The sequence below is a fragment of the Triticum urartu genome, chromosome 2, assembly GCF_003073215.2.
Source record: "Triticum urartu cultivar G1812 chromosome 2, Tu2.1, whole genome shotgun sequence".
Classification (NCBI taxonomy): Eukaryota; Viridiplantae; Streptophyta; class Magnoliopsida; order Poales; family Poaceae; genus Triticum; species Triticum urartu.
Window position 1 is genome coordinate 664804349 of NC_053023.1, and position 60948 is coordinate 664865296.

The window sequence follows — 60948 nt, forward strand, 5'->3', positions numbered from 1 at the left end:
ACCTCCTCGATAACGTAAGGACCCTCCCATTTAGAGAGAAGTTTTCCTACAAAAAATCTTAAACGAGAGTTGTATAGCAATACATAATCACCTACATTAAACTCACGCTTTTGTATTCTTTTATCATGCCACCTTTTAACTTTTTCTTTAAACAACTTGGCATTTTCGTAGGCTTGGGTTCTCCATTCATTAAGTGAGCTAATATCAAATAACCTCTTCTCACCGGCAAGTTTAAAATCATAATTAAGTTCTTTAATAGCCCAATAAGCCTTGTGTTCTAGTTCGAGAGGTAAGTGACATGCTTTTCCATAGACCATTTTGTACGGAGACATACCCATAGGATTTTTATATGCAGTTCTATAGGACCATAATGCATCATCAAGTTTCTTGGACCAATTCTTTCTGGACCTATTAACAGTCTTTTGCAAAATTAATTTGAGTTCTCTATTGCTCAATTCTACTTGACCACTAGACTGAGGGTGATAAGGGGATGCAATTCTATGATTAACATCATATTTAGCAAGCATTTTACGGAAAGCACCATGAATAAAATGTGAACCACCATCAGTCATTAAATATCTAGGGACTCCAAACCTTGGAAAAATAACTTATTTAAGCATTTTAATAGAAGTGTTATGATCAGCACTACTAGTTGGAATAGCTTCTATCCACTTAGTAATGTAATCAACAGCAACTAAAATATGTGTATAACCATTAGAGGAAGGAAAAGGTCCCATATAGTCAAAGCCCCAAACATCAAATGGTTCAATAACAAGTGAATAATTCATAGGCATTTCTTGACGTCTACTAATATTACCAATTCTTTGACATTCATCACAAGATAAGACAAACTTACGGGCATCCTTGAAGAGAGTAGGCCAATGAAAACCAGATTGCAGTACCTTATGTGCAGTTCTATCTCCAGCATGGTGTCCTCCATAAGCTTCGGAGTGACACTTGCATAGGATCTGTTCCTGTTCATGCTCAGGTACACAACGTCTAATAACACCATCTACTCCTTCTTTATAAAGATGTGGGTCATCCCAAAAGTAATGCCTCAAATCATAGAAGAACTTTTTCTTTTGCTGGTATGTGAAACTAGGTGGTATAAACTTAGCAACAATATAATTAGCATAGTCAGCATACCATGGAGCAGTATGAGAAGTATTTATGACATTTAATTGCTCATCAGGAAAGCTATCATCAATAGGTAGTGGGTCATCAAGCACATTTTCTAGCCTAGACAAGTTGTCTGCAACGGAGTTCTCGGCTCCTTTTCTATCAACAATATGTAAATCAAATTCTTGTAGCAAGAGAACCCATCTAATAAGTCTAGGTTTAGCATCTTTCTTTTCCATAAGATATTTAATAGCAGCATGATCAGTGTGAATAGTTACTTTAGAATCAACAATATAAGGTCTAAACTTATCACAAGCAAATACAACTGCTAAGAATTCTCTTTCAATAGTAGCATAATTTATTTGAGCATTGTCTAGAGTTTTACTAGCATATTGAATAACATTTAGTTTCTTATCAACTCTTTGTCCTAGAACAGCACCTACGGCATAATCACTAGCATCACACATAATTTCAAAGGGTAAATTCCAATCAGGTGGCTGAACAATAGGTGCAGAGATCAATGCTTTCTTAAGTATTTCAAATGCTTCTACACAATCATTATCAAAGACAAATGGTATATCTTTTTGTAATAAATTAGTCAGAGGCCGAGAGATTTTTGAGAAGTCCTTAATGAACCTCCTGTAAAAACCGGCATGACCAAGGAAACTTCTTATTCCTTTGATGTCCTTGGGACATGGCATCTTTTCAATGGCATCAACCTTGGCTTTATCAACTTCAATGCCTCTTTCGGAAACTTTATGCCCCAAGACAATACCTTAATTAACCATATAGTGGCACTTTTCCCAATTCAAGACAAGATTAGTTTCTTCACATCTCTGCAAAACTCGATCGAGGTTGCTCAATCAATCATCAAAAGAAGATCCATAGACGGAAAAGTCGTCCATGAATACCTCACAAATCTTTTCACAAAAGTCAGAGAATATAGCCATCATGCATCTTTGAAAGGTAGCAGGTGCATTACATAAACCAAAAGGCATACGTCTATAAGCAAAAGTACCAAAAGGGAAAGTAAAAGTAGTCTTTGATTGATCTTTGGCTGACACAGGTATTTGAGAGAAACCAGAGTAACCATCTAGAAAGCAAAAATGTGTATGTTTGGATAATCTTTCTAGCATTTGATCGATAAAAGGTAAGGGTAATGATATTTTTTAGTAGCCTTGTTTAATTTGCCGAAATCAATTACCATCCTATAACCAGTAATAATTCTTTGAGGAATCAATTCATCTTTATCATTAGGAACAACAGTAATACATCCCTTCTTAGGGACACAATGGACATGACTTACCCACTTACTATCAGCAACGGGATAAATTATACATGCCTCAAGGAGCTTTAGTATCTCCTTTCTTACCACTTCTTTCATTTTAGGATTCAGACGGCGTTGATGATCACTAACTGGTTTAGCATCTTCTTCCAAATTAATTTTATGTTGACATAGAGTGGGACTAATGCCCTTAAGATCATCAAGAGTATACCCAATAGCAGCACGGTGCTTCTTCAGAGTTTTTAATAATCTCTCTTCTTCATGTTCAGAAAGGTTAGCACTAATAATAACAGGGTATATATTTTTCTCATCAAGATAAGCATATTTAAGAGTATCAGGTAACGGTTTAAGCTCAAACACGGGATCACCCTTGGGTGGAGGAGGATCCCCTAGGATTTCAACAGATAAATTGTTTTTCAGCATAGGTTCCTGTTTAAAGAATACTTCATATAATTCCCTTCTTTCATTCATAAACATATCATTTTCATGGTCTAGCAAATATTGTTCTAAAGGATCACTAGGAGGTACGGCAATAGAAGCAAGACCAATAATTTCATCCTTACTAGGTAATTCTTCTTCACGGTGTTGTCTACTAAATTTAGAATAAATAAATTCATGAGTCATATCATCTAAACCGACAGTAACAACATCCTTTTTGCAATCTATGGTAGCATTAACAGTATTTAAGAAGGGTCTACCAGATATAATGGGACAAAAACTATCTTGTGGGGAACCAAGAACAAGAAAATCAGCAGGATATTTAGTTTTCCCACACAAGACTTCAACATCTCTAACAATTCCCATTGGTGAAATAGTATCTCTATTAGCAAGTTTAATTGTGACATCAATATCTTCTAACTCAGCGGGTGCAATGTCATGCATAATTTCTTTGTATAAGTCAATAGGTATTGCACTAGCACTAGCACCCATATCACACAAGCCATGATAACAATGATCTCCTATTTTAACAGAAATAACAGGCATGCCTACCACAGGTCTAGGTTTATCTGTATCACGGGGTTTAGCAATTCTAGCAGTTTCATTACAGAAATAAAAAATGTGCCCATCTATATTATCAGACAAGAGATCTTTAACAATAGCAATATTAGGTTCAACTTTAACTTGCTCAGGAGGTGTATATGTTTTAATATTGCTTTTACGAACCACAGTTGAAGCTTTAGCATGATCCTTTATCCTAACAGGGAAAGGCGGTTTCTCAACATAAGAAGTAGGAACAATAGGATCATTATAAGTAATAGTCTTTTCTTCAACTTTAATAGGTGCAGCTACTTTTACTTCTACGGGAGGATGATATTTAAACCACTTCTCCTTGGGGAGATCAACATATGCAGCAAAAGATTCACAGAAAGAAGCTACTATCTCAGAGTCAAGTCCATATTTAGTGCTAAATTTACGAAAAATATCGGTATCCATAAAAGATTTAACACAATCAAAACTGGGTGTCATACCTGACTCCTTACCATTGTCGAGGTCCCAATATTCGGAGTTGCGTTTAATTCTTTCCAATAAATCCCATTTGAATTCAATAGTCTTCATCATAAAAGAGCCAGCACAAGAGGTATCAAGCATGGTGCGATTGTTACCAAAAAGCCGAGCATAAAATTTTTGAATAATCATTTCTCTTGAGAGCTCATGATTGGGGCATGAATATAACATTGATTTAAGCCTCCCCCAAGCTTGAGCGATGCTTTCTCCTTCGCGAGGCCAAAAATTATATATAAAATTGCGATCACGATGAACAAGATGCATAGGATAAAACTTTTGATGAAATTCCAATTTCAATCGTTTGTAGTTCCAAGACTCCATATCATCACATAGCCTATACCATGTTGATGCATCTCCCCTCAAAGATAAAGGGAAGACCTTCTTCTTAACAACATCTCCGGGTACACCTGCAAGCTTAAATAATCCACAAACTTCATCCACATATATTAGATGCTCATTAGGATGTTTTGTTCCATCTCCTAAAAAAGGATTAGCTAGCAGTTTTTCTACCATACCCAAAGGAATTTCAAAGCAAGCATTTTCATTTTCAGTAGGTTCAGTAGGTTGAGGAGAAACTCTTTGCTCTACTGGTCGGGGTGAAGATACCCCGAACAAGCCCCTCAGAGGATTACTTTCCATAGTAACAAGTGACAGTAAATTTCAGCACACTATATAAATTTTTCCTTACCAAATTCCACTTACCAAAGGTGCTTCACTCCCCGGCAACGGCGCTAGAAAAGAGTCTTGATGACCCTCAAGTATAGGGGATCTATCGTAGTCCTTTCGATGAGTAAGAGTGTTGAACCCAACGAGGAGCAGAAGGAAATGGTAAGCGGTTTCCAGCAAGGTATTCTCTGCAAGTACTGAAATAAGTGGTAATAGATAGTTTTGTGATAGGATAGTTTGTAACGAGCAACAAGTAACAAAAGTAAATAAAGTGTAGCAAGGAGGCCCAATCCTTTTGTAGCAAAGGACAAGCCTGGACAAACTCTTATATGAAGTAAAGCGTTCCCGAGGACACATGGGAATATCGTCAAGCTAGTTTTCATCACGTTCATATGATTTGCGTTCGGTACTTTGATAATTTGGTATGTGGGTGGACCGGTGCTTGGGTGCTGCCCTTACTTGGAGAATCATCCCACTTATGATTAACCTCTATTGCAAGCATCCGCAAATACAACAAAAGTATTAAGGTAAACCTAACCATAGCATGAAACATATGGATCCAAATCAGCCCCTTAGGAAGCAACGCATAAACTAGGGTTTAAGCTTCTGTCACTCTAGCAACTCATCATCTACTTATTACTTCCCAATGCCTTCCTCTAGGCCCAAACAATGGTGAAGTGTCATGTAGTCGACGTTCACATAACACCACTAGAGGAGAGACAACATACATCTCATTAAAATATCGAATGAATACCAAATTCACATGACTACTAATAGCAAGACTTCTTCCATGTCCTCAGGAACAAAAGTAACTACTCACAAAGCATAAACATGTTCATAATCAGAGGGGTATTAATGTGCATATAGGATCTGAACATATGATCTTCCACCAATTAAACCAACTAGCATCAACTACAAGGAGTAATTAACACTACTAGCAACCTACTAGCACCAATCCCGGACAAGAGATACAAGAGATGAACTAGGGTTTTGAGATGAGATGGTGCTGATGAAGATGTTGATGGAGATTGCCCTCTCCCGATGAGAGAAGCGTTGGTGATGACGATGGCGATGATTTCCCCCTTCGGGAGGGAAGTTTCCCCGGCAGAACAGCCCCGCCAGAACCCTAGATTGGTTCTGCCAAGGTTCCGCCTCGTGGCGGCGGAGTTTCGTCCGAGAAGATGGCTTATGATTTTTTCCCATCGAAAGAGTCCATATAGCAGAAGATGGCCACCAGAGGGCCACCAGGGGGCCCACGAGGTAGGGGGCGCGCCCAGGGGGGTAGGGCGCGCCCCCACCCTCGTGGGCAGGGTGTGGCCCCCTGGTGAAGTTCTTGCGCTCAATGTTTTTTTTATATTTGGAAAACATCATCCGTGAAGTTTCAGGACTTTTGGAGCTGTGCAGAGTAGGTCTCTAATATTTGCTCCTTTTCCAGCCAGAATCCCAGCTGTCGGCATTCTCCCTCTTTATGTAAACCTTGTAAAATAAGAGAGAATAGGCATAAGTATTGTGACATAATGTGTAATAACAACCCATAATGCAATAAATATTGATATAAAAGCATGATGCAAAATGGACGTATCACATACCGCGGGATCTGTTGTGCCGTCATATGATTCAATATTTACGGGTTTGAAACCCTCCGGGAATTCGTGATTCATAACTTCATCAGTGAAACATAGGGGGTGTGCGGCGCCTCTGTGCCGGGCTATATCCCGACGTAGTTCGTATGAGTCTTGTCTGCTGTATTCGGCCCGGCCGGATTTACTCTTGGTGTATCCAATGCGACGATCATCGTCTCGTGTGGGCGCACGTGTTCGTGTCCCGTATATTGACCTTGCGATTTTTTCCTTGTTGTCGAAGATGTCTCGCAGGTCCTCTGTGTTTCCCCAGGCCTTAGTATCTTTGACTGAGTGGCGACGGGGTGCGGGCTGAATTTTGGGCTGAAACGCCTCTCTGGCTCGGCCGCGTAGTGGCCGGTCAGCCACATTGTACACTAGTGAATGAGGTTTGAATGCTTCCTCCTCGAGGTGAGGTAGCAACCTGCGTTTTGGGTAACTCTTGGACGGGCGCTCGAGTTCATGCTCCTTGGCCGCAAGGACTTCGGTCCATCTTTCTGCTAGCAAGTCTTGATCAGCTTGAAGTTGTTACTGTTTCTTCTTTAGGCTATTTGCCGTGGCCATAAGCCGGCGCTTGAAGCGCTCTTGCTCGACGAGGTCCTCAGGCACGATAAATTCGTCGTCGCCGAGGCTCGCCTTGTCTTCGGAGAGAGGCATGTAATTGTCCTCCTCTGGTTCTCCATCTGCTGCCTGCTCTGGAGGGCTAGCTTGTTCGTCCTCCAGCTCTTCGCCGTGCTGGAGGGGATTGTTGTTGTCTTCGGCGCTATCCGGAGTGTTATTATCTCCTATGCCGGTATCACTGCTCTTACTGTGGCGGGACTTAGAGCGGCGCCGCTGACGTCGGCGCTTGGGTTGCTTCTTGGAGGGGTCATCCTCCGCTTTCTCCTCGCCATTGGCTTCTTTGGGGGTGTCCACCATATATATATATCATATGATGAGGTGGCGGTCCAGTGCCCCGAGGGCGGTGGATACTGTTCGTCTCCGTATTCGTCGTCCATACCGTTGAAGTCTTCGGAGCCGAAGTCGAGCATGTCGGTTAAGTCGTCGACAGTGGCTACTAAGTGGGTGGTGGGTGGGCAGCGAATTTCTTCATCGTCCGCATCCCATTCTGGTCGGACATAGTTTGGCCAAGGTTCTCCTGACAGGGAGAGAGACCTTAATGAATTTAGCACATCTCCAAAAGGTGAGTGCTGAAAGATATCCATGGAGGTGAACTCCATGATCGGCGCCCAGTAGGACTCGACGGGCACGGATACGAGTGGCTCGGAGTCCATGGCCGAGGATGAATCCAGTGGTTCGGCAACACGGCTCTCGTAAGGGGTGAAGTCAGTATCCGTCTCTATCGCTGCTGAGAGTGCGGCCTCCATGGTGGGGTCCATCCCTCCGCTCTTGGATGGCGCGACTTGCTCCAGATTAAAGGCCGGAGTAGCTGCGGATGCGATCTCCCGAACACTGTGCGACGGTAGAGTTACGTCTTGCTCGTCGTGACTGCACGGCGCGTCCGGCATGGGCTCGAATCCGTCGAAGATCAAGTCTCCGCGGATATCGGCCGTGTAGTTCAAGTTTCCAAATCTGACCTGATGGCCAGGGGCGTAGCTCTCAATCTGCTTCAGATGGCCAAGCGAATTGGCCCACAGTGCAAAGCTGCCGAATATGAAGATCTGTCCGGGGAGGAAAGCCTCACCCTGGACCACATCGCTAGCGATGATCGAAGGAGACATCGATCCTTATGGTGACAACACAGTGGAACTCTCAATGAAAGCACCAATGTCGGTGTCAAAACCGGCGGATCTCGGGTAGGGGGTCCCGAACTGTGCGTCTAAGGCGGATAGTAACAGGAGGCAGGTGACACGATGTTTTACCCAGGTTCGGGCCCTCTCGAAGGAGGTAATACCCTACGTCCTGCTCGATTGTTCTTGATGATATGAGTATCACAAGAGTTGATATACCACGAGATCAGAGAGGCTAAACCCTAGAAGCTAGCCTATGGTATGATTGTTTGTTGTCCTACAGACTAAAACCCTCCGGTTTATATAGACACCGGAGGAGGCTAGGGTTACACAAGGTCGGTTACAAAGGAGGAGATATCCATATCCGTATTGCCTAGCTTGCCTTCCACGCCAAGTAGAGTCCCATCCGGACACGGGACGAAGTCTTCAATCTTGTATCTTCATAGTCCAATAGTCCGGCCAAAGGATATAGTCCGGCTGTCCGGAGACCCCTTAATCTAGGACTCCCTCACTCCCCCTCTCTTGTGGAGAACTATTCGGTGTAATCTTCTTTTTGTGGTGTGTTTGTTGAGACCGATGAATTATGGGTTTATGATCAAGTCTATGTATGAACAATATTTGAATCTTCTCTGAATTATTTTATGTATGATTGGTTATCTTTGCAAATCTCTTCGAATTATCAGTTTGGTTTGGCCCACTAGATTGATCTTTCTTGCAATGGGAGAAGTGCTTAGCTTTGGGTTCAATCTTGCGGTGTCCTTTCCCAGTGACAGTAGGGGCAGCAAGGCACGTATTGTATTGTTGCCATCGAGGATAACAAGATGGGGTTTTCATCATATTGCATGAGTTTATCCCTCTACATCATGTCATATTGCTTAAGGCGTTACTCTGTTTTTAACTTAATACTCCAGATGCATGCTGGATAGCGGTCGATGAGTGGAGTAATAGTAGTAGATGCAGGCAGGAGTCGGTCTACTTGTCTCGGACGTGATGCCTATATACATGATCATACCTAGATATTCTCATAACTATGCTCAATTCTGTCAATTGCTCAACAGTAATTTGTTCACCCACCGTAGAATACTTATGCTCTCGAGAGAAGCCACTGGTGAAACCTATGGCCCCCGGGTCTATCTTTATCATATTAATCTCCTACTACTTAGTTATTTCCTTTGCTTTTTACTTTGCCTTTATTTTACTTTGCATCTTTATCACAAAAATATTATCTTATCATATCTATCGGATCTCACTCTCGTAAGTGGCTGTGTAGGGATTGACAACCCCTATTCGCGTTGGTTGCGAGGATTTATTTGTTTTGTGCAGGTACGAGGGACTCACGCGTAGCCTCCTACTGGATTGATACCTTGGTTCTCAAAAACTGAGGGAAATACTTACGCTACTTTGCTGCATCATCCCTTCCTCTTCGGGGAAAACCAACGCAGTGCTCAAGAGGTAGCAAGAAGGATTTCTGGCGCCGTTGCCGGGGAGGTCTACGCAAAGGTCAACATACCAAGTACCCATCACATACCCTTATCTCCTGCATTACATTATTTGCCATTTGCCTCTTGTTTTCCTCTCCCCCACTTCACCCTTGCCGTTTTATTCGCCCTCTCTCTCTCTATCCTCCATCTCTTTCTCTATTTGCCTCTTTTTGCCCGCTTGTTTTTTGTTTGCTTGTGTGTTAGTTTGCTTGCTTGCCTCAATGGCTCTACCTAAATTTGGTGATCTCCACCTTAAAAGGTTAGGAGAGATCAAAAGCAATGTCAGGAGTTTTATGGTTTTGCAATTTGACCATAATAGTTTCTTAAGAAACGAGCTTAAGGAACAGAAAAGTTTTATGAGTTTTATGAATAAAGAGCTTGATGATATGTCTAAAGAATATGATGGTTTAAGATCCTAGATTGCTCGTCTTGAGAAATTGACTGCTAAAATTTTGGATAAGCAGGCCACCTTAGTTAATAGGATGGCCGCTAAAACGGATTGCTATGAAAATAATGATGAAGATCTAAAAGTTATTGATGTGTCCCCTATTAAATCTTTGTTTTGCAATATGAATCTTGATAATGATGGGACTGAATATGATCCACCTTTACCTAGAAGGCGTTCCAAGAATTCGGAATTTTTTGATCTTGATGCTAAAATTGATAAAAGTGGGATTGAAGAAATTAAAACCCTAGATGTTGCTAAACCCACTATTATGGATTTCAAGGAATTTAACTATGAAAATTGCTCTTTGATTGATTGTATTTCCTTGCAATCCGTGCTAAATTCTCCTCATGCTTATAGTCAAAATAAAGCGTTTACTAAACATATCGTTGATGCCTTGATGCAATCTTATGAAGAAAAACTTGAATTGGAAGTTTCTATCCCTAGAAAGCTTTATGATGAGTGGGAACCAACTATTAAAATTAAAATTAAAGATCATGAATGCTATGCTTTATGTGATTTGGGTGCTAGTGTTTCCACGATTCCAAAGACTTTGTGTGATTTGTTAGGTTTCCGTGATTTTGATGATTACTCTTTAAACTTGCACCTTGCGGATTCCACTATTAATAAACATATGGGAAGAATTAATGATGTTCTTATTGTTGCAAATAGGAATTATGTGCCCGTAGATTTTATTGTTCTTGACATAGATTGCAATTCTTCATGTCCTATTATTCTTGGTAGACCTTTCCTTAGAACGATTGGTGCAATTATTGATATGAAGGAAGGAAATATTAGATTCCAATTTCCATTAAGGAAAGGCATGGAACACTTTCCTAGAAAGAAGATTAAATTACCTTATGAATCTATTATGATAGCCACTTATGGATTGCCTACCAAAGATGGCAATACCTAGATCTATCCTTGCTTGTTATGCCTGGCTAGGGGCATTAAACGATAGCGCTTGTTGGGAGGCAACCCAATTTTATTTTTATTCCTTGCTTTTTGCTCCTGTTTAGTGATAAATAATTTATATAGCCTCTGTTTTGGTTGTTTTTTTTGTGTTTAATTAGTGTTTGTTCCAAGTACAACCGTTGGGAAGACTTGGGGAAAGTCTTGTTACACTTGCTGTAAAAAACAGAAACTTTAGCGCTCACGAGAACTACTGCCATTTTTATTTGGAAAGCTCTATTTAGTTAATTCTTTTTGAATATGATTAATAGATAAATTCCTCACGTCCAGCAATTTATTTTAGGATTTTTGGGGTTCCATATCTTGCGCTAGATACAGATTACTACAGACTGTTCTGTTTTTGACAGATTCTGTTTTTCGTGTGTTGTTTGCTTATTTTGATGAATCTATGGCTAGTAAAATAGTTTATAAACCATAGAGAAGTTGGAATACAGTAGGTATAACACCAATATAAATAAAGAATGAGTTCATTACAGTACCTTGAAGTGGTCTTTTGTTTTCTTTCGCAAACGGAGCTCACGAGATTTTTTACTTTAAGTTTTGTGTTGTGAAGTTTTCAAGTTTTGGGTAAAGATTTGATGGATTATGGAACAAGGAGTGGCAAGAGCCTAAGCTTGGGATGCCCATGGCACCTCGAAGATAATATAAGGACACCTAAAAGCCAAAGCTTGGGGATGCCCCGGAAGGCATCCCCTCTTTCGTCTACTTCTATCGGTAACTTTACTTGGAGTTATATTTTTATTCGACACATGACATGTGTTTTGCTTGGAGCGTCTTGTATGATTTGAGTCTTTACTTTTTAGTTTACCACAATCATCCTTGCTGTACACACCTTTTGAGAGAGCCATGCATGATTTGGAATTTGTTAGAATACTCTATGTGCTTCACTTATATCTTTTGAGTTATGTAGTTTTGCTCTAGTACTTCACTTATATCTTTTAGAGCACGGTGGTGGATTTGTTTTATAGAAACTATTGATCTCTCATGCTTCACTTAGATTATTTTGAGAGTCTTAAATACTATGGTAATTTGCATTAAATCCTAATATGCTTGGTATACAAGATTAATAATAAAACTTTCGTATGAGTGTGTTGAATACTATGAGAAGTTTGATGCTTGACAATTGTTTTGAGATATGAAGATGGTGATATTAAAGTTGTGCTAGTTGAGTAGTTGTGAATTTGAAGAATACTTGTGTTAAAGTTTGTGATTCCCGTAGCATGCACGTATGGTGAACCGTTATGTGATGAAGTCGGAGCATGATTTATTTTTTGATTGTCTTCCTTATGAGTGGCGGTCGGGGAAGAGCGATGATCTTTTCCTACTAATCTATCCCCCTAGGAGCATGCGCGTAATACTTTGCTTTGATAACTTGTAGATTTTTGCAATAAGTATATGAGTTCTTTATGATTAATGTTGAGTCCATGGATTATACACACTTTTCTCACCCTTCCACCTTTGCTAGCCTCTCTAATACCGCGCACCTTTCGCCGGTATCATACACCCACCATATACCTTCCTCAAAACAGCCACCATACCTACCTATTATGGCATTTCCATAGTCATTTCGAGATATATTGCCATGCAACTTTCCACTGTTCCGTTTATTATGACACACTCCATCATTGTCATATTTCTTAGCATGATCATGTAGTCGACATCGTATTTGTGGCAAAGCCACCATTCATAATTCTTTCATACATGTCACTCTTGATTCATTGCATATCCCGGTACACCGCCGGAGGCATTCATATATAGTCATATTTTGTTCTAAGTATAGAGTTGTAATTGTTGAGTTGTAAGAAAATAAAAGTTTGATGATCATCATTATTAGAGCATTGTCCCAGTGAGGAAAGGATGATGGAGACTATGATCCCCCACAAGCCGGGATGAGACTCCGGACGAAAAAGAAATAAAGAAAGAAAAGAAAAGAGACCATAAAAAAGAGGATAAAAGGCCCAAATAAAAAAAGAGAGAAAAAGAGAGACTGGGCAATGTTACTATCCTTTTACCACACTTGTGCTTCAAAGTAGCACCATGATATTCATGATAGAGAGTCTCCTATGTTATCACTTTCCTATACTAGTGGGAATTTTTCATTATAGAACTTGGCTTGTATATTCCAATGATGGGCTTCCTCAAAATGCCCTAGGTCTTCATGAGCAAGCAAGTTGGATGCACACCCACTTACACTACAAAAAATTACACTTCCGTGATGATACGCGTTTGTCACAGTACGTCGCGTTTTTTGTCATGCATGTACATCCATGACAAATTTATGACAGAATCAAGATAGTCATACCTGTGCTGTCGTAGAAGTGTTCCATGACATTACCCAAATTATCATCACGGAAGTGTCCACTTCCATGACGATAAATCGCGTGTCACAAAAGTGCTTTCGTCAAGGGTGACCGACACGTGGCATCCACCGTAACGGAACGCTGTTAAGCTATCGGGTCAGGTTTTGGATCCGATAACCCATTAATAGCCCCGACCAATGGGAATTTTCCACGTGTAAAATCATCATTGGCTGGAGGAGACACGTGTTAGGTCCGCGTTGGCACAGGTGTCACTCATCCAATGGGCGAGACGCGCCTATGATATGTTGACACGTGGACCGGCCCATCAAGTTTAAATGGGCCGGCCCAACTGAAGGCCCACAAGATTTTGTGGACCATAATGGGACGGCCCAGCTAAAGGCCCACGAGATTTTGCAGACCATAATGGGCTGGCCCAGCTAAAGGCCCGTAAGATTTTGCGGGCCATAATGCGCCGGCCCAGGTAAAGGCCCACAAGATTTTTGTGTGCCATAATGGGCCGGCCCAGGTAAAGGCCCACAAGATTCTTGCGGATCATAATGGGCCGGCCCAGCTAAAGGCCCACGAGATTTCGCCGACATTAATGGGCCGGCCCAGCTGTAGGCCCACAAGATTTTGAGGACCCTAATAGGCCAGCCCATTAAGTGGCTGCCATGTTTTGGGCCAAATGTCGGCCCATATTTGATCCGGTTCATTAATGGTCTACCACGCTCCGGTCCTAATAGTGGCCCATATGAGATCCGGCCCGTTAAAAGCCTACCACGTTCTGGGCCAAATTACGGCCTAGATCAGGTCCGGCCCTTTAAGAGGCTTTGTAAAGTGCATACGGACCTGAATGTCGCAGATCTGTTGACTAAACCTCTTCCATGAGCAAAACATGATCAACACCAGAACTCTATGGGTGTTCGATTCATCACGGTGTAACTAGATTATTGACTCTAGTGCAAGTGGGAGACTATTGGAAATATACCCTAGAGGTAATAATAAAATGGTTATTATTATATTTCCTTGTTCATGATAATTGTCTATTGTTCATGCTATAATTGTGTTATCTGGAAATCGTAATACATGTGTGAATACATAGACCACAACATGTCCCTAGTGAGCCTCTACTTGACTAGCTCGTTGATCAATAGATGGTTACGGTTTCGTGACCATGGACATTGGATGTCGTTGATAACGGGACCACATCATTAGGAGAATGATGTGATGGGCAAGACCCAATCCTAAGCATAGCACAAGATCGTGTAGTTCGTCTGCTAAAGCTTTTCTAATGTCAAGTATCATTTCCTTAGACCATGAGATTGTGCAACTCACGGATGCCGTAGGAATACTTTGGGTGTGCCAAACATCACAACGTAACTGGCTGGCTATAAAGGCACACTACGGGTATCTCCGAAAGTGTCTGTTGAGTTGGCACGAATCGAGACTGGGATTTGTCACTCCGTGTGACGCAGAGGTATCTCTGGGCCCACTCAGTAAGACATCATCATAATGAGCTCGATGTGATCAAGGAGTTGATCACGGGATGATGTGTTATGGAACGAGTAAAGTGGCTTGCCGGTAACGATATTGAATGAGGTATTGGGATACCGACGGTCAAATCTCGGGCAAGTAACGTACCGATTGACAAAGGGAATTGTATACGGGATTGATTGAATCCTCGGCATCGTGGTTCATCCGATGAGATCATCGTGGAACATGTGGGAGCCGACATGGGTATCCAGATCCCACTGTTGGTTATTGGCCGGAGAGATGTCTCGGTCATGTCTACATGATTCCTGAACCCGTAGGGTCTACACACTTAAGGTTTGCTGACACTAGAGTTGTTATGAAAATTAGTATGCGGTTACCAAATGTTGTTCGGAGTCCCGGATGAGATCCCGGACGTCACGAGGAGTTCCAGAATGGTCCAGAGATAAAGATTTATATATGGGAAGTCCTTATTCGGTCGCCGAAAGTGTTCGGGGGTTTATCGGTATTGTACCGGGACCACCAAAGGGGTTTCGGGGGTCCACTGGGAGGGTCCACCTGCCCCGGAGGGCCCTATGGGCTGAATATGGAGGGGAACCAGCCCCTAAGTGGGCTGGGTGCCAAACCCCCCTAGGGCCCATGCGCCTAGGGTTTAGGGGAAACCCTAAAGGGGGCGCCCCTTGGCTTGGGGGGCAAGCCACCCTCCTTGCCCCCCCTCTAGATCCATCTGGAGGGGGCCGGCCCCCCTCTCCCTTGCCCCTATAAATAGATGGGAGGTGGGAGAGCTGCCGCACCTTCCCCTGGCGCAGCCCTCTACCTCCCCAACACCTCCTCCTCCATAGTTGAGCTTGGTGAAGCCCTGCCGGAGAACTGCAAGCTCCAACACCACGCCGTCGTGCTGTCGGAGTTCTTCCTCAACTTCTCATCTCCCCTTGCTGGATCAAGAAGGAGGAGACGTCCCCGGGATGTACGTGTGTTGAATGCGGAGGCGCCGTCCATTCGGCATTAGATCGGATCTTCCAAGATTTGAATCGTCGCGAGTACGACTCCCTCATCCGCGTTCTAGTAACGCTTCCGTTTTGCGATCTTCAAGGGTATGAAGATACACTCCCCTCTCTCGTTGCTAGTCTGTCCATAGATTGATCTTGGTGATGCGTAGAATTTTTTTATTTCTACAACGATCCCCAACAATATGGGTACATCTACTTGATGAAACATAAGTCTGAAACATTTGAAAAGTTCAAAGAATTTCAGAGTGAAGTGGAAAATCATCTTAACAAGAAAATAAAGTTTCTACGATCTGATCGCGAAGACGTATATTTGAGTTACGAGTTTGGTCTTCATTTGAAACGATGTGGAATAGTTTCGCAACTCACGCCACCTGGAACACCACAGCGTAATGGTGTGTCCGAACGTCATAACCGTACTTTATTAGATATGCTGCGATCTATGATGTCTCTTACCGATTTATCACTATCATTTGGGGGTTATGCATTAGAGACAGCTGCATTCACGTTAAATAGGGCACCATCTAAAAATCCATTGAGATGACACCGTATGAACTATGGTTTAGCAAGAAACCTAAGTTGTCGTTTCTTAAAGTTTGGGGTTGCGATGCTTATGTGAAAAAGTTTCAGCCTGATAAGCTCAAAGAGAAGTGCGTCTTCATAGGATACTCAAAAGAAAACTGTTGGGTACACCTTCTATCACAGGTCCGAAGGCAAGATATTTGTTGCTAAGAGTGGATATTTTCTAGAGAAGGAGTTTCTCTCGAAAGAAGTGAGTGGGAGGAAAGTAGAACTTGATGAGGTAATTGTACCTTCTCCCGAATTGGAAAGTAGTTCATCACAGAAATCAGTTCCGGTGATGCCTACACCAATTAGTGAGGAAGTTAATGATGATGATCATGAAACTTGAGATCAAGTTACTACCGAACCTCGTAGGTCAACCAGAGTACGTTCCGCACCTGAGTGGTACGGTAATCCTGTTCTGGAAGTCATGTTACTAGACCATGACGAACCTACCGACTATGAGGAAGCGATGATGAGCCCAGATTCCGCGAAAGGGTTTAAGGCCATGAAATCTGAGGTGGGATCCATGTATGAGAACAAAGTATTGACTTTGATTGACTTGCCCGATGATCGGTGATCCATTCAGAATAAATGGATCTTCAAGAGGAAGACGGATGCTGGTAGTAGTGTTACTATCTACAAAGCTCGAATTGTCGCAAAAGGTTTTTGACAAGTTCAAGGTGTTGACTACGATGAGATTTTCTCACTCGTATCGATACTTCAAAGTCTGTCCGAATCATGTTAGCAGTTGCCGCATTTTATGAAATCTGGCAAATGGATATCAAAACTACATTCCTTAATGGATTTATTAAAAAAGAGTTGTATATGATGCAACCAGAAGGTTTTGTCAACCTAAAGGTGTTAACAAGGTGTGCAAGCTCTAGCGATCCATCTATGGACTGGTGCAAGCATCTCGGAGTTGGAATATACGCTTTGATGAGTTGATCAAAGCATATAGTTTTATACAGACTTGCGGTGAAGCCTGTATTTACAAGAAAGTGAGTGGGAGCACTACAGCCTTTCTGATAAGTATATGTGAATGACATACTATTGATTGGAAATGATGTAGAATTTTCTGGAAAGCATAAAGGAGAATTTGAAAGGGGGTTTTCAAAGAAAGAATTACCTGTAAAGCTACTTACATATTGGACATCAAGATCTATAAAGATAGATCAAGACGCTTGATAAGACTTTCGATGAGTACATACCTTGATAATATTTTGAAGGAGTTCGACATGAATCAGTCAAAAGAAAGAGTTCTTGCCTGAGTTGTAAGGTGTGAAATTGAGTAAAGACTCAAAACTCGGCCACGGCACAAAATAGAAAGAGAATGAAAAGTCATTCCCTATGCCTCAATCATAGGTTCTATAAAGTATGCTATGCTGTGTACCAGACATATTGTATACCTTAGCATGATTTTGGCAAGGAAGTAGAATAATGATCTAGGAGTAGATCACTGGACAATGGTCAAAATTATCCTTAGAGGACTAAGGAAATATTTCTCGGTTATGGAGGTGATAAAAGAGTTCGTCGTAAAGAGTTACGTCGATGCAAACTTTCTACAACGATCTAGATGACTCTAAGTCTCTATCTAGATACATATTGAAAGTGGGAGCCATTAGCTAGAGTAGCTCCGTGCAGAGTATTGTAGACATAGAAATTTGCAAAATACATACGGATCTGAATGTTGCAGACCCGTAGACTAAGCTTCTCTCACAAGCAAAACATGATCACTCTTTGGGTATTAATCACATAGCGATGTGAACTAGATTATTGACTCTAGTAAACCCTTTGGGTATTAGTCACATGAAGATGTGAACTAATCACATAAAGATGTGAACTATTGGTGTGAAATCACAAGACGATGTGAACTAGATTATTGACTCTAGTGCAAGTGGGAGACTGAAGGAAATATGCCCTAGAGGCAATAATAAAGTTGTTATTTATATTTCCTTATATCATGATAAATGTTTATTATTCATGCTAGAATTGTATTAACCGGAAACTTAGTACATGTGTAAATACATAGACAAACAGAGTGTCCCTAGTATGCCTCTACTTGAATAGCTCGTTAATCAAAGATGGTTAAGTTTCCTAGCCATGGACATGTGTTGTCATTTGGTAAACGAGATCACATCATTAGAAAATTTAGTGATGGAATAGACCCATCCATTAGCTTAGCACTATGATCGTTTAGTTTATTGCTATTGCTTTCTTCATGACTTATACATGTTCCTGTGACTATGAGATTATGCAACTCCCGAATACCGGAGGAACACTTAGTGTGCTATCAAACGTCACAACGTAACTGGGTGATTATAAAGATGCTCTACAGGTGTCTCCGATGGTATTTGTTGAGTTGGCATAGATCGATATTAGGATTTGTCACTCCGGTTGTCGGAGAGGTATCTCTGGGCCCTCTCGGTAATGCACATCACTATAAGCCTTGCAAGCAACGTGAGTTAGTCACGGGATGATGCATTATGGAACGAGTAAAGAGACTTGCCGGTAACAAGATTGAACTAGGTATGATGATACCGACCATCGAATCTCGGGCAAGTAAACATACCGATGACAAAGGGAACAACGTATGTTGTTGTGCGGTTTGACTGATAAAGATATTCGTAGAATATGTAGGAACCAATATGAGCATCCAGATTCCGCTATTGGTTATTGACCGGAGATGAGTCTCGGTCATGTCTACATAGTTCTCAAACCCGTAGGGTCGCACGCTTAACGTTCGATGACGATCGGTATGATGAGTTTATATGTTTTGATGTACCGAAGGTAGTTCGGAGTCCCAGATGAGATCACGGACATAACAAGGAGTCTCGAAATGGTCGATACATAAAGATCGATATATTGGATGACTATATTCGGACACCGGAATGGTTCCAAGGTGCATCGGGTATTTATTGGAGTGCCGGAAGGGTTTTCGGAACCACCGGGGAAGTTATGAGCCTTATTGTGCCTTAAGGGAGAGAGAGGGAGCAGCCAAGGGCTAGCCGCCCCCTCCCCCCCCCATGGGCCTAGTCCGAATTGGACTAGGGGGAGGAGCGGGACCCCCTCCTTCCTTCTCCTTCCCCTCTTCTTCCTTCTTCTCCTAGTAGGACTAGGAAAGGGGGGGTCCAACTCCTACTAGGAGTAGGATTGCCCCCCTTGGCCGCGCCCTATAGGGCCGGCGGCCTCCCCCCTTGCTCCTTTATATACGGGGGCAGGGGGCATCCTAGAGCACACAAGTTGACAATTGTTTTAGTCGTGTGCAGTGCCCCCTTCACAGAAACACACCTCGGTCATATTTGTCGTAGTGCTTAGTCGAAGCCCTGCATCGGTAACTTCATCATCACCGTCACCACGCCGTTGTGCTGGAAAAACTCTCCCTCGACCTCAGCTGGATCTAGAGTTCGAGGAACGTCACCGAGCTGAATGTGTGCAGATCGCGAAGGTGCCGTGCTTTCGGTACTTGATCGGTTGGATCGCGGAGACGTTCGACTATATCAACCGCGTTACTTAAACGCTTCCGCTTTCGGTCTATGAGGGTACGTAGACACACTCTCCCCTCTTGTTGTGTTAGGGTAATTGACCACGGGTACCCCGGAGACGGCAAGACAATATTTTAAAACATCGGGGCTAGCAAAGCCCCTCAGCCCGAACCAACTCGTCACCCGGCCTGCTCCCCGTCCGGCTGCTCTAGCCAGCCGGCTGCCGACTGCGCCAACGGCCGGCTGCTTGAAGTCAACCGCCGACACCGACGAGACCGCCGTACCCGGCACTGTGCACGCGTCACCTCAAGCCATCATGTACAGTGTCACTTGTCCTTGGGCACTATTTATAATGTGACCCAGGAGACAAGCATGACACGGCTAAATTACATGTTTTGACCCTTTTGTGAAACTTTATCGAGATCTGACCTTAGTCTCAAAAAAATTTGAGATCTGGCCTTTTTCCTACCGTCAGGATTGATGACGGTAGGGTATAACTGCCTACCGCCAGAGTCATTGATGGAAGGACTTGACTGCGTCGTCACCTTCATTTAATATGGAAAATACCCTACCGCCAGAGCCATTGGCGATAGGCTGTGTACCGTTAAAGAATTTGGCGGTAGGTGCATGCAGCACATCCATCCATCCATGCATGCACACAGGGCCGATGCATTCAGTGCACACCATGCAGCGCATCCATCCATGCATGCAGCAAGCACATCCATCCATCCATGCATGCACACAGCGCCCGATGCATTCAAAGCACTGCATGCAGCTCATCCATTCATCCATCTCATGCATGCACACGGTAGCACAGAGTAGCACCCAGCAGCCCACGTGCAGCCAACTTTCTGTTTGAGGGGAGCAGTGCAACGCAGTTTATCAGAACAGCGCGGGCTTTTGTTTCACGGCCCTACCGCCAAGGACCCTTGGGATAGGGTATAATGGGCTATCGCTAAAGACTTTAGTGGTAGGATATTTTTCATATTAAACAAACGATTACGGTGCAGTCAAATCCTACTCTCTACCGCTAAAATCAATGATGGTAGAAAAAAGATCAGATCTCGAATTTTTTTAAGACTAGAATCAGATTTCGATTAAGTTTCACAAAAAGGTCAAAACACACGAAATTGAGCCGCATGACACCCCATCATGTCACTAGCTAGTTAGCTTACATCCTAAGCTACCCACAAGCCTATATAAGCTAGCTAGCAAGCACACATCCATCCACCCTCACACTCACGCATGCATGCTTAGGCACATGCGGCCACACACACTTGTGCTCATATGCATATACGAGATCAGATGTCTACGGCACTGATCTGAGATACAGCTCCAGGAGCACATTGTACTGTCAGATATACGTCCTACATATATATCCAGACAAGTAGGAGTAGGGGTATTATTTCTCTAGAGAGCCCCGAACCTGGGTAAACTAGCGCGTGTTACTCGCATACCCGTCCCTGGATATTCCGACAGCAGTCTTGCTCTCACACTCAAGCCACCCTATGGCATCCGTCGTCTCACCCTCGCGAGAATATCACGACAATTAGCACCCACCGTGGGGCAAGCTGCTGTTGGTTTCGCAATCCGGGCGGGACCCCTTTCGCCATCATCACCACGGCGTCGCCGCCATCTCTCTGGTAGCGCTCGGGGACCCGACATTGACACGCCCCCGGAGCGGTCGCGAGGGGCGGCGCGTCCTCGTTGTCGGCCTCTTTGTCATCACCACCGCAACGCCGGCCGTCCGTCCGCGCGTGGTGCCTCGCTTCGGTCGGCCGCATCCATTCACGCGCCGCTCGCATCTGCTCCCCTTCGCGTTGTGCCTTGCTCCGGCCGAAACGCGTGTTCGCCACTCCATATATCATCCATACAAGCTAGCTAGATGCAAGTCATACAATGGTCAAACCATTAGCCATATCATAGTCAGATATCGCTTGTACACAACCCATGTCAGCATTAATCTTGATCATGTAGATGGCGGCGGGGCGCTGCGGCTGTTGGTAGCGGCCGTTGGAGTCAGTTGGAGGCAGTCGCGTCGTGCGCGCGGCCGGAGCTGCATGAAGTTTGATCGTGGGTTAGTGGATGTGTGATAGCCGGGTAATGCGTGCGTGCGTGTAGTGTGTGTGTGCACACGTCTGGGTATAAAAGCCCTCCGTGTATTGATGTAAACCTGAGCGCGGGTGTGTGCGTCAAGGTGTTGTAGCGATGTAGCCTGGGGTGAACGAGTTCGTGCTCGTGGAATACAACGCCGTTCGTGCGGCGGGCGGAGTACGTGCTCCGGGAAACACCTGTGTCCAGTATCCTTCTTCCTCCTTCATCTTCTTCTTCGTTGTGTCAGAGAGAGAACGAGCGGGAGGTGCAGCGAGAGAGAGGAAGACAGAGGCGGCGCCAACAATTGGTATCATGAGCTTGGTGTCTTGCGTGCTTGCCGTGCCGGAGGCGTGGCAGCGATGGCGGCGCTCGCCGGCGGCTGCGCGATGGAGCTCTGGGCCGTGTGTCGGCCTATGGAGGTGGGTGGCGCTGTGGCTGCCATGGCACGTGGCAGAGGCGGCGGGCGGTGACGGCGTACGTGCGGCGACCGCGGAGGCCGCCCAGGCGCTGCGTGGTGGCGCGGCGGCACCGCACGGCGTGGAGGCACTGCATGGCGGCATGGAGTCCGCAGCGGTGCAGGGCAATAAGGCGTGGCGGCAAGCCGGGCGCGACCGGTGCGTGTTATGGGTGCACAGTGGACGCGTCGGGACCGCGAGAGTGGACCGCGTCGAGGCGCTGGACCTGGTTGCGCAGATCGTGTACGTGCGCGGCGGGAGCGCGGGGACGTGGGGAGTGCGCACGAAGGGCACAGCGATCGCGGAGACGAGGAGGTCGCGAAGGACCTGCGTGGTGGCGCAGAGGTCGCAGCGGCTCGGCGCGATAATCGTGGAGGCTCGTGGCACGGAGCCGCGGCGCTCGTGTCGGATGCGTCAGGCGCGTGTATGGGCGCGCGGCGGGACCGTGGTGTAGGGTGGCCGTTGACGAGCGGGGGTGTGCGCGTTGAGCTGGTCCATCGCGGGCTCGCCGCGCCCAGACGTGTGCGTGCATGTCGGAGGGGGCGCGGGCAGAGCGGGCGGGACAAGCGCTCGACGTGGGCTGGGATGTGGGTGCGTGCCCGGCGCGTCCCTGGGTATAAAACCCCCGTGTACGTTGTAATGGCAGTGCCTGGAGTCGAGTTCGAGCTCGAGGTAATCAAGGGCGTTGGTGCGCCAGGAAGAGAAGCTGTGGTGTGTGTCGCCGAAGATGAAGAAGGGCGTTCTTCGTGGCGGTCGACGACGATCCATGTCAAGATTATGGGGGAAAATTGTCAGCATTAATCTTGATCATGTAGATGGCGGCGGGGCGGTGTGGCTGTTGGTAGCGGCCGTTGGAGTCAATTGGAGGCAGCCGCGTCGTGCGCGCGGCCGGAGCTGCATGGAGTTTGATCGTGGGTTAGTGGTTGTGTGGTAGCCGGGTAATGTGTGCGTGCGTGTAGTGTGTGTGCACAAGTCTGGGTATAAAAGCCCTCCGTGTATTGATGTAAACCTGAGCGTGGGTGTGTGCATCAAGGTGTTGTAACGATGTAGCCTGGCGTGAACGAGTTCGTGCTCGTGGAATACAACGCCGTTCGTGCGGCGGGCGGAGTACGTGCTCCGGAAAACACCTGTGTCCAGTATCCTTCTTTTTTGGAACGTAGGCTTAAGAAGAGCCCGGCTTTAAATTAACAAAGCCATCAACTGGCCAGGATTACAACTCCGGAAAACAACCACATTCCAACTAAAAGGAAAGAAAACAAACAGCAAAGATACAGATATAAGGGCGCCTAGGAGCAGCTCACAGAAGCATACAACAAGCTAGCACACATAGCTAGAGATGCCAGGAACCCCATACATGCCGAGAACCAAGGCAAAAACGCTAAACGGCTCAGGAAAGAGCACCGACGACGAAGCACAAGCACGCCATTGCCAAACGCCTGGGTTTGAAGTAGACACATTCATCCAGATCCATCATTACAGAAGGCCCCTGCCTCCTCGCCTAGCTCGAGGCGCCGCACCGGTGAGCGATGGACATGCTCACTCTAAAACCTACATGAATGGCATCGCATGAACCTGCATGAATGGCATCGTCCAGTATCCTTCTTCCTCCTTCATGTTCTTCTTCGTTGTGTCAGAGAGAGAACGAGAGGCGGCGTCAACAACCCATACACCAGCCAATACGAGTTGGATAGAGTCTGTGCATTAGTCAGATCATATGCCCAGGCGATGGGTTTTTTCAGCAACACGCTTCGTGCATATCCGTTGCACAGCCCCGGCCTCCGCCAACTCCGTGCCCGGGCCGACTTCTCGTCGCTGACTGCCCCGCGCCCGGCTCTGCTCGTCGCCCGCTCTGTGCCCGGCTCCACTTGGCCTTGCTGCGCCTCGCGCCCTCGGCCGTCCGACTGCTCAGCCTCGATCGCCTGCGTGCCGGCTGGCCAAGGCCGGCTCCGGACCCCACGTGCGCACGCACCCGCGCGCCTGCATCCGGCCCCAAGGCCGGCCATCCCCGTGCTGGCCTCCGCCCCCTCGCACTGTCTCATGCTGGCGTCCGCCCCGCCGACCTCCGGCCCGAGCGCCCGTGCCATTAGCCGGCAGAAAAGAAGAAATAAGAAAAGGGGTGCTCGGGCAAGAAACAAAAACAAGAGACAAGAGAAGAGTTTTGTCACAAGAGAAGAAAGGAAAAAAAGGCGCTGCCAGACGCCTGGCTGAATGTGCCAAGCCGGCTTGGCCGCATCCCGCTCACCCATGGCCGGTCAAGCCCGACCGGCTGGACCCTCCTCGAGCGCCCGGAGGCTCGAGGGCTACACCAAGTGGGTGCGCCGGCGCGCTCCGCGAGCGCCGAGCCGTGTCAGCTGTCTTCGGCAAACTCCGCCTCGCATACACGAAAATCAATGTGAGCTCCTCACCCGCATATTTTTGCACCGCGAAAGCACGGATAATCTCGAGCGATGCTCGGGGGCTACCTCCGCATTTTATTACAGTTGCATCACTGTTCGCCCCGGCGCCAGCCAGAGTTGGCCCGGAGGCTGGCCGCTTGGTCTGAGACGTTCTTTCCCGCATAAGGCTTAGTAGCGTGCATGGTATCAAAGGCTCAGACCACAGAGCGGCTGTCCGGCTAGCAAGAGCGAACGCTGGAGACCACCCACGCGAAAAATGTCTCGGGAGAAAAAACGGTTCGGGTGATCCGGCCATTTGCTTTATGAGTATCTGCTCGGTTAAATCTGCTCCCAGAGTCATAATACTGTACACTCCACTTCACGGCCCACTCTCAGTCACAGACCGCAGAGCGGCTGTCCGGCAAGCAAGAGCACAAGCCAAAGAGCGGAGGAAACACGAAAAAGATTGAAGGGGGCTCGGGCAAAACCGAGGTGATATATTTGTGTGGACTAACTTTGTCTTTTGCATGATCATTTCCGTGGGGAACCCCCCTCCCTCCTCGCTCGGAGGCTCGGAGGCTACACCCAGCAGGTGCACTTGCACGCCCCCGCCGGAAGCAAGCCGCGCCGGCTGCGGTCTGCAGCCGGCCGTCATCAACATCTTCTACATCAACACCCGCCAAGAAACCTCCGCCCAACTTTGCCAAGTTGCCCAGAGGCTCGAGGTCTACTGTCGGGGTAATTGACCACGGGTACCCCGAAGACGGCAAGACAATATTTCAAGACATCAGTGCTAGCAAAGCCCCTCAGTCCGACTGCTCAGGCCACCCAGGCGGCCCCCTGTCCGACTACCCGAACCGACTCGCCACCCGGCCTGCTCCCCGTCCGGCTGCTCCAGCCAGCCAGCTGCCGACTGCGCCAACGGCCAGCTGCCCGAAGTCAACCGCCGACACCGACGAGACAGCCGTACCCGGCACTGTGCACGCGTCATCTCAAGCCATCATGTACAGTGTCCCTTGTCCCTGTGCACTATTTATAAAGTGACCCAGAAGACAAGCATGACACCCCCACCATGCCACTAGCTAGTTAGCTACCATGCCTACCTAGCTTACATCCTAAGCTACCCCCAAGCCTATATAAGCTAGCTAGCAAGCACACATCCATCCACCCTCACACTCACGCATGCATGCTCAGGCACATGCGGCCACACACACTCATATGCATATACGAGATCAGATGTCTACGGCACTGATCTCAGATACAGCTTCAGGAGCACATTGTACTGCCAGATATACGCCTCACATATATATTCAGACATGCAGGAGTAGGGGTATTATTTCTCCGGAGAGCCCCGAACCTGGGTAAACTAGCGCGTGCTACTTGCATACCCGTCCCTGGATATTCCGGCAGCAGTCTTGCCCTCACACTCAAGCCACGCTATGGCATCTGTCGTCTCGCACCCCCCCCCCCCCCCCCCCCCCCCCCCCCCCCGAGAATACCACGACACGTTGCTATGCATCTGATAGATAGATCTTGCGTGATCGTAGGCTTTTTTTTGAAATACTGTGTTCCCCAACACTCTCTTCTCTCCCTTATCCGTTCCTCCCTCAAGTTCTTCCCAATCCCGTCCTGTCCACCTCCAATCCACCACTTCATCGTCCATGGCACGGTGGAAGGAGCGCCTGGTCATCTTCAGTTTCGGGGACGAGAAGAAGCGGCCGGACCGTTGGTCCCCTTTTGGGACTTGTATGATGTGGTGATGGAGAAGCTTAGTGCAAGGTTATTTTATTAGTTTAATTAATTAGCTGTTCTATGAACGTGAGCCACGATGTGACTAATTTTGCGCTACTATTATAGGAATGAGATCGGTGTTTTTGAATGTGTGCTATGAACCAAGTGTGTTCTTTTGAATTAGGGATAATTGAGGAAGAATCTATGATCTAGTGAGAGGTGCATCCTATTTGAAAGGAATTTACGTAGATTGGTATTGATGATTCTGAGTTTGCGCATCACCTCGACAACCTTTATATTCTTTTGCAATGCGCTCTATACATGTTACAAAGGCTGCCAGTACGACATCTCTACTAGAGTTGCTCTAGGCTCCACCACAAGACGTCACAACTTCACTGTTTTGGGAAGCACGCAAGTGACAGTGAGGCGGATACACGAGGTGGGTTGCTTGAGGCGTATGTTCTTGGCATTGGGGGGGGGGGGGATAATGCTACACATACGTAAGGATTTCTACGTAATTAACATAACTGATTAGGTGGCACATTTTCGTTAGAGGAAATAAGGGGAGGGGCCGGTTGAAATCAGGGGGCCCGAAGAGATTAGTTAAGGCAAGTGAGGATAATGCTACACATACGTAAAGATTTCTACATAATTAACGTAACTGATTAGGTGTCACGTTTTCGTTAGAGGAAATAAGGGGAGGGGCCCCACCCCTGATCAGGGGCCGAAGAGGAATAATACTACACCTACGAAACTGACACGAAGCTTTACGTAATCCTTCCAACCAACTAATCTCCCCCCCCCCCCCCCGTTTTTCAGGGGGGGGGGCCCCCCCCCCCCCCCCCCCCCCGATTTTCAGGGGGGTGGGCCTCTCCCTCTCCGTACACCCAATTTTTTTTAGAAAAGGAGAATGCACCCCCGGCCTCTGCATCTGGACGATGCATACGGCCATTTTATTAATTATTAAGCACAAAAGACCTTACAAAGTAGTACATCAGTAAGCCTGAAGCCACCATCTAGGCAACATCTGTCGCTACTCCTACCTCCTTGATGCAGTAGTGCCGAATGTTCGAGCCTAATACCAAACAGACATCGCACTAAATCCTAACATCTAATGCCGGATGCCCCATCCTAGCCACATACCGGATTGGGTCACACGCCGGTCCGGCGCACTCACCGAGGCTGCCGCCGCCTTCTTCCATCGATCCATCTACAGAGCAGGTACTGACGCACAGACCTTGCCAGGCCTGCCGTCGACGCCACCATGGCGCCAGACAGCTCGACCACCCTGCGCTCGTCCATCCAGCCGCATCTGTCGTCGATATGCAGCTGCACCATGCCGCCACCACTCGTCGTCAATGACGCGGTAGATACAACGCCGCACCACCTGGCAACCTCCACACCATCGCCACTGCTGGAGCTACTCGGAGCCCACCATCCACAACATCTCTCCCCTGAACATCAGTTCCTCCCAAGACGGCGCCTCCATGGAGGATACGACGCGCAGGACGCCGCCGCCGCCCAATCCAGACTGAATTTTGGACTTTCGTCCGGGAGGGGTTTGGGGGTGGATAGTGGGGACCTCGGCTTCGCCTCTAGGAAGCGTAACGGCGTCAAGTGACGTCGCCGATGCCGGGCCGAACACGCCGAACAAAGTTTCCTTCGGTCCCCATCCTATGCCACCAAATCTCCGTGTACTCCGGATCCGGCAAGCCACGATCCGAACCCCAAGAAGATGAAAGAGCTATGGGGCTCAACCCACCAGAAAGAAGGATCGAGAAGAACTCCTTGTAGATCTCCAGACGCCGAATCCAACGATCCGACGTGGCCAGCGACGATCATCACCACCCCGCGGCGGCCGACGGAGTCCGAGGAAAGGATCCAGATGGATCCGATCTGGATCCGGCGGCACCCGCGACCACCGGTCAGGCCAACGCAGCCACCACCTCACGACACGCAGGTCGTCACCGCCGCGCCGCGCACGACGCCGATGGGAGACCCGCCCGCCGCGCCGCCGGACCCCACGTTCACCCGGTGTTCCTCTGGACCCCGTTGTCCCGCGCCAGCCAAGACGGAAAGGATGGGGAGAAGCCCCGCCGCCGCCCAGCAGGCCAGGCTTCGCCCGGCGGCGCTATGGACGGCGGCGAGGAGGGGGGAGGAGGAGGAGACTCGAGGGGCGGCGGCTAGGGTTTTCCCCCCGGGTCGCCCGCGGGGGCGACGCGAGGGGCGAGGGGTAGTACGCGACTTGTCCTCTCCCTACACCCAATAACAATGCCCCACGTTGGACAGCCCGTTAGTTTATGTAGTTTTTTTTTACGTAGTTCTAGCATTGCTCAGCCGAAAAGATTAGTTAAGGCAAGTTGCTTAACATGACGTATGTCGTACGTAGATCTACCCTACCGAAAAACATAGAGCGGGTAAGTGCAAACCTTTGGCCAATTGAACATGTTGTGTCACATCCTTTCAAACAATAGAGCATGCATGGAGAGGAATGAAAATCACTTGGTACTATAGTACGAGTTTAAACGTTTTCATTTGCCGTTTGATTACTATTACAAGGAAGAAAATAAGTCAGCCGTAGGTGCAAGTACGGTGGCTAGTACTGGGTACTTTATTCCGATAAGAGTATGGGCGATGCCCGCACATGACCAAGACCATGTGTCCATGTCAGTTTCTTATACGCCGCTGGCTCGGAAGAGCCTCATGAACCCAAAGGTGACGGCCATGGCGGCCAGCCCGCCCACCACCACCCGCGCGCACGACCTCGCCACGGGGGCCCGCCCCAGCACGGCGCCCACGCATCCGAACGCGGCCAGCGCCAACGTCGCGACGACCACCACCACGGCGACCCGCAGGTTGTAGCCCACGATGAACCCGGCGGCCAGCAGCGGTAGGAGCGCCCCGACGGAGAAAGCCAGCGCTGAGGCCGCAGCGGCATGTGCTGGGCTTGGCAGCGCCTTCTCGTCGTCGCCGCCTCGCTTTCCGGCCTGGTCCAGCTCCGCGATCTCCACGTCGCGCTGGGAGCAGACGGACACGTACTCTCCGATGGCCATGCTGCATGCCCCGGCCAGTAGTCCCGCGAACCCGGACACGACCATGGCCCGCGCGTCGGGCTTGACGGCGCTGACGCCGAGCATGAGGGAGGCCGTGGAGACAAGCCCGTCGTTGGCGCCCAGCACCGCCGCGCGCAGCCAGTTGGCGCGCCCGGCAAAGTCGATGGACGACTCGGAGTTGTCGACTTAGCCGCACATCACGGCCGGGTTCTCGGCGTCGACCACGGCGGCCAGCTTGGCGTTGTTCACGGCCATGGCGACTGGGAGCTAGCGAGATGGATGGAGATGGTTGGGTTCGGGGTGGTAGTAGTAGTGGTAGCGGTAGTGTGGCGAACACACGCTCCCCTGGCGTGGTTTTATAGTGAATTTGAGGAGCCATGAGGGTCGTGCCTTGTGTTCGTGTGTTGCTGTGGGCATTGCCGGTCTTCTTTTTGACCTTTCATGCCGCTATGGCTAGTGCATACACGCCGCCACATCTTTTCCTCTGGTATTGCGCGCCCGTGGCCACCACGAGCACACACCTACATAAATCGATGCATTGTGCTTGCTGAGTGTACATCATATGCAAGGCGTTTACAATGACTAGCGATAATTTGGTCGTTGGTTCCTTATAGTCATTAACTCGCATGTGATATAGACCACGAAAAATCAGCTAAAATAGAAAGGAACGGAAAATATCCATATTAAGAAAAAGTAAGCATATACATATAACAATAATAATTACAAGAATTCAAATAATAGAAATTATGAAAAGAAAATGAAACATTTCATCCATAGACAGAGATGGAATCCGAGCAGTTTGGGGGTTTAGGGTACTCTCCGCAAAATTGGCTCCGACACTTTTGTCAAAAGTGAAAGGACTACTGACCGAAGTCGCGGGAGAAAGCGCGTCATATATACTAATTTATCCCATCTACTGATGAAAGATAAAGGTTAAAATTATTCATTTCTCGTCTCATTCTATATTTTCAGCTCTGCGCTTGCTTGCTCCTACATGCTACAAATGGTTTTAAATTTCAGTTTCAGAATTTTTTAGCTACATTCGAATCACTGGGTTTCGTTGAATTTTAGCCATTTCGGTTATCATTTTGGTCATGGAACCAAATTTTCTGTTCGAATTTTATTGAGATCGTACCAAATAATTTGTGTATACTACCACAATTGCTGAAATATTTTAAGAGAAACACAATAGTCATTCAATGAAGATTAGTTCGTTCAATTAAACTTGCATGAACTTTAACGCTCAGATTAGGTGGTTCTTAGTATGGACTCGAAAATACTACTCCCTCCGATTCAAAATAAGTGTCACCGTTTTGAACTAAGGTTGAGAGAGTATTTACTTTCCAGTTGCATTAGAAACAGTGAAACCGCTTCCTAAGGAAACACTTTTTTCGGATTCCTAAGAAAACAATTGACATTGTTAAAAAGAAACACCTTTGTAGAGACTTCGAGATAATCTCATCTTTCTTACGCATTATAGCCATTAAAAATGCATGTGAAAGAAGGTCGGATTAACCCGAAAAAGTGATCCAAAAATGGATCTGGCCTAAAGTTTCAGGATATATCCCATCCTAGATTTTACCCACCCGGAAATGTGCATGTATTGTCCACACTAATGTTGTGGGTGGTTTGTTTCACGAAAACCGATGAGAATGCCCGTTGCTTCAGAAACAATTGACACTGGTGGCCTGGATCAGAGGCAGGCACACCTATAACGCATCATGAGTAATCCACAACACTCGACGGCCTTGTATACAGAGGCAGCCACGACAACACCACCAAAAGGAGGTAGATATAGCCTCCCGCATCACGCTATCGAAGGACTAGATACATGCTAGGCATACTATGAAATAGGGTGCCAACTGGATAATCATTGATGTACTTGTGGAAACATGGAGGGCGCGGGGGAGGGGGGGGGCAAGGAGAGAGGCGCAATGGCGGCGCATGTAGGGCTGGGCGTTCGGTTCCCCCGAACCGAACGGTTCGGTGCTTCGGGGTTTAATGAATTTCGGTTTTGAGATTTGGCAGACCGATCGGTTTCCTATAAAAATACTAACCGAGAGTTCGGTGTACCGATGCTTCGGTTCGGGTCTCGGTTGAGACCGAACAACTGACGAAAACAAAACTGAGCAGGCAACGAAGATAGAGGAAATATGACAGCGACAAAGATCAGTTGTGGCAAAAATCGAATCAAAAATCAAATCCTCAGATCCGTGCGCAAAAACAGAATCAAAAATCGAAGATCTGCAGCACGGATCTGCGCTCGGTAGGTCGAAGAGAGATGGTCGCCGCCTCGCCTCCATGAGCAGCAGCACTGACGCCGTCATACCGGGGATGGATATAAGCAGAGGGACATGGATGAGAGGTGGAAGTGGAGCCGCCGCCGCCGCCGGACGCAGGGATGGATAGAAGTCAAAGGCAGTGGCGACTAGGTTGCGGTGGTCGAGGCACAGACACTCGCGGGCGGCGGCTAGGGCGCGGTCGAGCGTTTAGGGCTCGAGATGCTGCTGATGTGAATGTACGACTCGCTCTATCCAGGTTCAGTAGTTGGGCTGTGGGCCGTGGGCTACGTAGATTTCTCGTGAGTTGAAAATTGCTTCGGTACTTCGGTGTGTTCGGTTACTTGATACATGCACCCGAATCAACCGAAGAAAGTTCGGTTCTCCAGATTGGCTGACCGAAGTTACGAGCGAACGAATCGGTTTCCGTGCGTTCGGGTTCGGTCCCGGTTATTTCGGGTCGGTACTTCGGTCATCGGTTTATATGTCCACCCCTAGGCGCATGGGAAAAATCTTGGAGGGATGATAGACTGCGAGCTACCGTCAAGATTTGGGATGATTTTCACTTGTTATACATGCCATCAATTAAAGGTAGTCAAATAAAATCTCCTAGGGCTAGGGGCGGCCTCCTAGATTGGACCTAGATAAGCATTAAGAGTAACTCTAGCAGATGCTCCATATGTGGTCGATCACTATAATAACCGCTAGTATGTCCGTCGTCACACAAAATGGCACTCTAGAAAGTCACCATATGTTGCCGTGATAGCCATATGTTATGGATCTCACTCCTAAAACGACCACATAGCCTCCAAATATGGAGGTTGTGGAAGCCATGTTTGCAGCTCGCTCCAAACCCAACTGACAGTATGTGAGGAAAGTTTCATCTCTTCCTCCTCGGGCTATATGTAGGATTTGAAGCAACACGACCAAGCATGCACCATCGATTGCGGGGGGGGGGGGGGGGGGGGGGGGGGGCCTTCAACCGCATGGCAAATAAATGACTGTGGCTGCCTCCTCGGATTCCTGTGGCAGCCCGTCAGATGGTCACCACGCATCACCATCTCCTAGCTTGTTTGTGAGGCTAGGTGGCATGTGAGCAGGCCAACAATCGTGTATAAAAGCGTCCCTTGATGGCTGTCTGCCACCTTCCCAACTACCCTTCTAATGGAGCCCATGGTGTCTTATACCGGTGCATCTCTTCTCTCCCTTATCCGTTCCTCCCTCAAGTGCCTCCCATTCCTGTCTTGTCCACCCCCAATCCACCACTTCATCGTACATGGCACAGTGGAAGGAGCGCCCGGTCATCTTCAGTTTCGGGGACGAGGAGAAGCGGCTGGACCGTTGGTCCCCTTTTGGGACTTGTATGATGTGGTGGTGGAGAAACTTAGTACTAGGTTATTTTATTAGTTTAATTAATTAGCAATTCTATGAACGTAAGCCGTGATGTGACTAATTTTGCGCTACTATTATAGGAATGAGATCGGTGTTTTTGAATGTGTGCTATGAACCAAGTGTGTTCTTTTGAATTAGGGATAATTGAGGAAGAATCTATAGATCCAGTGAGAGATGCATCCTATTTGAAAGGAATTGTAGATTGGTAGTGATGGTTCTGAGTTTGCGCATCGCCTCGACAACCTTTATATTATTTTGCAATGCGCTTTATACATGTTACAAAAGCTGCCAGTATGACATCTCTACTAGAGTTGCTCTAACCTCCACCACAAGACGTCACAACTTCATTGTTGCAGGAAGCACGCCAAGTGACGGTGAGGCCGATACACGAGGTGGGTTGCTTGAGGCGCATGTTCTTGGCATTTGTGGGGGGGGGGGGGGGATAATGGTACACATACTTAAGGATTTCTACGTAATTAACATAACTGATTAGGTGTCATGTTTTCATTACAGAAAATAAGGGGAGGGCCCCACCCCCGGTTGAAATCAGGGGGGCCGAAGAGGAATAATACTACACCTGCGAAACTGTTATCTATAGTACGAGTTTAAACGTTTTCATTTGCCGTTTGATTACTATTACAAGGAAGAAAATAAGTCAGCCGTAGGTGCAAGTACGGTGGCTAGTACTGGGTACTTTATTCCGAGAAGAGTATGGACGATGCCCGCACATGACCTACGCACGCGAGGACGGCGACCAAGACCATGTGTCCATGTCAGTTTCTCATACGCCGCTGGCTCGGAAGAGCCTCATGAACCCAAAGGTGACGGCCATGGCGGCCAGTCCGCCCACCACCACCCGCGCGCACGACCTCGCCACGGGGGCCCGCCCCAGCACGGCGCCCACGCATCCGAACGCGGCCAGCGCCAACGTCGCCACGACGACCACCACGGCGACCCGCAGGTTGTAGCCCACGATGAACCCGGCGGCCAGCAGCGGTAGGAGCGCCCCGACGGAGAAAGCCAGCGCTGAGGCCGCGGCGGCCTGTGCCGGGCTTGGCAGTGCCTTCTCCTCGTCGCCGCCACGCTTTCCGGCCTGGTCCAGCTCCGCGATCTCCACGTCGCGCTGGGAGCAGACGGACACGTACTCTCCGATGGCCATGCTGAATGCCCCGGCCAGTAGTCCCGCGAACCCGGACACGACCATGGCCCGCGCCTCGGGCTTGACGGCGCTGACGCCGAGCATGAGGGAGGCCGTGGAGACCAGCCCGTCGTTGGCGCCCAGCACCGCCGCGCGCAGCCAGTTGGCGCGCCCGGCGAAGTCGATGGACGACTCGGAGTCGTCGGCGTCGCAGCACACCACAGCCGGGTTCTCGGCGTCCGCCACAGCAGCCAGCTTGGTGTTGTTCACGGCCATGGCGACTGGCAGCTAGTGAGATGGATGGAGATGGCAGTGATGGTATTGTGCAGTGGCAGGCAGCAGTAGTGTGGAGGACACACGCTGCCCTGCCGTGTTTTTATAGTGAACTTCAGGGAGGCACGAGGGTTGTCTGTGGGCATGCCGGTCTTCTTCTTTTTCTCCCCCGGTGCTGGGATTTCCAGCTTTCATGCCGCCATGGCTAGTGCGTACATGCAGCCACATCTTCTTTTTCCTCCGGTATTGCGCGCCCGTGGCCACCACGAGCACGCACATACATTAATCGGTCCATCGTGCTTGCTGAGTGTACATCATACCAAATGAGTCTACAACGACAAGCTAGGAGAATTAGGTCACTTGCTCCTACGCACAACAGAAACTATTATTAGATCGCCCGGCCCAATTCTTCAAACACTTGAAACGAGTGTTTGCCAATTTCATGCTGAATATATGCCATGGCTCTTACTTTTATTGTTAATGTTACGGGGAGGTAGGGTATAGCTATTCGTGTTTGCAAATATGTGTCACCACTCACTACTTGTTCTACAGTACGTACGTGTTCAATGAAACGGTGATGATGCTGACTAGTACTACCAAACTGAACGCCATGTATTGCATGCTGACGAATGCTGCCGAACTTGCATGCCGACAAACTTCAAGGATCACATCGATCGCTGACAAAAGAAAAGCTACAAACCTTAGTTAGATTCGACGCGTTGCAACTGATCATTTCTAGTTTTCGTACGTGTGAAAGAAATTGCAATCGACGTATCTGAGCTCTGTATAGTACTTCTTAAGTAAAGAAATATAAGAGCGTTTAGATCACTATTTCTTTACAGTGGGAGAGGGAGTAAGTGTTTTTCAGCTAACCTGCCATGACGTAGCCGAACTCCTTGTCAAGATGGAACCGTGTCATCTCAGGCTCCGGGCAGTGGGCTACCGTTCACTTCGGAAATGGAATTCCACCATGCAGCTGACAAAGGAAAAGGTGAAATTAGCAAGCACCTATATCTGTGATCGGTTGGAATGGCGTCTGGCTAGCTAAGCTAGCTAGCCATTAACCGCGACATCGTTGCTCGCCAACGAACCCACTTATTGGATCGTGAATCACCGAGCTAAAAATATCAAGGATATACTTTTCAGTTCATAAAAATCAAGTATACATTGAGCTGTCTGCATCTTCAACCACAGACGAAGACAGTTTATTTTTATTATCTTTATGAAAGGGGGGAGCAAGCAAAGGGATGGCAAGTGCATGCATGTCCATCTCGTGGTAATTATTTGCGTTCCTATTTATCCAGACAAAAGAAGAAGAAAGAGCGGAAATTGCTTTTGGAGGCTGAGCTACATGGAGGCCTTCAAATGCAAAATTCAAAATCCGTGAAAATCCATATTTTATATTTTAAGAAATTCTAAAAAAATATAGACATATATGAAGGCATAAGGCACAAGTGTATAAATTTTCTGGAGAAATATGTTGAAATGAGGGTTGCGCAAAAGTAAATAAATCAAAGGCTTTTGTTGTCAAAAGATTAGATCTATTATAAAGATTCATCGAAAGTACAAAACACCTCAAACATAATAAAAATACATCGAGGTCCATGGACCACTGAATGACCATTGCCGTAGCCAGAACAAGCCGCTGACACGCTGCTCTCATACGGGAGCCGGCCTAACCTTGTCGATGACAGCCGGTAAGTCTTCGTGCATGTGCCCCTAAGGACCACTGCCTCGGAGCCACAGTCATCCCCACTGAATTGATCTGAAGAATTTGACACCAAATATCGCCGTTGCGTACGCACAACGAGAAACACTAACCTCGCCGTCCCGAGGAGCTGGCAGGAATCTACACAAGAGCTCCATCTAATCAGTCCCAGCGGACGAACTTGAGAAGAATCCGAATAAGAAGCGTCGTCATCTGTCCAAACACTGCCCCAGCGAGAATTAAAACCCTATATATCTACTAACCGGAGACGAGGCACCAGAAATCCCCTCCCCGCCATCAGCCTCCGGAGCGGTAGGTGAAGCGGAGGCGAACCCACAAGCTCGCCGGGGAGATTGAGGGGAGGAAGGCTTTCCCTAACCACCTTGCGTGGGGAGAAAGAAAAGCAACTTTTCAAATTAACAGATGATACTATATTCATCTTCCTAGACCATGAATTTATCTTCTTCTTTTTTGTACAGATCACATTTCAATGTATTTCATCCTGAGACTTTACACAAACTCACATCCTTGTTTACTTGTACAAATATTTTCAGGGTTTTTGAAACCGAAAAATTTTGAATTTGATTTTTTCAAAAATTCGGCCTACATGGAGGCCGAGATCGAAAACGCCATACTCAAGAAAGAGACCCTAAAAAATGTATGAATATATGGTGCGGATTGAGCGTAGCTCAGTCGGTTAAGTTACTTGTGGTGAAAACAGTCAGCCCGGGTTTAACTCATATATTTGGCATGGGCGGTCACTTTTTCTTGGATTTATTCCATGATTTGATAGCTTAATTCTTTCGGTGGTAAGTGGTATTCAAAAAACATATACTATGAACATATAGTACTACTCCAGTTTGGAGTCTTGAACCAATACATGTTAATTACTCGCAGCACAATGCGCTTTGTTAACGCTAATTAATGGCGGCCAAGATCATACTCCGAGGAGAACACGGCCTTTGAGACCAAAGCGGCTCATGAACACATGGTCATCGCAGCTCATGGCTCTCGTGTTTAATTTTGAACGCGCTTCAACCCATGAGGTGGTATAGTACTTACTGAAAATTTCACAAACCACAAACTATTAAGGTTGGTTTTGCGCAGAACACCTGCTATACAGGCTTGTTACACAAAACATGTTAGCTCTAGTCTATCACTTGACTCGGTTGACATGATTCTTCCCAGGTCGGTCCCACTTTGTAAAGTGCACACATGGCAATAATAAAAACTAACCACATTAGTCGGCCAACTAAAACTACCAATCGATGAGGTTGATCTTTGGTTGAAAATGGCAGAGCTAGACATCCCATGGATCAGGGGCACTAAACCAACGACTTGATCTTGGTCCCACCTCCCTAGCACATACAGTAGTATAAAAGAAAAATGACCCCGCCCATTGAAAATTAACGATCTCATACGGGAGGCCGTGTCCTTCTCTAACACCCGATGCTAATAAGGTTCTAAAGGAGATGAACGTCGTTTACCATCGCCAGCCACCACATGGTGCCAACGGTAACCCTACTGCCATCTACATCTCCGCTGTCCACCCTGACACCCGCAGACATGGGTAATGGCCTGAGTTGAATCTGGTCAATATCCACTTCCACACTATTTATATGTTCCAATCACGAGATTAAGATCATGTTCATGTTGATTCTAAAGATTTAATGCTAGCACAGATACATACCAAAATCTGGTGCAAATGAGTTGCAATTGCCCCAGATCAATACTTGGTACATGTATGATCCAATTGACAAAATTCACAAGATTCTCGAAATGTACCCATTGGCTATTGAATTCTGGAATTCAATTTTTTGGTTCAAATTTTAAGGCTTTGAGAAAATGGATAAGTGGTAAGAAAATCATACATGCGCCAACACGGGTCTTGAAATTTTTTAGCTCATCTCGGTTGGATGACTTATGTGATCCTCTTTTTGTCATGCATGTACTTACAGGTGGGGCCGATTCATCAGACTACCCACAGTGGGAGTAACATAGATGGCATGTAATTAATGAAGAAAGAGAGGCATGTGATAACATAGCTAGTTACAATAACATCACACATATGAAAAAAAAGATGAGTCTACAACCTAATAAATGAAGTGATGCATGACACAACACATATGTTACTACCCACTGTGGAGGTAGTAACATAGACTAGTAACATATGCATGTTACTACTCTAAGTTACTCCCCACTGTGACTAGTCTCAGAATTCATCTCAACCGAATCAAATGATGGATTAGAGCTAACTGCAATGAATCACACCAATAAATGGTAATTTATGCAACAAACCTTTAGAACCAGTAGTTGGTCGTTTAGGGGATCTTCAACGCCGACCCTCAAACCACCCTCAACCATCCGGACCATACGAGACACGATCCGGACGTGTTTTGTCATTCAACGCGGTCCTGCATTGGTCCGTTCAGAGACAAACCGAGGAAGGGGATTGCGGGCGTCCGAACCGTTGCCATGTCTGTGTCTAACTAATCTGGCAGCTGCCTACATTTGGCGCAGAGCGGATGCGACCACGGCGAGCGGTGAAATATCTTTGCATCAGTATAACACATCAGTTAATGTTTCAAGTTTTTGACAGAACAACCAAGTTCAGATAGCCTCAGCCGCCCGCGACATATCTCGTTCCATATTTCCGATGTCTGCTCTGCTCCAGTTCCATCGAATCCAGTCACAGATGTACTCCCTCCGGTCCTTTTTACTCTGCACATTGGATTTGTCGAAAGTCAAACTGTCAGCACACCGGGTAGCGCTTCAGATGATCTGGCAACAGCGACAACAGGTGACGACACTATTCATCATCCGACAAGCAGAGAAGAAGCGGCAGAGTTCAAAACTTCTCGTGGGCCTGCGGTGCGGCCCACTCGGGTGAAGACGAAGCCCAAATGGCACGCCGGCCCGGAATGGCTGTAGTTTAAATACCCTTGTAACATTCGGATGGATTGGCTTTGGACGGACGGCGGCTTCGGCCGATTGTAATAGTTGTAGTACAGAGGGAGGTTGGGAGGATAAACACGCCATCGAATTTTCCCCATTCCGCCATGAACCCTAGCTTCCACGCTTAGATTGATCGCGACTCTTACACTTGGTATCAGAGCCGGAGGTCCTGGCGCTTCCCCAGCATCATCACGAGATGCGGTGGCGAAATCGGCGGCGATGGAAAAGCTGTCGGAGGATGGGCGCGGTGTCTACGAGCTTCTGCGGGCGGATCTCGCGATCGACCTCGACAAGCGCTTCCGTGACCAAGGTGCGGATCTCCTCAAGGCCATGGAGAAGCTGATCTCGATGAATACCTCGAACCTCGACGGCTTGCTCTCGTCGCGCGTGGACGGGGTCCGAGACGAGTTGTTGATGGAGATGGAGCAGCTCCGCGACGACCAGTTGAAGGGGAGTACTCCTCCGCAGGAAGATCCGTCTCCGTCGCGTGTGGCTGGGAATGGTCGCGGCGGTGGCCCGACTGATTCCCTCGGCTTCGACAACGATTACCGGGGGAAGGCGCATAATACTTATGTCCCTCCTCCGATCAGAGGTGCGCGCGAGTCCAATTTTTCGTTCCGTCCTTCTCTGGGTCGTGAGTCGAGTTCCTTTGATGCTGCTGATTCGTTTGCGTTTGGTGCTCGCCTGGAATTGCCGGGATTTGATGGTGCCAATCCGCGTCTGTGGCAAACGTGGTGTGAAGATCAGTTCAGGTTGTGGTGTACACCGGCTCACCGATGGATTTCTCTGGCAACAGCTCAATTTGAGGGTGCTGCTACTCGTTGGTTGGAATCGATGCAACGTCGACAGCCGCAGGCAAGTTGGTCTGAATTTTGTCAGAGTCTGCAGAACCGTTTTGGGCGTAATCAACATCAGACATTACTCCGTAAGTTGTTCAAAATAGCTCAGACCTCAACTGTAGCAGATTATGTGGAGCGCTTTGCTGATTTGTATGATCAACTATCTGCGTATGAAGAGGCGCCCAATTCCCTGCACTATACAACTAGATTCCTGGATGGACTTAAACCTGGTGTCCGTGTCGCTGTAGCTCTGCAGAAACCACGCGATTTGGATGCAGCGTATGATTTAGCGTTGTTGCATGAGGAGTTAGGTGAAGGCATTACTCCCATTAATCATGTCCCTGCTGCTAGATCAGGGCCAATGCCATTGCCATTGCCACCGTATAAACATCGCACTTCTGAAGACAAACGAAGTGTTGAAGTTCAGAAACCAAGTCAGACTAAAGATAAGTGGTCTGCCTTGAGGAATTATCGTAAGTCCAAGGGATTGTGCTTTGTTTGTGGTGAGAAATGGTCGAAGGATCATATATGCAAGTCGTCAGTCCAGTTGCGCATAGTGCAGGAGCTTATTGATCACATTCAATCGGCAGAAACAATATCCAGTGATAGCAGTATTCAGGACCAGATGTATGACTATAGTATGCAATTGTCTGCTGCTGCTGTAGGGAAACAATCTAATGCGCCCACTTTGCAGTTGTTGATTGAGTTGCAAGGCATGGAACTTATCTTTCTTGTTGATTCAGGCAGTACGCATTCTTTCATTGGCAGCAGCTTGCAACACAAATTGACAAATGTTCAAACACATGAACCTGTGACAGTATCTGTAGCTGGAGGAGGTACATTGTGATGCGATTCTGTTTTAAAATCCTGCTCCTGGAGTTGTGGTCAGGTGGAATTTGCTACTAGTTTTCGATTACTTCCCCTAGCCAGTTATGATGGAATTATAGGCCTGGATTGGCTTGCTCAGCACAGTCCTTTGCAGGTTGATTGGGTTCAAAAGTGGATGTCCTTTTACTATCAAGGAGATACAGTTACATTGCAAGGGCTGTTACCTGAGGATGTAGCAGTTACAGTGTTTTCTGTCTCTCTGATTAGACCTGTGGAACAGAAAGTTGTTCAGCCAGAGTTGCAAGTTTTGCTGGATAAGCATGCTGTAGTGTTTGAAAATCCAACTACACTACCTCCTAGAAGACTTAAGGATCACACTATTCCATTGATTCCTGGAGCCAGACCAGTGTCCGTTAGGCCCTACAGGATTGCTCCACATCTGAAAGATGAGTTGGAAAAACAGATTAAAGAGCTGCTGGATTCAGGGATGATTAGGCATAGTAACAGTGTTTTTTCTTCTCCTGTGTTGTTAGTTAAAAAGAAAGAAGAAGGAACTTGGAGGATGGTAGTTGATTATAGACAACTCAATGCTATCACCGAAAAAGGGAAATATCCAGTGCCTGTAATAGATGAACTTTTGGATGAACTTGCAGGAGCCTGTTGGTTTTCTAAGCCGGACTTGAAAGCTGGATATTATCAGATCAGATTAGCACCAGGAGAGGAATATAAGACTGCATTTCAAACTCATAATGGACATTATGAATTTACTGTGATGGGCATGGGTCTGACAGGAGCACCTGGATCATTTCAAGGGCAAATGAATTTTGATCTGTCTCCAGTCTTGAGGAAGTTTGCCTTGGTTTTCTTTGATGATATTCTGGTATTCTGTAAGACATTGGAAGAACACTGGAAACATTTGGATGAGGTGCTATCTATTTTGCATAAGGAGCAGTGGAAGGTTAAGATGTCTAAATGTGACTTTGCTCAGCCCAAGATAGCATATCTAGGGCATGTTATTTCTGCAGAAGGGGTTTCCACTGACCCTGATAAGATAGTGGTTGTTCAGCAATGGCCTACTCCAAAAAATGTGAAGGAAGTGAGGGGTTTTCTTGGTTTGAGTGGTTATTATAGAAAATGCATTAAACATTATGGGATTATTGCAAGGCCTTTAACTGATTTGCTTAAGAACGGAGTTCCTTTTGTATGGACCAGTGTTACAGAGGAGGCTTTTGTCACACTTAAGCATGCTCTAGTGTCTGCTCCTGTATTGGCCTTACCAGATTTTAGTAAGCCCTTTATGATTGAGACTGATGCTTGTGAATATGGTATTGGTGCAGTGCTGATGCAACAGGGACACCCACTGGCATTTGTTAGTAAAACTTTGGGACCCAAGAATAGGGCCCTGTTAGTATATGAGAAAGAATATTTGGCTATTTTATTGGCAGTGGATAAGTGGAGGCCTTATTTGCAAGTTCAGCAGTTCACTATTAAAACTAATCAAAGAAGTTTGGCTCATTTGCAGGATCAAAGATTGCATACAATCTGGCAGCAGAAGTGTCTTACTAAACTTCTTGGATTGCATTATCAGATTCAGTACAAACAAGGTACAGCAAATAGTGCAGCCGATGCTCTGTCCAGGAGACCTCATGATGGTTCTCAGTTGTTTTCCATTTCCAGTAGCCAACCCACATGGTTAGTTGAAATTATTGACAGTTATAAACATGATGAACGAGCCCTGACAATTATGCAACAACTAGCTGTGCAACCAGCTTCTAAGCCACCCTACAGTTTGGTTAATGGTATTCTGAAATATAAGCAGAGTATTTGGGTTGGCCTGTTCCTGCATTACATCAGAAAATTTTCTATGCTTTTCATGATAGCCCTTTGGGGGGTCATTCAGGTTTTCCAGTGACATACAAAAGGATTCATGCTCCGTTCACTTGGTCTGGAATGAAGAAGTTCATCTTAACACAGGTGCAGTCTTGTGTGATATGTCAGAAAGCTAAACCTGAAAGAGTTCCTTATCCTGGCTTGTTATCTCCCTTGCCAGTTCCACATAAAGCCTGGGATACTGTGTCTATGGATTTTATTAATGGTCTTCCCCAGTCATCTCAGTACAACTGCATTTTAGTGGTGATTGACAAATTTTCTAAATATGGTCATTTTATTCCACTCAAACACCCTTTCAATGCTCAGGAGGTGGCTGAGGTGTTCTTGGATAATGTTTACAAGTTGCATGGTCTGCCTAGTGTGATCATATCTGATAGAGATCCACTTTTTACTAGTCAATTCTGGAAATTGTTAGTTGCAAAAACAGGGACTCAATTGAATATGAGTATAGCAAATCATCCTGAAACAGATGGGCAGACTGAGCGAGTAAATCAGCAAGTGGAGTGTTATTTGAGATGTTTTATCAGTGCTCAACCACACAAATGGAGTAAATGGTTGCCTTTGTGTGAATTCTGGTACAATTCCAATTGGCACTCTGCTTTGGGGAAATCTCCTTTTGAAATCTTGTATGGGTATACTCCCAGATATTTTGGCATCTCTGCAACTAATACAATTGCTCCATTGGAAATGCAAGATTGGTTGCAATCTCGCCAAGCAGTCACAGAAACAGCTCGACAACACTTGTTAAGGGCACAACAACGTATGAAAATCAGGCTGACAAGAAGAGAACTGAACGGGTTTTTGCAGTAGGGGATCGTGTCGTTCTCAAGCTGCAACCCTATGCTCAGTTGTCATTATATTCCAGGGCAAATCAAAAACTGGCCTTCAAGTATTGTGGTCCTTTTCCAATCCTGGAGCGCATTGGAGAGCGAGCTTATCGATTGGATCTTCCTAATAACAGCAGGCTACACCCTGTCTTTCATGTTTCTCAGCTCAAGAAGTTTTTACCTCGAGAGACGATTCCCAGTCACACATTGCCTACAGTCAGGGCAGCTATACAAGTCCCTCTCAGTATACTGCAGAAGCGAGTGCGATCTCAAGGTAAAAAGACTGTTGCCCAAGGGCTAGTTCACTGGTCTGAATCTTCTCCTGCAGATGCTACTTGGGAGGATTTGGAGCATTTGAAGCAGCAGTTTCCCCGTGCTCCGGCTTGGGGTCAAGCCGGCTCTCAAGGAGGGAGGAATGTCAGGACACCGGGTGGCGCTTCAGATGATCTGGCAACAGCGACAACAGGTGACGACACTATTCATCATCCGACAAGCAGAGAAGAAGCGGCAGAGTTCAAAACTTCTCGTGGGCCTGCGGTGCGGCCCACTCGGGTGAAGACGAAGCCCAAATGGCACGCCGGCCCGGAATGGCTGTAGTTTAAATACCCTTGTAACGTTCGGATGGATTGGCTTTGGACGGACGGCGGCTTCGGCCGATTGTAATAGTTGTAGTACAGAGGAAGGTTGGGAGGATAAACACGCCATCGAATTTTCCCCATTCCGCCATGAACCCTAGCTTCCACGCTTAGATCGATCGCGACTCTTACACAAACTTTGCTAAGTTTGACCAAATTTATATTAGAAATTATTAGCATCTATAATAAATATAATATGAAAATATATTTCAAGATGAATCTAATGATATTGGTGTTGTTATATGTGAATGTCTATAATTTTTTATATAAACTTGATTAAAGTTGGATGAAATTGACTTCGGACAAACCTAATATGCAGAGTAAAAAGGACCGGAGGGAGTACTACAGTATATTGAAGCCACAATGTGTGCCGCAGTTCACTCGTCGCCGCACACGTAACCGACACTTAAACCAGGTTGTCAACTTCTCGCATCTTTGCCCATCTTGCGTCGCCATTAAGCTGTGACTGAACTGTGAACCCTCCAACATTTTCAATGCCTAGGTCTTCACTGAACGAGCAGCCAGCCCGTGACTGAGCTTGTTTACATCCTCCAAGAATTTAAAGGCGTCGCCGAGCTCGATGCGATCGATCCGGCAGCATCGATCCTCATGTGGTTGACCCCGGTAATCCTGCGGCACCTTCTCAGTCGAGTCTGCACTGCATATATCCTTCACTTGACCGTGGCTGGCCCCGCACACTACAGTCACTCACTTCACTCGCCAGGAGCCATGGCCTTGGCTAGGGAGCGCCTCCTAGCCAGCCTATCGGCTCTTGCGCTGATGATCGCCGCCTGGGCCTCTCCGGTTGCCGGTGGTCGCCCGGCGGACCAGCTGCAGATACTGTGGGGGCAAACGAAGGTGCTCAGCGACGGCAACGGCGACCAGACCATCGCGCTGATGCTGGACCACGCCATGGGGTCGGCTTTCAAGTCCAAGACCTCCTACCTCTTTGCCCGGATCGACGTGGACATCAAGCTCATCCCCAGGAACTCCGCCGGCACCGTCACCACCATATATGTAAGTGAGATCATGCCATGTCCATCGTCTCGTCATCCATGCACGGCATGCACGAGTTCCTGGCAAAGTAATGGTACATATGCTGTGTGCTGTGGTGCAGATGATCTCGGAGAAGGACTGGAAGACCCACGACGAGATCGACCTCGAGTTCCTGGGCAACGCCACCGGCCAGCCCTACACCCTGCACACCAACATCTTCGCCAACGGCGAGGGCGGCAGGGAGGTGCAGTACCGCCTCTGGTTCGACCCCACCAAGGACTTCCACACCTACTCCATCGTCTGGAACACAGACGAGATCCTGTAAGCCTCGCCTTATTCTACACACCAGTACTCTGTTGGACATGTCTGAAACTCTGAATGCTTTCAAGTTTCCATGGCATTTACTGTATGTTGCTGAAGGCATTGTCGGGGTGGTCTGCAGGATCCTGGTGGACGGCGTGCCGATCCGGCAATTCAAGAACCACTGGGACGCCGGGGTGCCCTTCCCGGTGTACCAGCCGATGCGGCTGTTCGGGTGCCTGTGGGACGCAGACGACTGGGCCACGCAGGGCGGGCGCGTCAAGACCGACTGGTCGCAGGCGCCGTTCGTCGCCTACTTCCGGAACTACACCGCCTCCGGGTGCGCCCCGAGCGCCGGCGGCTCGTGGGCTTGCGGCCCGGACCCCTCCGGCTCCGGCGGCAGCAGCGGCTGGATGGACCGGGCACGGGGAGGAGGGCGGCTGGACGACGACGTGAAGCAGCAGCAGCAGCTGAGGGAGGTGCAGGGCAAGTACATGATCTACAACTACTGCACCGACGAAAAGAGGTTCCCCAATGGCTTCCCGAAGGAGTGTGGGCTCGCTTAGGCATTATTGTTACTACTAGGATGAGATCGATAGAAGTGATTGTGATGATGGAGCTGGGTGGGAGTTGTGCGTCTTGGCAATAACATTATTTCATTCTTCTTTTGGCTATTTATGAACGGCAATTCTTCTTTTCTTCCTGGAGAAAGAAAAACAAAAACAAAAGAAATAGCAACCGTTTCTGGTCATGTGTAATACGATGCAGAGATTTGTTAATTATATATACTGATTCCGTGAAGATTAAAGAGTGGACACGTACCAACGCATGGTCATGAGTGTAAGCACGGTAGCACAGAGCAGTTTTCCCATAGAAACAAGTAAACAAAATTCTACACCGATCGGGATTTGCATCCATGCGAGTAAAGACGCCGCTACCTAGCTAGCTAGTAGTACGATGCTTCCGAGTTCCGAGGCTAGTGTGATAATTTATCCAAGCGAAGGTTCTAAAGATGCCGCGATCTAGCTTAGCTAGCACGATTCTTCGGAGCTCAATGTGGTACTCCCTCCGGTCTCAAACGGTATCTAGCATTGAGATATGCCTAACTACATCCAGATAACTAATGTAGATTGAAGGGAGTAAAATTATTAGAGCAAAATCCAAGTGAAATCTTAGAGGGGCCCTCGCGTTCGTGCTGGGTGGTGGCTTCAGTACCTCGGCAATGGCTAAGAAGAACGGAGCAGGACAGGCCTTGGCAACGGATGACATAGCTACACATATCTTTGACAGCTTGGTGAATGTTAAGTTGGGAGATGGCAAAAAGGTGTTGTTCTGCCGTGACCGATGGACTATTTTTTTTGTTTTTGAAAAAGAAAACATGTTAATATTGCAAAATATCAATTACACCTAGCCTCTGCATGACAAGCGACATCCAAAATGCACACAGTCAAAGAAAACATCTAGAATGCACACGGTCAAAGAAAAAAATAGAAAAGAAAGAAAAAAAACAAAGGTCCTGCCACATGATCAACTTTCTCAGCAACTAGACGCAAACCATCACCAAATACAATACCCGAAAAATATAAAAGGTCTTCAAAAACAACGCCTCAAAAAAACAGTGCACAAGCACCATCTTTGCTGGATCTAAGATCTTAGATTTTCACTTTAAAGAAGTCCGAGCTCTCAAAACAATTCCTTCAACAAGGCAATTGGCAGGTACAACCGATGAAGGTCATACCTCACGTTTTCACCCTGAAGGTCATGGATCGACAACCGAGGAGCACCACTAAAAATGAATTCATATAGTGTTGCCGCCCTCACTTGACACTGTTGCTCCTGAGAGTTATCAAACACCTGGCTGACTCCATCGTCTGGAAGGATCCGTCCGCCTAACTGATCATCCGATCTCGGCCACCATGACCTTCTCCACAACTGTCTACACCATAGAAATCGAGAAGCCAACATGTCTCATGGTGTCAACAAAGAATAGAGGTTCGCGCCTCGCCGTCGTGGAACCTCGTAGGCTGATATGACGTGCACGACCGAATTCTATCAGATCCAAATATCTTGAGAAGTGATAGGTGGGAACCCGATGAACGAGTTCACACCCGAGGGTGGCCCGATCTTCACGTCGTAGAATCGAATCGGGAGGGATAACTAGTTGCCAGCAGCCGGGATACTAGCTTTATACCTGCCAAGGTTGGATGCAACCCGTACGTCGGGGTAGGCTGGCCGAAACTATAAGAACTCCAACCCGCTGTCCGAACAATCGCAGAACCACAAATCAGGACTAATCCACACAAAATGGTTGGAACCGTAGAGCGCGAACTAGGGGGAACCAGAGGCTTCTTCTAGCGAATCTGAATGAACTCATAAGAGCAAAGGTAGCAAGATCTCTTGGATCTCTCTAGCAGTCTTGCTGCATAAACTTGTAGCTGAATGGTTTGACAAAAGGTTTTTTCTAGAGGATGGGGAAGATGGGGTTTTATAGCAGGGACAACCCCCCTTAGCTCGGTGTGAAAATGGTTTCAAAAGTAAGCATGTTTGCATGGCTTCCTTAGGTGAATAAGCAGTCAACTTTGGGAGTTGTTGGAGAGCTCCTCGGAAATTCGTGAAGCCTTGACAGCCTGGACACCTTTCACGAGAATGACTATAACTTTTGACTCACAGCTCCAAATGATGTGAGGTTTTTTGCATTGGAAAGATAATTTGATGTAGCTTATGTTGACGTACCCCTATGGCCCCGTCCCTCCACCATATGGATGTGCCACCATGAAACATCATAGGTAAAATCTGACAGCATCAGCTTCACTTGAAACTTGTTTTCTCCAAACTGGTTTCTCCAAACTGGTTGCTTCAAGAGCTCATAAGTTGTTGGATTTATTCCATGTGATACCTAAATTCAACCAACAACAATGGAGATGAAAGTGCAGCCATGTATTCAAGATTATAGTATGAACTTAAGTTAGCGTTCACCTGGGCATGTGTTTGCTTGATTCGGCTTAGTAATTCTTTCCAACCAAATTTTGCACTTTTCTGAAATGTCATGTATGATGTACCCATGTGCTCATCATCCTCCCTCCCTTGATGAAGAGTCGTCCTCGACTCTCTTTGATCTGCAAAAGATAAGTAGAAGGGGAGTAGATAATATCAATGCAAAGAAATGATGCAATCCTCATTTGTAGCTTTCACCTTTGAATTGTGTTGCATCTGATCATGTACTTCTTTTTCACAACTTAGAATTTGTTCAGGAATGATTTGTGTTGTTTCAATGATGAACATGTCCTCATCATCCCCCCTCTCTTGAAAAGGAGTCGTCCTCGGCTCTACCTGGTCATCACACAAAAGAAAGCAGGGCAATACCAAATCATAATGCAAAGGTTTCATGATATAGAGAATTTTAATTTTCAACTTTGCTATCTTATGGACGATGTCAATATGATGCTTTGTTCGACTTAGGAGTTCCTTCCAGCAAACGTTTCCATGGAGTACAAATTTGCAATCGACAATGATCATGTTCATATCAGCATCCCTTTCTAGGAGAAAAGTCATCCTCGACTTCATTTGGTCCACAAAATTATAACACGAGGACAATTTGAAATAACTAGGAAAAGAAAATGATGAATAATCATGTGCAACATTTAGTTTTATTGGATATTTTATAGCCTCTTAAAGATTAACAAAACCATATTGATGGATGGATGATGTACCAAACAATTTTTCTCTAATCTTATCACGCCATTGCTTCAAAAACTCATAAGTGCATACCTCTGGCTTCATCAAAATGGAAGATCCTTTTTGTTTTACCTCATTGAGTACTTGAATGCCTTTCTGAAAATCGATCTTCACACATGCACCTTGTGTAGTGGTGTTCCACGTGCACCACAATTGTTCCTGGATCTCGTCCCCCCATTGTTGCAAGAGAGCTGATAGGTATGACTTTTGCATCTGCACATATCGTAAAGAAAGAAAATTTTGTGAAAGGTTAGTAATTGAATACTCCTTTCTCTTTTCATTTGGTGGATCACTCATCTCTTTCATATTATGGGGAAACACCTCAAGCTCATGTTTGGTGGACTCACACAACTCACTAATCCTTCTCTTGGATGATGTGGTATATTATGTTGTGGTTCACTCATCTCTCTAATGAGGTGCGAAATGATCTCAATCTCATATTTTGTGGACTCACACAACTCATTAATCCTCTCTTCCTGAATGTGTGGTATATCTAGGTGGAGATCTTGTATTTCTCTAATCTCATGATGAACAATCTGATCCTCACATTTTGTGAACTCACTCACCTCACTTTCCTTATCACTCTCAATATATGGAATCGTGGAAAGTGGACACTCTTCCTCACATTTGGTGGAGTCACTCAACTCATTTTTCTTTTCACTCTCAAGTGCTGGGATTTTTGAAAGTGGAGATTCTTCCTCACTTTTGGTGGAGTCACTCAGCTTGCTTTTCTTATCACTCTCAAGTTGTGGGATTTTGGATTGTGGACTCTCTACCTCACGTGGAATTTGTAGCACATCTTTCTTGGATGTTGGGATAATATTGGTGGTCAAGATGGCAACATTAGGAATGAGCTTCTCATGTAAACATGGGCTATGAATTATTGGATTTGGTTCATCAACAACGGTCATGCTTTGTGGTGGATCATCGGTGTGCCGACGGGAGCCATAACTTTGTCGTCGGGCATGACGTCCTTGCTGCGATTCATGAGCAGCAGTAACATGCCTAGGGGCAAAAACAGCTTGCCCTCGAGCATGCCATCCTTGCCGCACTTCAGGAGGAGCAGCGACACGCCCACGAGAAGCAACACCATGCCCTCGAGCATGTCTTCTTTGTTGCATTTCATGAGTAGTAGTGACACGCCTATGGGCAGCAACATCATGCTCTCGAGCATGTCTTCTTTGCTGCACTTCATGAGCAACAGGGTATTGTCGGTGTCAAACCCCATCACCACCTGCTGGAGGTCGGTCATGAAAACATCCTTCCAAGGTCTCGAGCCATGTTCCGTAATTCCTTAAAATCAGCACGTGTGACCGGGGCATCTTCTTCCCCATGGTTTTCTCCATGAACACTCGATCTAGATCCTGCCATGTTAGTAAGGCCAAAAGTGGAAAAGGATAATTTTGTGGAATCACACAACTTCACCTCTTACTCACCAAATTTCGTATGAGTTAACATCAGAGTGTGCTTCTCCCGAATGTGTTAAAGCGATTGAAAGACAAGGATAAAAGAACTAGCTTTGATTTTTGGTGGAGCTCGGTGGGGTAAACAAAAGGGGGCTTGTGCTGAAATCAAGTTGATGCAAACCAAGAAAAATATGTGGATGGATTTGCTGCACCTTTGCACCAAAATTGAAAAACACAACACACAAGCTTCTGAAATTTTTCTATCAAGCTCAAACTTTTGGATCTTACACAACACTTTCTTTTTCTCTCTTGACTTTTTTCCCACTCTTTTTTTCTCTCTTTGATTTTTTTGCCACTTTTTTTTCTCTTTTTCCAAAGCACAACAACCAAATCTGAAAGCAATTATGAAGATGAACTTGGTGCAGATCTAAAAGATGAAGAACATGCAAGGTATGCAACAACAAGATCTCAGCACCAACAAGACTTGGCTTTATTTTTGGTGGGGCTTTGGACTTCTAGGACAGAAAATATAGCATGAAAAACACTCAATCTAAAGGGATGATAGCAAGATAAACTTGGATAACAGATCCTACCGTGTCAACGAAGGCTCTGATGCCAGATGATAGGTAGGACCCCGATGAACGAGTTCACGCCTGAGGGTGGCCCGATCTTCACGTCGTAGGATCGAATCGGGAGGGATAACTAGCTGCAAGCATCGGGATAACTAGCTTTATACCTGCCAAGGTTGGATGCAACCCGTACGTTGGGGATGGCTGACCGAAGCTACAAGAACCCCAACCCGCTGTCCGAACAATCGCAGAACCATAAACCGGGACTAATCCACACAAACCGGCCCGAACCGTAGAGCACGAACTAGGGGGAACCAGAGGCTTCTTCTAGCGAATCTGAATGAACTCACAAGAGCAAAGGTAGCAAGATCTCTCGGATCTCTCTAGCAGTCTTGCATCATAAGCTTGTAGCTGAATGGTTTGACAAAAAGGTATTTCTAGAGGATGGGGAAGATGGGGTTTTATAGCAGGGACAACCCCCCTTAGCTAGGTGTGAAAATGGTTTCAAAAGTAAGCAGGTTTGCATGGCTTCCTTGGGTGAATAAGCAATCAACTTTGGGAGTTGTTGGAGAGCTCCTCGGAAATTTGCGAAGCCTTGACAGTCTGAACACCTTCCACGAGAATGACTACAAATTTTGACTCACAACTCCAAATGATGTGAGGTTTTTTGCATTGGAAAGATAATTTGAGGTAGCTTCTGTTGATGTACCCCTATGGCCCCGTCTCTCCATCATATGGGTGTGCCATGACGAAACATCATAGGTAAAAACTGACAGCATCAGCTTCACTTGAAACTTGTTTTCTTCAAACTTGTTCCTCCAAACCGGTTGCTTCAAGAGCTCATAAGTTGTTGGATTTATTCCATGTGATACCTAAATTCAACCAGCAACAATGGATATGAAAGTGCAGCCATGTATTCAAGATTATAGTATGAACTTAAGTTAGCGTTCACCTGGCCATGTGTTTGCTTGATTCGGCTTAGTAATTCTTTCCAACCAAATTTTGCACTTTTCTGAAATGTCATGTATGATGTACCCATGTGCTCATCAGGAAGGATCTCCGGCAGCAGTTTCGAAACACGTCGATGACCAGATCAAGGAGGACCGATCATGTAGGATGTTTCCATGATGTGAGAAGAGCAGGAGGACAACCACCGTTGTTATCAAGGTAGCATGCCCCCATGCCGCCCCAATCCAGCTCGCTACCGCCTGCCTGCCAACGTCCGTCCATGGCCTGAAGCCTACTGACCAGAGCCCCGGGCCGCATCAGCCGACGAAGGACACGGTCGAACGCAGGTTTGGTTTGAGCTCCACCAACCCACCCAGATCAGATCGAAGGGATCGGCAACCAAAGCCATCTCTACAAGACGGGGCACACCACTAGGCGGAGCACCACACCACGCCTGTCACCGAGCAGCGCCACTGTCAGAGCCTCGTAGCGAGCCGCCACCGGATCGGTGTCGCGTCGCCGCTGGGGAGGGAAAGGAGCCACGCCGATGGAAGGCCCTACTGCTGTCGGCACTACTCGGGCTTCGCCTGACAAAGACCCTTGGCTCCTGCGAGGGAGAGGGGCTGGAGGGGAGGGCCGACAATCGACGGAAATAGGGTTCCCCGAGCCGCCACTGCGAGCAATGCGGGGGTAGGGCTGAGAATGAGTCTTCATGGATTGAGGCTGCTACCGCTGGATAAATGGATGCATAACGTAGGGTGAATTGCATAAAACCACCACATTGACACTTATGTTTGCAAAAAACACTCTTCTACGAGTTTCAGCCAGAGACCACTGATTCCCGGCCTAATATTTTGCAAAAAAACATTGATCGGTCCCTTTGGGCATTTTAACCTCGATTGTGACATATGGGTCCGCAAAAGCTGGCATGGCGTAACTGTTGGTCCCACAAGGCGTTAGACAAAGTGTGATATGAAATTACCAAATAGTTCTTGATATTTTTGCATAGGCGCCCTTCGATTAGAATAGGAAAATGCAATCAAGTCCTTAGCCTCCTCACCACCCGCAGCAGGCCATCCCCGAGCTCGGGCTCGAGGTTGTCGCCTGCCTTCAGCATTGGGAGGCGGCGTCCAGGCCGTTGCCTCACACATCTCTGGCACCGGGAGCCGCCATCGGGATGCTGGCTACGATGCACTTTATCAAGGACCTGCTGCTGAGCGGAGTTGGAAAATGCGAAGAGGTGCCGGCGGCGACCCGAAGCGGCTGCTGGTCCTGGCCGGCAGAGGCCCGCGGTGGCTGGTGGTCTTGGCCAACGGCGGCAAGAACCCGAGCTGTTGCGTGTGCTTCCTGTGTGGCGCGGTGGATCTCGGCGCGGGTGGGCGGCGAGGCGCCCCTCAGGCAGATGAGGCGGATGCAGGGGCAGCTCGAGGTCGATGAGGCCTGCCATAGCTGACGGTTTCCGGCTGCGGCGGACGGCTGAAGATCGGCGAGGCGGCGAGGATTTGGGGGCGGCTCGTGTTGCGTGCTCCGGTGACACAGCCTGTAGCAGTGACAGAGAGAAGGTCACGGGAGGAGAGTAGGGGCGGCGCCGTGAGCAGGTCTACCGGCGGCGGGGCGGCACGCACGGAGGAGAGGGGTGGATTGGTTGTTTTGTTTGTTCAGGAAGGAGCTTTTGGCAACAAGAAAAACTAACGACGTCTTGTCCGAACCTTTGCGCCACGTTATAAAAAACAGACCCCACGTGTCATAATTGAGGTTAACATACCCAAAGCGACATGTCGGTGTTTTCTGCAAAAGATTAAGCTCGGAATTAGTGCACCCCTCCTCCAGTGCTAAAAGATGTAGAAGGGTGTCTCTTGCAAATCTAGACTTCAATGCGGTGGTTTTCTATAATTCACTTCGTAACAGGAGAAATTGCACCCTTGGTTGTCCAACTTGTCAGAAAAAGAGCCTTCAACAAATGTACGGTGGTCAAGGCAACCACAAATGCACGCTGGGTAGATGACATTTCGGAGCAGCTCTGCCCACAGGGCCTCGATAAATACATCCTCTTCTGGTGCAAGTGCATCCACTGCGGACATGCAAGTGCATGCTACAATTGAAACTTAACTCTAAATTTTAATATGCTTGCAAGAGTTAATCGATCAATGTTTTTAATATATTATGGGTGTTTGTGGGACATGGTGCCACGCGCATCCCTTATAAATAGTAAATTTGGAAAGAAAACATTAAAACAAAATTGAAATATTTTTTACATCGACTAGTACACTCATGTATGAAGTTTCATGAGAAAAAAAATGACATTTGTGGTATTCTGAACAAAAAATACAAAATCAAAGCTATATCCATAAACACTACTCCCTCCGTTTTTTAATATAAGATGTTTTAGGTGTTCTACATGTTGTCTAGATTCATACTAAAATGAATGAATGTACACACTAGAACATGTCTAGATACATTTAATACGTGTGGAATGTGGCGAAAAGCTAAAACATCTTATATTTATGAACGGAGGGAGTATTTAATAATAATAAGATAGATTGTATTTTCTTCACTAACAAATATGTAGAATGATCGTTATTTATAGTATTTTTTAAATTTACCATTCACGTGGATGTGTGTGGAACCATATTCATCATTGTATTTTTTTTGTACTATATGCTAACATGTTGGCGTGTAGTACCCGTTAGCAAAATGTGCTTGCTTCTGTACACACCCCCCCCCCTCCCCAACCATATAAGGGCGGTATGGTCATTTACCCACCTCCATATGTGGCACACATGAGCTATACCCACCATTTACTTCCACCTGTTATAACCAAATAGGATAGTTGATTTGTTGTGCCTAGTTACTTCTTTTATTCTTCTTGTTGTTCATCGTCTTAGACTTTCTTCTCTTTTATGTTTATTTGGCCTTTTTTTCTTTGGATGAATTTATTTTCTTTATTTCTTCAATAGTACACACCCCCTCTCACCTGGGCTTGGCCCAATTTACTTTCCTTTTCTTTTTTACAACCTTTAAAAAATAAAGGCATTATGTCAGACTCAAACTCAGAACCACATTGTTCATAACCAGACGCGTTAACCACATGGGATACCTTAACTCCTATGTCTAAGTTCTTCTTTTTCCATCTTTTGTAGTGCATCAAATATGACGCTAAAAAGAAAGACTTTGGTTTTCCTTTTCAATCGGGTTGTTCTGGCGGTTCATTCTTCTGTTTTTACTCAGGTTTTATATTCTTCTATTTTTATTTCCTTTTCGTTTTCCATTTTTCTTTTTCTTTTCTTGGATTTTTCCAAATGCGTGATTCTCTTTAAAAAAATTGACACTTTTTCCAAATTTGCAATCTTTTTCAGCACCATAATTTCTTGTAGTTTTTTGCTAACACTCTAGTGAACTTTTCCCAATTCCATGCACTTTTTCACTATATTTTCATCTTTCCTTGCAAAACCATAAACTATTTTCAAATCTAGAAACTATTTTTCAAATTCCGGAATATTTTTCAAATTATAGATTTTTCCCTAGAAAACCTGCGTCTTTTCTCTTTTTTTTGCCTTTCAATTGTTTTGATTTTTTCCAAGAAATCCTCACGCTTTTGGAAATTTGTCCAAAAGTTCAATAAATGTTCGTTCTTTCAAATTTTGTTCAAAACAACAAATATTCTTATTTTAGTAAATTGTACATAATTTCATAATAAAATGTATGTGTCTTAAAAAATTGCTAAGAATGACAAAACATGAACACTTATTTTTTTAAGAGAAAAAATTTCATCACTAACATTTTTGGGTTTTTCAAACATCTTTTCAAAAAATCATAAATATACGAACAAAAATTTGAAACCATTAAGTGTTTGAATTTCCCCAAAGATTTTATGTATTTGTATAGAGTAGAGTTGAAAACAGGAACATTTTAAAATGCGAAACAAATTTTGAAAGCATGTACATTATTTGAAAGTCCCCAAACATTTTTTTGAATTTGTGAACTAGTATTAAAAAAGGAACATTTTATGAATTTGAGAACCAATTTTTAAAATATGGACATTTTTCGAATCGGTGAACTTTTTCAAAATCATGAGCGCTAGGCTGGTCCAAAAGGTGCCCGATGGGAGCGATGTCGTTGCCTAGTTAGGCCAAGGCCTGAGCGTTTATTCTATTTTTTGCCTTCTCTTTTTGTCGTTAATTCATTTTTCTACCTTTTGAACTTTATTATTCTTTTATAAACCTGTCCTAAAGCTTGAAATATTTTTTGGAATACGAAATAACAATTTTAAGTAAGTGTTTTAAATTCCTTTTTGCTTCAAATATTTTATTAAATTATTTTGAAAAGAGATTTATTATTTAAATCATGATTTTAAATACTTTGTTCCTTCAAGCCTGACATTGATATCTACCATAGGCATGTCCACCAGCTTACAATTGGGGTAATTTCAAGAATGTTCAAAAAAACACCGTGTTCAATCTAGGGTGTCTGGGTAGGCCAAAAGGCTCCATTTGAGAGCACGTTATTTCTCGACATCCGTCAAGTGGCTTGAAAAAACTTCCATTTCCTTATTGACCAATTGAAGATACCATGCCAAGTTATTTTGGTTTTCTGCAAATTTTGCATTTTCTGAAGTTTTCATCGTGATAAAAGGCAGAGACATGGTTGGATGTGTCGTAACTTATATATGGTGTCGAAAATCGTTCAAACATGATATGGATGCCTACAATGGGCATGCCCACCTGCTTCCAAAAGTTGGAGTCATTTCAAGTATGTCCAAAAATAGACCATGTTGAATGGAGGCTGTTGTTTCTCGACATCCTTGAAATGGCTTCAATTTTTTCCATGCCCTTGTGTGACTAATTCAAGGCACCATGCCAAGTTCTTTGGGTTTTTGATAATTTTTTGCATTTTTTGGATTTTCCTCGGTGAAAAAGGCTGATAAATGGTCGTACGTGTCGCAACCTGTATACAGCGTCGAAAATCATTCAAACCTGACATGAACGCCTACAATGGGCATGCACACCTGCTGGAAAAATATGGAGTCGGAGTCATGTCAAGGTTGTCCAAAAATACACCATGTTGAACGGAGGATGTTCGGGTAGGTGAGAAATCTCCATCTGAGAGCACGTTGTTTCTCGACATTCTTCAAATGGCCCCAATTTTTCCATTTCCTTGTATGACCAATTGAAGACACCATGCTAACTTTTTGGGTTTTTAATAAGTTTTGATTTTCTAGAGTTTTCCTGTGAAAAAAAGAAGATAAATGACCAGACGTGCCGTAACATGCATACGGTGTCGGTAATCGTTCAGACTTGGCATGGATTCTACCATGGGCATGTCCATCTTCCTCCAAAAGTTGGGCTCATTTTAAGGATGTGCAAAACTATACCATGTTCAATGAAGGTTGTTCAGGTAGGCAAGATTGATCTGTTTGGTAGCATCTCATTTCTCGCCATCCCTTAAATGGCCTCAATTATTTTCATTGGCTTGTATGACTAATTCAAGGCACCATATATATTAAGTTGTTTGAGTTTTCAACAAGTTTTGCATTTCGAGGAGTTTCCTTCGTAAAAAAAATGCCGATAAATGGTTGGACATGTTGCAACTTGCACATGATATCAAAGTTCGTTCAAACCACGCATGGATGCCTACCATTGCATGCCCACCCGCTTGCAAAAGTTGGGGTCAATTTAAGGATGTCCAAAAATAGACCATGTGCAACGGATGGTGTTTGGGTAGGGCGAGAAGGGTCCGTTTGAAAGATGTTGTTTTTCAACATCCGTCAAATGACCCCAAATTTTCCCCAACTGCTTCTATGACCAAAGTTTTGCATTTTCTGGATTTTTCTCGGTGAAAAAGTATTGATAAATGGTTGAGCATGTCGCAACATGCGAATGGAGTCGGTTGTCGTTCAAACTTGGCAGGGATGCCTCCTATGTCCGAGCCAAGCTACTACAAGAAGTTAAGATCATTTATCCGTAGTCCAAAAAACCACCAGTTGAGAAGAGTGTGCTAGACTAGGGCAGACGGGTGCATCCATGAGCTTGTCATTTTTTCTAACCATTACTTGAAATTTGTTAATAATTTTCGAATTTTGAATTGTGTATGATTTTTTTATTTATTTGAACACCTTTTTCAAAAAATTTAAAATTTTTCCAATAATTGATGATGAACACAAAATGCAAACCACATACTTTTCTAAAAAATTATCAACTTTTTTGAAACACAAACATTGCTTCATTTTGTGAACACAAAATTCAAAAACTGGAACATTTTTTAAATTCCAGAATATTTTATAAATTTTAAACAATATTTGAAAACAAAAACATTTTCTAGTATTCCAAACAATATTTCAAATTTTTTAAAAGGTTTCAAAAAGAATAATAAAGTGCGAAGACAAATGAATGAAAAAAAAGGGAAACTGTCGCTGTAGCGAGTGGTGCTAAGGATCCAAGCGGACAAGCCCACGCCAAGTAGCGAGTGGAGCTCGCTCGGTGCATGCAATATGGGCTGACCCGGCCACGAAGGCCCAAACCTGCGCGAGGCTTTCAATCACGAGCCGCCCATAGCGCTCAATTTAGTCTCACCCCACCGAGCAACGAATATGTGGGTAGAGAGCTCTGCTATATAATGCGCGAGTATCATAATATAAAGCATTACATTTGACGAGTTTGCCCGGTGTAAATTGAACGCCGAACTGAGTAAGCCAATTAACCAAATTATGGGTTAGCTGCTTTTTTCTGTTCATTTCGGTTTATAGTTTTGCTAACCAAAATTTAAAATAAACGAAATGGTAAAAACTGAGTTTTCGGTTTCAACTTCCCACCCTAAGATTAAAGAAAACTTCACGGTTTGAAAAAAGTACGACAAAAGAATTCATGAAATTGAAAATATTCATTGACTTAAAAAAATCACGAATTTGACACAGAAGTTCATTAATTGGGAAAAAGTTAGTAAAATTGAAAAAAAAAATCATCTATTTACGAAATGTTTATGAATTTGACACAAAGGATCATGAATTTGATTTATTTTGCAAAAACTAAAAACATTCATTCATTTAAAAAAAGCACTCATTTAAAATATAAGTTCACAGATTTAGAAAATGTCCATGAATTTAAGAAAATGTTCACAAACTTTAGCAAATGAAAAAAAAAGATAAAAAGAAGAAGAAACAAAGAAAAATAAAAAAATAAAAAAACTGAAAAAAGGCCCAAACAACAGCTAAACAAAAAAGAAGAAAACCAGATTGAAAAGATGCACAACAAGAAGAATGAAAGAAGGAATTAGACAAAGCAAGTTAGCTGTCCTAACTGGTTATAGCGGGTGGAAGTAATCCAAGATGTTTGGGGTTCGAATCCGACCCTGACCCAAGACCCAAGCTACGCCATTGGCAAGGAGAAAGGAATGTCCGGTGTGGGCTAAATTTCATGTTTTGACCTTTTTTCAAACTTATTCGAGATCTGGCCCTAGTTTGAAATTTTTTTCGAGATCTGACCCTTTTGCTACCGCCAGAGACCATGGCGATAGGGTATAACAGCCTACCGCCAAGGACCCTGGCAGTAGGGTTGCATGCCCTACCGTCAAAAGCCTTCTAAGTATTGAACACAGTGCGTGCTCGTGCTTACCGCCAAGCACCTTGGCGATAGGGGTGTTCACGCTACCGCCAGCCCGTTTGCCGGTAGCGATGTTTCCTACCGCCAAAGTCCCTGGCGGTAGGCTGTTAGACCCTACCGTCATGGGCTTTGACGATAGCAAAAGGGTCAAATCTCGAAAAAATTTCAACCTAGGGTCAGATCTCGAATAGATTTCAGAAAAGGGCCGACACACGAAATTTTACCTCCGGTGTGGCCCAGATGTATTGTGTCCTTCTTGTGCTCGCCTGCTATTTGAGATCCATCGGCATCAGCACGAGCGACCGAGAGAAACAACGGCGAAGAAGATGGCCGTCGAAAGCATACTCCCGCGCGCGCACGAGCGCTTGACCAACTCTCCCGTTCTAAATTATTTGACCGCTGTCCCACTCGCAGTGGCTCCGGCGGACCGGTCAAACACCGCAACTTGCTGCTGCCTCTCTACCTTCAGCCGCTACCACCAACCTGGGAATACTTCTCCCCTCCAAAATCTCAGCCCCAGTCTTTGTTTTCTACTCCTATATAAACGCCCCCAAAAGCCAGGAGCCCAGGATAGAGAGACAGACACAACCTGCGACTAGAGCATACGTACTCCTTTTCGGCGAGAAGAACAAGTCGTCAGCAAATCAAGGACAGAGCCGTACGTGCTCGCTCGGTCAGGCAAGATCCATGGCCAGCAATGGCGTCAAGGTCACCTACATCGAGACGCAGTTCGTCACCTCCGACGCCGCGGGCTTCAAGTCCCTCGTGCAGCGCCTCACCGGCAAGTCCGCCGAGGCCGGAGCCGAAGTCCGCTCCACCGGCCGCGCCCCAGCCGCCCAGCCGCCGAGGGGAGGAACGCTGCCGCCGGAGCACGAAGCCATTTCATGCCCGCCACCGCGGGCGCGGCCGGTACAGCCGGGAACGACGTGCGGGCTGCCAACGCCAACGCCGGCGCCGCGCAGCAGACGTTTCCGGACGAGCTGTACGGCCTCTGCGATTACTCGGAGCTGTTCTGCGCGGGCGACCGGCGCCATGGCGGCAGTTACAGTGATTTTCTCTATTGAAGTGTAAATACAAAATACTCCCTGGTTACGGCGTCGGCAAATTCAATTCATTTTTTAGATGCTCTGTATTTCTGCCTGTTCTGTCTATTAGCATCAGCATCCCAATTTGGGAAATTGCAAATATAAGGAACTACTCCTGCCACAGATGATTCATTTGCATTGCGCTCCTGTCACAGCTTTTATGATTTGGACGTGT

The 60948-nt window shown here is 46.1% G+C and overlaps 3 protein-coding genes across 3 annotated transcripts; 1 reads left to right on the forward strand and 2 right to left on the reverse strand.

The window, feature by feature from the left end:
* Positions 1–28814: 28814 nt before the first annotated feature.
* Positions 28815–29686, reverse strand: LOC125533951 (vacuolar iron transporter homolog 5-like). The gene has a single exon (XM_048697270.1). It carries the CDS (start codon positions 29457–29459, stop codon positions 28998–29000), a length of 462 nt encoding a protein of 153 aa, XP_048553227.1. The 5' UTR covers positions 29460–29686; the 3' UTR covers positions 28815–28997.
* Positions 29687–33641: 3955 nt separating this feature from the next.
* LOC125533952 (vacuolar iron transporter homolog 5-like) lies at positions 33642–34517 on the reverse strand. Its single transcript, XM_048697271.1, has one exon. The coding sequence runs from the start codon at positions 34458–34460 to the stop codon at positions 33828–33830; it is 633 nt and encodes a 210-aa protein (XP_048553228.1). The 5' UTR covers positions 34461–34517; the 3' UTR covers positions 33642–33827.
* Positions 34518–44821: 10304 nt separating this feature from the next.
* On the forward strand, positions 44822–46113 carry LOC125533954 (probable xyloglucan endotransglucosylase/hydrolase protein 25). Its single transcript, XM_048697272.1, has 3 exons — positions 44822–45156; positions 45257–45456; positions 45578–46113. Exons 1-3 carry the CDS (start codon positions 44869–44871, stop codon positions 45999–46001), a joined length of 912 nt encoding a protein of 303 aa, XP_048553229.1. The 5' UTR covers positions 44822–44868; the 3' UTR covers positions 46002–46113.
* Positions 46114–60948: the final 14835 nt, after the last annotated feature.

What these genes read in the sequence shown, in the direction of transcription:
- LOC125533951 (XM_048697270.1), bottom strand. Translation starts at nt 29,459, where the DNA reads ATGCTCGGCGTCAGCGCCGTCAAGCCCGACGCGCGGGCCATGGTCGTG.
- LOC125533952 (XM_048697271.1), bottom strand. Translation starts at nt 34,460, where the DNA reads ATGGCCGTGAACAACACCAAGCTGGCTGCTGTGGCGGACGCCGAGAAC.
- LOC125533954 (XM_048697272.1), top strand. Translation starts at nt 44,869, where the DNA reads ATGGCCTTGGCTAGGGAGCGCCTCCTAGCCAGCCTATCGGCTCTTGCG. An exon ending in GCACCGTCACCACCATATAT is followed by an intron (nt 45,157 to 45,256) that starts GTAAGTGAGATC and finishes GCTGTGGTGCAG; the next exon opens with ATGATCTCGGAGAAGGACTG. An exon ending in TGGAACACAGACGAGATCCT is followed by an intron (nt 45,457 to 45,577) that starts GTAAGCCTCGCC and finishes GGTGGTCTGCAG; the next exon opens with GATCCTGGTGGACGGCGTGC.